Genomic DNA, 50,790 nt, shown 5'->3' with positions numbered 1-50,790 from the left:
GAAAATAGATGCCTTTTGCTTTGAGGCTGTGACCATGTTATTTTTCTGTCCAACACTAATCTTCATTGGTTTCCTGTGAGGTGTTTTGGATCCCCATCTCTTGCTATGAACTGGCAAAACAGCAGAATCCCCTTGACAATCTTGATTTCTCAAGGGAAATGAGAGAACACTATACACCATCCAAGATATTAAAATATTGTCAAGGCCCAACACGGCTGAATACTCTGAGGAGATGGCCTGTGAGGTGCCGCCTTTCAACTTTTCCCCCTTAGTATGGTGGTCAGTAACATGCAGGAGACTGCGGAGGGGGTCATTTTTTTAATTGGGAACTGATGTGCTTTTACTCAATTCGGGAACCTCACAAGCCAAATTTGTAGTATTTTGCACGAATTGCAAGAGATGTTTACAAGTCGACGGTTGAAGTGGAAGCTCGTATTGAGCTTGCTATAGACTGATTTGCTAAGCCTTCGATAGCTCAGTTGGTAGAGCCGAGGACTGTAGTGGTAAAACAGGCATCCTTAGGTCGCTGGTTCAAATCCAGCTCAAAGGACTTTTGCCAAATGCACATTTTATTGAATACTTGTAAAGTAAAATACTTGGAAAGTAAAATAACAGACAATTTATAAATATATTATATTTCATCACTGAAAATAGATGCCTTTTGCTTTGAGGCTGTGACCATGTTATTTTTCTGTCCAACACTAATCTTCATTGGTTTCCTGTGAGGTGTTTTGGATCCCCATCTCTTGCTATGAACTGGCAAAACAGCAGAATCCCCTTGACAATCTTGATTTCTCAAGGGAAATGAGAGAACACTATACACCATCCAAGATATTAAAATATTGTCAAGGCCCAACACGGCTGAATACTCTGAGGAGATGGCCTGTGAGGTGCCGCCTTTCAAATTTTCCCCCTTAGTATGGTGGTCAGTAACATGCAGGAGACTGCGGAGGGGGTCATTTTTTTAATTGGGAACTAATGTGCTTTTACTCAATACGGGAACCTCACAAGCCAAATTTGTAGTATTTTGCACGAATTGCAAGAGATGTTTGAATGTCGACGGTTGAAGTGGAAGCTCGTATTGAGCTTGCTAGAGACTGATTTGCTAAGCCTTCGATAGCTCAGTTGGTAGAGCGGAGGACTGTAGTGGTAAAACAGGCATCCTTAGGTCGCTGGTTCAAATCCAGCTCGAAGGACTTTCGCCAAATGCACATTTTATTGAATACTTGTAAAGTAAAATACTTGGAAAGTAAAATAACAGACAATTGATAATTATATTATATTTCATCACTGAAAATAGATGCCTTTTGCTTTGAGGCTGTGACCACCTTATTTTTCTGTCCAACACGAATCTTCATTGGTTTCCTGTGAGGTGTTTTGGATCCCCATCTCTTGCTATGAACTGGCAAAACAGCAGAATCCCCTTGACAATCTTGATTTCTCAAGGGAAATGGGAGAACACTATACACCATCCAAGATATTAAAATATTGTCAAGGCCGAACACTGATGAATACTCTGAGGAGATGGCCTGTGAGGCGCCGCCTTTCAACTTTTCCCCCTTAGTATGGTGGTCAAAAACATGCGGGAGACTGCGGAGGGGGTCATTTTTTTAATTGGGAACTGATGTGCTTTTACTCAATTCGGGAACCTCACAAGCCAAATTTGTAGTATTTTGCACGAATTGCAAGAGATGTTTGAATGTCGACGGTTGAAGTGGAAGCTCGTATTGAGCTTCCTAGAGACTGATTTGCCAAGCCTTCGATAGCTCAGTTAGTAGAGCGGAGGACTGTAGTGGTAAAACAGGCATCCTTAGGTCGCTGGTTCAAATCCGGCTCGAAGGACTTTTGCCAAATGCACATTTTATTGAATACTTGGAAAGTAAAATACTTGGAAAGTAAAATAACAGACAATTTATAATTATATTATATTTCATCACTGAAAATAGATGCCTTTTGCTTTGAGGCTGTGACCACGTTATTTTTCTGTCCAACACGAATCTTCATTGGTTTCCTGTGAGGTGTTTTGGATCCCCATCTCTTGCTATGAACTGGCAAAACAGCAGAATCCCCTTGACAATCTTGATTTCTCAAGGGAAATGAGAGAACACTATACACCATCCAAGATATTAAAATATTGTCAAGGCCCAACACGGCTGAATACTCTGAGGAGATGGCCTGTGAGGCGCCGCCTTTCAACTTTTCCCCCTTAGTATAGTGGTCATTAACATGCGGGAGACTGCGGAGGGGGTCATTTTTTTAATTGGGAACTGATGTGCTTTTACTCAATTCGGGAACCTCACAAGCCAAATTTGTAGTATTTTGCACGAATTGCAAGAGATGTTTACAAGTCGACGGTTGAAGTGGAAGCTCGTATTGAGTTTGCTAGAGAGTGATTTGTCAAGCCTTCGATAGCTCAGTTGGTAGAGCGGAGGACTGTAGTGGTAAAACAGGCATCCTTAGGTCGCTGGTTCAAATCCGGCTCGAAGGACTTTTGCCAAATGCAAATTTTATTGAATACTTGGAAAGTAAAATACTTGGAAAGTAAAATAACAGACAATTTATAATTATATTATATTTCATCACTGAAAATAGATGCCTTTTGCTTTGAGGCTGTGGCCACGTTATTTTTCTGTCCGACACCAATCTTCGTTGGTTTCCTGTGAGGTGTTTTGGATCCCCATCTCTTGCTATGAACTGACAAAACAGCAGAATCCCCTTGACAATCTCGATTTCTCAAGGGAAATGGGAGAACACTATACACCATCCAAGACATTAAAATATTGTCAAGGCCCAACACGGCTGAATACTCTGAGGAGATGGCCTGTGAGGCGCGCCTTTCAACTTTTCCCCCTTAGTATGGTGGTCAGTAACATGCGGGAGACTGCAGAGGGGGTCATTTTTTTAATTGGGAACTGATGTGCTTTTACTCAATTCGGGAACCTCACAAGCCAAATTTGTAGTATTTTGCACGAATTGCAAGAGATGTTTGAATGTCGACGGTTGAAGTGGAAGCTCGTATTGAGCTTGCTAGAGATTGATTTGCCAAGCCTTCGATAGCTCAGTTGGTACAGCGGAGGACTGTAGTGGTAAAACAGGCATCCTTAGGTCGCTTGTTCAAATCCGGCTCGAAGGACTTTTGCCAAATGCACATTTTATTGAATACTTGGAAAGTAAAATACTTGGAAAGTAAAATAACAGACAATTTATAAATATATTATATTTCATCACTGAAAATAGATGCCTTTTGCTTTGAGGCTGTGACCATGTTATTTTTCTGTCCAACACTAATCTTCATTGGTTTCCTGTGAGGTGTTTTGGATCCCCATCTCTTGCTATGAACTGGCAAAACAGCAGAATCCCCTTGACAATCTTGATTTCTCAAGGGAAATGAGAGAACACTATACACCATCCAAGATATTAAAATATTGTCAAGGCCCAACACGGCTGAATACTCTGAGGAGATGGCCTGTGAGGTGCCGCCTTTCAACTTTTCCCCCTTAGTATGGTGGTCAGTAACATGCAGGAGACTGCGGAGGGGGTCATTTTTTTAATTGGGAACTGATGTGCTTTTACTCAATTCGGGAACCTCACAAGCCAAATTTGTAGTATTTTGCACGAATTGCAAGAGATGTTTACAAGTCGACGGTTGAAGTGGAAGCTCGTATTGAGCTTGCTAGAGACTGATTTGCTAAGCCTTCGATAGCTCAGTTGGTAGAGCGGAGGACTGTAGTGGTAAAACAGGCATCCTTAGGTCGCTGGTTCAAATCCAGCTCAAAGGACTTTTGCCAAATGCACATTTTATTGAATACTTGTAAAGTAAAATACTTGGAAAGTAAAATAACAGACAATTTATAATTATATTATATTTCATCACTGAAAATAGATGCCTTTTGCTTTGAGGCTGTGACCACCTTATTTTTCTGTCCAACACGAATCTTCATTGGTTTCCTGTGAGGTGTTTTGGATCCCCATCTCTTGCTATGAACTGGCAAAACAGCAGAATCCCCTTGACAATCTTAATTTCTCAAGGGAAATGAGAGAACACTATACACCATCCAAGATATCAAAATATTGTCAAGGCCCAACACGGCTGAATACTCTGAGGAGATGGCCTGTGAGGCGCCGCTTTTCAACTTTTCCCCCTTAGTATGGTGGTCATTAACATGCGGGAGACTGCGGAGGGGGTCATTTTTTTAATTGGGAACTAATGTGCTTTTACTCAATTCGGGAACCTCACAAGCCAAATTTGTAGTATTTTGCACGAATTGCAAGAGATGTTTACAAGTCGACGGTTGAAGTGGAAGCTCGTATTGAGTTTGCTAGAAAATGATTTGCCAAGCCTTCGATAGCTCAGTTGGTAGAGCGGAGGACTGTAGTGGTAAAACAGGCATCCTTAGGTCGCTGGTTCAAATCCGGCTCGAAGGACTTTTGCCAAATGCAAATTTTATTGAATACTTGGAAAGTAAAATGCTTGGAAAATAAAATAACAGACAATTTATAATTATATTATATTTCATCACTGAAAATAGATGCCTTTTGCTTTGAGGCTGTGGCCACGTTATGTTTCTTTCTGACACCAATCTTCGTTGGTTTCCTGTGAGGTGTTTTGGATCCCCATCTCTTGCTATGAACTGACAAAACAGCAGAATCCCCTTGACAATCTTGATTTCTCAAGGGAAATGGGAGAACACTATACACCATCCAAGATATTAAAATATTGTCAAGGCCCAACACGGCTGAATACTCTGAGGAGATGGCCTGTGAGGCGCGCCTTTCAACTTTTCCCCCTTAGTATTTTGGTCAGTAACATGCGGGAGACTGCGGAGGGGGTCATTTTTTTAATTGGGAACTGATGTGCTTTTACTCAATTCGGGAACCTCACAAGCCAAATTTGTAGTATTTTGCACGAATTGCAAGAGATGTTTACAAGTCGACGGTTGAAGTGGAAGCTCGTATTGAGTTTGCTAGAGAATGATTTGCCAAGCCTTCGATAGCTCGTCGCTGGTTCAAATCCGTCTCAAAGGACTTTTGCCAAATGCACATTTTATTGAATACTTGGAAAGTAAAATACTTGGAAAGTAAAATAACAGACAATTTATAATTATATTATATTTCATCACTGAAAATAGATGCCTTTTGCTTTGAGGCTGTGGCCACGTTATTTTTCTGTCCGACACCAATCTTCGTTGGTTTCCTGTGTGGTATTTTGGATCCCCATCTCTTGCTATGAACTGACAAAACAGCAGAATCCCCTTGACAATCTTGATTTCTCAAGGGAAATGGGAGAACACTATACACCATCCAAGATATTAAAATATTGTCAAGGCCGAACACTGATGAATACTCGGAGGAGATGGCCTGTGAGGCGCCGCCTTTCAACTTTTCCTCCTTAGTATGGTGGTAAGTAACATGCGGGAGACTGCGGAGGGGGTCCTTTTTTTAATTGTGAACTGATGTGCTTTTACTCAATTCGGGAACCTCACAAGCCAAATTTGTAGTATTTTGCACGAATTGCAAGAGATGTTTGAATGTCGACGGTTGAAGTGGAAGCTCGTATTGAGCTTGCTAGAGACTGATTTGCCCAGCCTTCGATAGCTCAGTTGGTACAGCGGAGGACTGTAGTGGTAAAACAGGCATCCTTAGGTCGCTGGTTCAAATCCGGCTCGAAGGACTTTTGCCAAATGCACATTTTATTGAATACTTGGAAAGTAAAATACTTGGAAAGTAAAATAACAGACAATTTATAATTATATTATATTTCATCACTGAAAATAGATGCCTTTTGCTTTGAGGCTGTGACCATGTTATTTTTCTGTCCAACACGAATCTTCATTGGTTTCCTGTGAGGTGTTTTGGATCCCCATCTCTTGCTATGAACTGGCAAAACAGCAGAATCCCCTTGACAATCTTGATTTCTCAAGGGAAATGGGAGAACACTATACACCATCCAAGATATTAAAATATTGTCAAGGCCCAACACGGCTGAATACTCTGAGGAGATGGCCTGTGAGGCGCCGCCTTTCAACTTTTCCCCCTTAGTATGGTGGTCATTAACATGCAGGAGACTGCGGAGGGGGTCATTTTTTTAATTCGGAACTGATGTGCTTTTACTCAATTCGGGAACCTCACAAGACAAATTTGTAGTATTTTGCACGAATTGCAAGAGATGTTTACAAGTCGACGGTTGAAGTGGAAGCTCGTATTGAGTTTGCTAGAGAATGATTTGCCAAGCCTTCGAAAGCTCAGTTGGTAGAGCGGAGGACTGTAGTGGTAAAACAGGCATCCTTAGGTCGCTGGTTCAAATCCGGCTCGAAGGACTTTTGCCAAATGCAAATTTTATTGAATACTTGGAAAGTAAAATACTTGGAAAATAAAATAACAGACAATTTATAATTATATTATATTTCATCACTGAAAATAGATGCCTTTTGCTTTGAGGCTGTGGCCACGTTATGTTTCTGTCCAACACCAATCTTCATTGGTTTCCTGTGAGGTGTTTCGGATCCCCATCTCTTGCTATGAACTGGCAAAACAGCAGAATCCCCTTGACAATCTTGATTTCTCAAGGGAAATGAGAGTACAGTATACACCATCCAAGATATTAAAATATTGTCAAGGCCCAACACGGCTGAATACTCTGAGGAGATGGCCTGTGAGGCGCCGCCTTTCAACTTTTCCCCCTTAGTATGGTGGTCAAAAACATGCGGGAGACTGCGGAGGGGGTCATTTTTTTAATTGGGAACTGATGTGCTTTTACTCAATTCGGGAACGTCACAAGCCAAATTTGTAGTATTTTGCACGAATTGCAAGAGATGTTTACAAGTCGACGGTTGAAGTGGAAGCTCGTATTGAGTTTGCTAGAGAACAATTTGCCAAGCCTTCGATAACTCAGTTGGTAGATCGGAAGACTGTAGTGGTAAAACAGGCATCCTTAGGTCGCTGGTTCAAATCCGGCTCGAAGGACTTTTGCCAAATGCACATTTTATTGAATACTTGGAAAGTAAAATACTTGGAAAGTAAAATAACAGACAATTTATAAATATATTATATTTCATCACTGAAAATAGATGCCTTTTGCTTTGAGGCTGTGACCATGTTATTTTTCTGTCCAACACTAATCTTCATTGGTTTCCTGTGAGGTGTTTTGGATCCCCATCTCTTGCTATGAACTGGCAAAACAGCAGAATCCCCTTGACAATCTTGATTTCTCAAGGGAAATGAGAGAACACTATACACCATCCAAGATATTAAAATATTGTCAAGGCCCAACATGGCTGAATACTCTGAGGAGATGGCCTGTGAGGTGCCGCCTTTCAACTTTTCCCCCTTAGTATGGTGGTCAGTAACATGCAGGAGACTGCGGAGGGGGTCATTTTTTTAATTGGGAACTGATGTGCTTTTACTCAATTCGGGAACCTCACAAGCCAAATTTGTAGTATTTTGCACGAATTGCAAGAGATGTTTACAAGTCGACGGTTGAAGTGGAAGCTCGTATTGAGCTTGCTAGAGACTGATTTGCTAAGCCTTCGATAGCTCAGTTGGTAGAGCGGAGGACTGTAGTGGTAAAACAGGCATCCTTAGGTCGCTGGTTCAAATCCAGCTCAAAGGACTTTTGCCAAATGCACATTTTATTGAATACTTGTAAAGTAAAATACAAGGAAAGTAAAATAACAGACAATTTATAAATATATTATATTTCATCACTGAAAATAGATGCCTTTTGCTTTGAGGCTGTGACCATGTTATTTTTCTGTCCAACACTAATCTTCATTGGTTTCCTGTGAGGTGTTTTGGATCCCCATCTCTTGCTATGAACTGGCAAAACAGCAGAATCCCCTTGACAATCTTGATTTCTCAAGGGAAATGAGAGAACACTATACACCATCCAAGATATTAAAATATTGTCAAGGCCCAACACGGCTGAATACTCTGAGGAGATGGCCTGTGAGGTGCCGCCTTTCAACTTTTCCCCCTTAGTATGGTGGTCAGTAACATGCAGGAGACTGCGGAGGGGGTCATTTTTTTAATTGGGAACTGATGTGCTTTTACTCAATTCGGGAACCTCACAAGCCAAATTTGTAGTATTTTGCACGAATTGCAAGAGATGTTTACAAGTCGACGGTTGAAGTGGAAGCTCGTATTGAGCTTGCTATAGACTGATTTGCTAAGCCTTCGATAGCTCAGTTGGTAGAGCGGAGGACTGTAGTGGTAAAACAGGCATCCTTAGGTCGCTGGTTCAAATCCAGCTCAAAGGACTTTTGCCAAATGCACATTTTATTGAATACTTGTAAAGTAAAATACTTGGAAAGTAAAATAACAGACAATTTATAAATATATTATATTTCATCACTGAAAATAGATGCCTTTTGCTTTGAGGCTGTGACCATGTTATTTTTCTGTCCAACACTAATCTTCATTGGTTTCCTGTGAGGTGTTTTGGATCCCCATCTCTTGCTATGAACTGGCAAAACAGCAGAATCCCCTTGACAATCTTGATTTCTCAAGGGAAATGAGAGAACACTATACACCATCCAAGATATTAAAATATTGTCAAGGCCCAACACGGCTGAATACTCTGAGGAGATGGCCTGTGAGGTGCCGCCTTTCAAATTTTCCCCCTTAGTATGGTGGTCAGTAACATGCAGGAGACTGCGGAGGGGGTCATTTTTTTAATTGGGAACTAATGTGCTTTTACTCAATACGGGAACCTCACAAGCCAAATTTGTAGTATTTTGCACGAATTGCAAGAGATGTTTGAATGTCGACGGTTGAAGTGGAAGCTCGTATTGAGCTTGCTAGAGACTGATTTGCTAAGCCTTCGATAGCTCAGTTGGTAGAGCGGAGGACTGTAGTGGTAAAACAGGCATCCTTAGGTCGCTGGTTCAAATCCAGCTCGAAGGACTTTCGCCAAATGCACATTTTATTGAATACTTGTAAAGTAAAATACTTGGAAAGTAAAATAACAGACAATTGATAATTATATTATATTTCATCACTGAAAATAGATGCCTTTTGCTTTGAGGCTGTGACCACCTTATTTTTCTGTCCAACACGAATCTTCATTGGTTTCCTGTGAGGTGTTTTGGATCCCCATCTCTTGCTATGAACTGGCAAAACAGCAGAATCCCCTTGACAATCTTGATTTCTCAAGGGAAATGAGAGAACACTATACACCATCCAAGATATTAAAATATTGTCAAGGCCCAACACGGCTGAATACTCTGAGGAGATGGCCTGTGAGGCGCCGCCTTTCAACTTTTCCCCCTTAGTATGGTGGTCATTAACATGCGGGAGACTGCGGAGGGGGTCATTTTTTTAATTGGGAACTAATGTGCTTTTACTCAATTCGGGAACCTCACAAGCCAAATTTGTAGTATTTTGCACGAATTGCAAGAGATGTTTACAAGTCGACGGTTGAAGTGGAAGCTCGTATTGAGTTTGCTAGAAAATGATTTGCCAAGCCTTCGATAGCTCAGTTGGTAGAGCGGAGGACTGTAGTGGTAAAACAGGCATCCTTAGGTCGCTGGTTCAAATCCGGCTCGAAGGACTTTTGCCAAATGCAAATTTTATTGAATACTTGGAAAGTAAAATGCTTGGAAAATAAAATAACAGACAATTTATAATTATATTATATTTCATCACTGAAAATAGATGCCTTTTGCTTTGAGGCTGTGGCCACGTTATGTTTCTTTCTGACACCAATCTTCGTTGGTTTCCTGTGAGGTGTTTTGGATCCCCATCTCTTGCTATGAACTGACAAAACAGCAGAATCCCCTTGACAATCTTGATTTCTCAAGGGAAATGGGAGAACACTATACACCATCCAAGATATTAAAATATTGTCAAGGCCCAACACGGCTGAATACTCTGAGGAGATGGCCTGTGAGGCGCGCCTTTCAACTTTTCCCCCTTAGTATTTTGGTCAGTAACATGCGGGAGACTGCGGAGGGGGTCATTTTTTTAATTGGGAACTGATGTGCTTTTACTCAATTCGGGAACCTCACAAGCCAAATTTGTAGTATTTTGCACGAATTGCAAGAGATGTTTACAAGTCGACGGTTGAAGTGGAAGCTCGTATTGAGTTTGCTAGAGAATGATTTGCCAAGCCTTCGATAGCTCGTCGCTGGTTCAAATCCGTCTCAAAGGACTTTTGCCAAATGCACATTTTATTGAATACTTGGAAAGTAAAATACTTGGAAAGTAAAATAACAGACAATTTATAATTATATTATATTTCATCACTGAAAATAGATGCCTTTTGCTTTGAGGCTGTGGCCACGTTATTTTTCTGTCCGACACCAATCTTCGTTGGTTTCCTGTGTGGTATTTTGGATCCCCATCTCTTGCTATGAACTGACAAAACAGCAGAATCCCCTTGACAATCTTGATTTCTCAAGGGAAATGGGAGAACACTATACACCATCCAAGATATTAAAATATTGTCAAGGCCGAACACTGATGAATACTCGGAGGAGATGGCCTGTGAGGCGCCGCCTTTCAACTTTTCCTCCTTAGTATGGTGGTAAGTAACATGCGGGAGACTGCGGAGGGGGTCCTTTTTTTAATTGTGAACTGATGTGCTTTTACTCAATTCGGGAACCTCACAAGCCAAATTTGTAGTATTTTGCACGAATTGCAAGAGATGTTTGAATGTCGACGGTTGAAGTGGAAGCTCGTATTGAGCTTGCTAGAGACTGATTTGCCCAGCCTTCGATAGCTCAGTTGGTACAGCGGAGGACTGTAGTGGTAAAACAGGCATCCTTAGGTCGCTGGTTCAAATCCGGCTCGAAGGACTTTTGCCAAATGCACATTTTATTGAATACTTGGAAAGTAAAATACTTGGAAAGTAAAATAACAGACAATTTATAATTATATTATATTTCATCACTGAAAATAGATGCCTTTTGCTTTGAGGCTGTGACCATGTTATTTTTCTGTCCAACACGAATCTTCATTGGTTTCCTGTGAGGTGTTTTGGATCCCCATCTCTTGCTATGAACTGGCAAAACAGCAGAATCCCCTTGACAATCTTGATTTCTCAAGGGAAATGGGAGAACACTATACACCATCCAAGATATTAAAATATTGTCAAGGCCCAACACGGCTGAATACTCTGAGGAGATGGCCTGTGAGGCGCCGCCTTTCAACTTTTCCCCCTTAGTATGGTGGTCATTAACATGCAGGAGACTGCGGAGGGGGTCATTTTTTTAATTCGGAACTGATGTGCTTTTACTCAATTCGGGAACCTCACAAGCCAAATTTGTAGTATTTTGCACGAATTGCAAGAGATGTTTACAAGTCGACGGTTGAAGTGGAAGCTCGTATTGAGTTTGCTAGAGAATGATTTGCCAAGCCTTCGAAAGCTCAGTTGGTAGAGCGGAGGACTGTAGTGGTAAAACAGGCATCCTTAGGTCGCTGGTTCAAATCCGGCTCGAAGGACTTTTGCCAAATGCAAATTTTATTGAATACTTGGAAAGTAAAATACTTGGAAAATAAAATAACAGACAATTTATAATTATATTATATTTCATCACTGAAAATAGATGCCTTTTGCTTTGAGGCTGTGGCCACGTTATGTTTCTGTCCAACACCAATCTTCATTGGTTTCCTGTGAGGTGTTTCGGATCCCCATCTCTTGCTATGAACTGGCAAAACAGCAGAATCCCCTTGACAATCTTGATTTCTCAAGGGAAATGAGAGTACAGTATACACCATCCAAGATATTAAAATATTGTCAAGGCCCAACACGGCTGAATACTCTGAGGAGATGGCCTGTGAGGCGCCGCCTTTCAACTTTTCCCCCTTAGTATGGTGGTCAAATACATGCGGGAGACTGCGGAGGGGGTCATTTTTTTAATTGGGAACTGATGTGCTTTTACTCAATTCGGGAACGTCACAAGCCAAATTTGTAGTATTTTGCACGAATTGCAAGAGATGTTTACAAGTCGACGGTTGAAGTGGAAGCTCGTATTGAGTTTGCTAGAGAACAATGTGCCAAGCCTTCGATAACTCAGTTGGTAGATCGGAGGACTGTAGTGGTAAAACAGGCATCCTTAGGTCGCTGGTTCAAATCCGGCTCGAAGGACTTTTGCCAAATGCACATTTTATTGAATACTTGGAAAGTAAAATACTTGGAAAGTAAAATAACAGACAATTTATAAATATATTATATTTCATCACTGAAAATAGATGCCTTTTGCTTTGAGGCTGTGACCATGTTATTTTTCTGTCCAACACTAATCTTCATTGGTTTCCTGTGAGGTGTTTTGGATCCCCATCTCTTGCTATGAACTGGCAAAACAGCAGAATCCCCTTGACAATCTTGATTTCTCAAGGGAAATGAGAGAACACTATACACCATCCAAGATATTAAAATATTGTCAAGGCCCAACACGGCTGAATACTCTGAGGAGATGGCCTGTGAGGTGCCGCCTTTCAACTTTTCCCCCTTAGTATGGTGGTCAGTAACATGCAGGAGACTGCGGAGGGGGTCATTTTTTTAATTGGGAACTGATGTGCTTTTACTCAATTCGGGAACCTCACAAGCCAAATTTGTAGTATTTTGCACGAATTGCAAGAGATGTTTACAAGTCGACGGTTGAAGTGGAAGCTCGTATTGAGCTTGCTAGAGACTGATTTGCTAAGCCTTCGATAGCTCAGTTGGTAGAGCGGAGGACTGTAGTGGTAAAACAGGCATCCTTAGGTCGCTGGTTCAAATCCAGCTCAAAGGACTTTTGCCAAATGCACATTTTATTGAATACTTGTAAAGTAAAATACAAGGAAAGTAAAATAACAGACAATTTATAAATATATTATATTTCATCACTGAAAATAGATGCCTTTTGCTTTGAGGCTGTGACCATGTTATTTTTCTGTCCAACACTAATCTTCATTGGTTTCCTGTGAGGTGTTTTGGATCCCCATCTCTTGCTATGAACTGGCAAAACAGCAGAATCCCCTTGACAATCTTGATTTCTCAAGGGAAATGAGAGAACACTATACACCATCCAAGATATTAAAATATTGTCAAGGCCCAACACGGCTGAATACTCTGAGGAGATGGCCTGTGAGGTGCCGCCTTTCAACTTTTCCCCCTTAGTATGGTGGTCAGTAACATGCAGGAGACTGCGGAGGGGGTCATTTTTTTAATTGGGAACTGATGTGCTTTTACTCAATTCGGGAACCTCACAAGCCAAATTTGTAGTATTTTGCACGAATTGCAAGAGATGTTTACAAGTCGACGGTTGAAGTGGAAGCTCGTATTGAGCTTGCTAGAGACTGATTTGCTAAGCCTTCGATAGCTCAGTTGGTAGAGCGGAGGACTGTAGTGGTAAAACAGGCATCCTTAGGTCGCTGGTTCAAATCCAGCTCAAAGGACTTTTGCCAAATGCACATTTTATTGAATACTTGTAAAGTAAAATACTTGGAAAGTAAAATAACAGACAATTTATAAATATATTATATTTCATCACTGAAAATAGATGCCTTTTGCTTTGAGGCTGTGACCATGTTATTTTTCTGTCCAACACTAATCTTCATTGGTTTCCTGTGAGGTGTTTTGGATCCCCATCTCTTGCTATGAACTGGCAAAACAGCAGAATCCCCTTGACAATCTTGATTTCTCAAGGGAAATGAGAGAACACTATACACCATCCAAGATATTAAAATATTGTCAAGGCCCAACACGGCTGAATACTCTGAGGAGATGGCCTGTGAGGTGCCGCCTTTCAACTTTTCCCCCTTAGTATGGTGGTCAGTAACATGCAGGAGACTGCGGAGGGGGTCATTTTTTTAATTGGGAACTAATGTGCTTTTACTCAATACGGGAACCTCACAAGCCAAATTTGTAGTATTTTGCACGAATTGCAAGAGATGTTTGAATGTCGACGGTTGAAGTGGAAGCTCGTATTGAGCTTGCTAGAGACTGATTTGCTAAGCCTTCGATAGCTCAGTTGGTAGAGCGGAGGACTGTAGTGGTAAAACAGGCATCCTTAGGTCGCTGGTTCAAATCCAGCTCGAAGGACTTTCGCCAAATGCACATTTTATTGAATACTTGTAAAGTAAAATACTTGGAAAGTAAAATAACAGACAATTGATAATTATATTATATTTCATCACTGAAAATAGATGCCTTTTGCTTTGAGGCTGTGACCACCTTATTTTTCTGTCCAACACGAATCTTCATTGGTTTCCTGTGAGGTGTTTTGGATCCCCATCTCTTGCTATGAACTGGCAAAACAGCAGAATCCCCTTGACAATCTTGATTTCTCAAGGGAAATGAGAGAACACTATACACCATCCAAGATATTAAAATATTGTCAAGGCCCAACACGGCTGAATACTCTGAGGAGATGGCCTGTGAGGCGCCGCCTTTCAACTTTTCCCCCTTAGTATGGTGGTCATTAACATGCGGGAGACTGCGGAGGGGGTCATTTTTTTAATTGGGAACTAATGTGCTTTTACTCAATTCGGGAACCTCACAAGCCAAATTTGTAGTATTTTGCACGAATTGCAAGAGATGTTTACAAGTCGACGGTTGAAGTGGAAGCTCGTATTGAGTTTGCTAGAAAATGATTTGCCAAGCCTTCGATAGCTCAGTTGGTAGAGCGGAGGACTGTAGTGGTAAAACAGGCATCCTTAGGTCGCTGGTTCAAATCCGGCTCGAAGGACTTTTGCCAAATGCAAATTTTATTGAATACTTGGAAAGTAAAATGCTTGGAAAAAAAAATAACAGACAATTTATAATTATATTATATTTCATCACTGAAAATAGATGCCTTTTGCTTTGAGGCTGTGGCCACGTTATGTTTCTGTCCGACACCAATCTTCGTTGGTTTCCTGTGAGGTGTTTTGGATCCCCATCTCTTGCTATGAACTGACAAAACAGCAGAATCCCCTTGACAATCTTGATTTCTCAAGGGAAATGGGAGAACACTATACACCATCCAAGATATTAAAATATTGTCAAGGCCCAACACGGCTGAATACTCTGAGGAGATGGCCTGTGAGGCGCGCCTTTCAACTTTTCCCCCTTAGTATTTTGGTCAGTAACATGCGGGAGACTGCGGAGGGGGTCATTTTTTTAATTGGGAACTGATGTGCTTTTACTCAATTCGGGAACCTCACAAGCCAAATTTGTAGTATTTTGCACGAATTGCAAGAGATGTTTACAAGTCGACGGTTGAAGTGGAAGCTCGTATTGAGTTTGCTAGAGAATGATTTGCCAAGCCTTCGATAGCTCGTCGCTGGTTCAAATCCGTCTCAAAGGACTTTTGCCAAATGCACATTTTATTGAATACTTGGAAAGTAAAATACTTGGAAAGTAAAATAACAGACAATTTATAATTATATTATATTTCATCACTGAAAATAGATGCCTTTTGCTTTGAGGCTGTGGCCACGTTATTTTTCTGTCCGACACCAATCTTCGTTGGTTTCCTGTGTGGTATTTTGGATCCCCATCTCTTGCTATGAACTGACAAAACAGCAGAATCCCCTTGACAATCTTGATTTCTCAAGGGAAATGGGAGAACACTATACACCATCCAAGATATTAAAATATTGTCAAGGCCGAACACTGATGAATACTCGGAGGAGATGGCCTGTGAGGCGCCGCCTTTCAACTTTTCCTCCTTAGTATGGTGGTCAGTAACATGCGGGAGACTGCAGAGGGGGTCCTTTTTTTAATTGTGAACTGATGTGCTTTTACTCAATTCGGGAACCTCACAAGCCAAATTTGTAGTATTTTGCACGAATTGCAAGAGATGTTTGAATGTCGACGGTTGAAGTGGAAGCTCGTATTGAGCTTGCTAGAGACTGATTTGCCCAGCCTTCGATAGCTCAGTTGGTACAGCGGAGGACTGTAGTGGTAAAACAGGCATCCTTAGGTCGCTGGTTCAAATCCGGCTCGAAGGACTTTTGCCAAATGCACATTTTATTGAATACTTGGAAAGTAAAATACTTGGAAAGTAAAATAACAGACAATTTATAATTATATTATATTTCATCACTGAAAATAGATGCCTTTTGCTTTGAGGCTGTGACCATGTTATTTTTCTGTCCAACACGAATCTTCATTGGTTTCCTGTGAGGTGTTTTGGATCCCCATCTCTTGCTATGAACTGGCAAAACAGCAGAATCCCCTTGACAATCTTGATTTCTCAAGGGAAATAGGAGAACACTATACACCATCCAAGATATTAAAATATTGTCAAGGCCCAACACGGCTGAATACTCTGAGGAGATGGCCTGTGAGGCGCCGCCTTTCAACTTTTCCCCCTTAGTATGGTGGTCATTAACATGCAGGAGACTGCGGAGGGGGTCATTTTTTTAATTCGGAACTGATGTGCTTTTACTCAATTCGGGAACCTCACAAGCCAAATTTGTAGTATTTTGCACGAATTGCAAGAGATGTTTACAAGTCGACGGTTGAAGTGGAAGCTCGTATTGAGTTTGCTAGAGAATGATTTGCCAAGCCTTCGAAAGCTCAGTTGGTAGAGCGGAGGACTGTAGTGGTAAAACAGGCATCCTTAGGTCGCTGGTTCAAATCCGGCTCGAAGGACTTTTGCCAAATGCAAAATTTATTGAATACTTGGAAAGTAAAATACTTGGAAAATAAAATAACAGACAATTTATAATTATATTATATTTCATCACTGAAAATAGATGCCTTTTGCTTTGAGGCTGTGGCCACGTTATGTTTCTGTCCAACACCAATCTTCATTGGTTTCCTGTGAGGTGTTTCGGATCCCCATCTCTTGCTATGAACTGGCAAAACAGCAGAATCCCCTTGACAATCTTGATTTCTCAAGGGAAATGAGAGTACAGTATACACCATCCAAGATATTAAAATATTGTCATGGCCCAACACGGCTGAATACTCTGAGGAGATGGCCTGTGAGGCGCCGCCTTTCAACTTTTCCCCCTTAGTATGGTGGTCAAAAACATGCGGGAGACTGCGGAGGGGGTCATTTTTTTAATTGGGAACTGATGTGCTTTTACTCAATTCGGGAACGTCACAAGCCAAATTTGTAGTATTTTGCACGAATTGCAAGAGATGTTTACAAGTCGACGGTTGAAGTGGAAGCTCGTATTGAGTTTGCTAGAGAACAATTTGCCAAGCCTTCGATAACTCAGTTGGTAGATCGGAGGACTGTAGTGGTAAAACAGGCATCCTTAGGTCGCTGGTTCAAATCCGGCTCGAAAGACTTTTGCCAAATGCACATTTTATTGAATACTTGGAAAGTAAAATACTTGGAAAGTAAAATAACAGACAATTTATAATTATATTATATTTCATCACTGAAAATAGATGCCTTTTGCTTTGAGGCTGTGGCCACGTTATTTTTCTGTCCGACACCAATCTTCGTTGGTTTCCTGTGTGGTATTTTGGATCCCCATCTCTTGCTATGAACTGACAAAACAGCAGAATCCCCTTGACAATCTTGATTTCTTAAGGGAAATGGGAGAACACTATACACCATCCAAGATATTAAAATATTGTCAAGGCCGAACACTGATGAATACTCGGAGGAGATGGCCTGTGAGGCGCCGCCTTTCAACTTTTCCTCCTTAGTATGGTGGTCAGTAACATGCGGGAGACTGCGGAGGGGGTCATTTTTTTAATTGTGAACTGATGTGCTTTTACTCAATTCGGGAACCTCACAAGCCAAATTTGTAGTATTTTGCACGAATTGCAAGAGATGTTTGAATGTCGACGGTTGAAGTGGAAGCTCGTATTGAGCTTGCTAGAGACTGTTTTGCCAAGCCTTCGATTGCTCAGTTGGTACAGCGGAGGACTGTAGTGGTAAAACAGGCATCCTTAGGTCGCTGGTTCAAATCCGGCTCGAAGGACTTTTGCCAAATGCACATTTTATTGAATACTTGGAAAGTAAAATACTTGGAAAGTAAAATAACAGACAATTTATAATTATATTATATTTCATCACTGAAAATAGATGCCTTTTGCTTTGAGGCTGTGACCATGTTATTTTTCTGTCCAACACAAATCTTCATTGGTTTCCTGTGAGGTGTTTTGGATCCCCATCTCTTGCTATGAACTGGCAAAACAGCAGAATCCCCTTGACAATCATGATTTCTCAAGGGAAATGAGAGAACACTATACACCATCCAAGATATTAAAATATTGTCAAGGCCCAACGCGGCTGAATACTCTGAGGAGATGGCCTGTGAGGTGACGCCTTTCAACTTTTCCCCCTTAGTATGGTGGTCAGTAACATGCCGGAGACTGCGGAGGGGGGTCATTTTTTTAATTCGGAACTGATGTGCTTTTACTCAATTCGGGAACCTCACAAGCCAAATTTGTAGTTAAAATATTGTCAAGGCCCAACGCGGCTGAATACTCTGAGGAGATGGCCTGTGAGGTGCCGCCTTTTAACTTTTCCCCCTTAGTACGGTGGTCATTAACATGCAGGAGACTGCGGAGGGGGTCATTTTTTTAATTCGGAACTGATGTGCTTTTACTCAATTCGGGAACCTCACAAGCCAAATTTTTAGTATTTTGCACGAATTGCAAGAGATGTTTACAAGTCGACGGTTGAAGTGGAAGCTCGTATTGAGTTTGCTAGAGAATGATTTGCCAAGCCTTCGAAAGCTCAGTTGGTAGAGCGAGGACTGTAGTGATAAAACAGGCATCCTTAGGTCGCTGGTTCAAATCCGGCTCGAAGGACTTTTGCCAAATGCAAATTTTATTGAATACTTGGAAAGTAAAATACTTGGAAAATAAAATAACAGACAATTTATAATTATATTATATTTCATCACTGAAAATAGATGCCTTTTGCTTTGAGGCTCTGGCCACGTTATTTTTCTGTCCGACACCAATCTTCGTTGGTTTCCTGTGAGGTGTTTTGGATCCCCATCTCTTGCTATGAACTGACAAAACAGCAGAATCCCCTTGACAATCTCGATTTCTCAAGGGAAATGGGAGAACACTATACACCATCCAAGACATTAAAATATTGTCAAGGCCCAACACGGCTGAATACTCTGAGGAGATGGCCTGTGAGGCGCGCCTTTCAACTTTTCCCCCTTAGTATGGTGGTCAGTAACATGCGGGAGACTGCGGAGGGGGTCATTTTTTTAATTGGGAACTGATGTGCTTTTACTCAATTCGGGAACCTCACAAGCCAAATTTGTAGTATTTTGCACGAATTGCAAAAGATGTTTACAAGTCGACGGTTGAAGTGGAAGCTCGTATTGAGTTTGCTAGAGAATGATTTGCCAAGCCTTCGATAGCTCGTCGCTGCTTCAAATCCGGCTCAAAGGACTTTTGCCAAATGCACATTTTATTGAATACTTGGAAAGTAAAATACTTGGAAAGTAAAATAACAGACAATTTATAATTATATTATATTTCATCACTGAAAATAGATGCCTTTTGCTTTGAGGCTGTGGCCACGTTATTTTTCTGTCCGACACCAATCTTCGTTGGTTTCCTCTGAGGTGTTTTGGATCCCCATCTCTTGCTATGAACTGACAAAACAGCAGAATCCCCTTGACAATCTTGATTTCTCAAGGGAAATGGGAGAACACTATACACCATCCAAGATATTAAAATATTGTCAAGGCCGAACACTGATGAATACTCTGAGGAGATGGCCTGTGAGGCGCCGCCTTTCAACTTTTCCTCCTTAGTATGGTGGTCAGTAACATGCGGGAGACTGCGGAGGGGGTCATTTTTTTAATTGTGAACTGATGTGCTTTTACTCAATTCGGGAACCTCACAAGCCAAATTTGTAGTATTTTGCACGAATTGCAAGAGATGTTTGAATGTCGACGGTTGAAGTGGAAGCTCGTATTGAGCTTGCTAGAGAATGATTTGCCAAGCCTTCGATAGCTCAGTTGGTACAGCGGAGGACTTTAGTGGTAAAACAGGCATCCTTAGGTCGCTTGTTCAAATCCGGCTCGAAGGACTTTTGCCAAATGCACATTTTATTGAATACTTGGAAAGTAAAATACTTGGAAAGTAAAATAACAGACAATTTATAAATATATTATATTTCATCACTGAAAATAGATGCCTTTTGCTTTGAGGCTGTGACCATGTTATTTTTCTGTCCAACACTAATCTTCATTGGTTTCCTGTGAGGTGTTTTGGATCCCCATCTCTTGCTATGAACTGGCAAAACAGCAGAATCCCCTTGACAATCTTGATTTCTCAAGGGAAATGAGAGAACACTATACACCATCCAAGATATTAAAATATTGTCAAGGCCCAACGCGGCTAAATACTCTGAGGAGATGGCCTGTGAGGTGCCGCCTTTCAACTTTTCACCCTTAGTATGGTGGTCAGTAACATGCGGGAGACTGCGGAGGGGGTCATTTTTTTAATTGGGAACTGATGTGCTTTTACTCAATTCGGGAACCTCACAAGCCAAATTTGTAGTATTTTGCACAAATTGCAAGAGATGTTTACAAGTCGGCGGTTGAAGTGGAAGCTCGTATTGAGTTTGCTAGAGTTGATTTGCCAAGCCTTTGATAGCTCAGTTGGTAGAGCAGAGGACTGTAGTGGTAAAACAGTGAATCCTTAGGTGGCTGGTTCAAATCCGGCTCGAAGGACTTTTGCCAAATGCACATTTTATTGAATACTTGGAAAGTAAAATACTTGGAAAGTAAAATAACAGACAATTTATAATTATATTATATTTCATCACTGAAAATAGATGCCTTTTGCTTTGAGGCTGTGACCACCTTATTTTTCTGTCCAACACGAATCTTCATTGGTTTCCTATGAGGTGTTTTGGATCCCCATCTCTTGCTATGAACTGGCAAAACAGCAGAATCCCCTTGACAATCTTGATTTCTCAAGGGAAATGAGAGAACACTATACACCATCCAAGATATTAAAATATTGTCAAGGCCCAACACGGCTGAATACTCTGAGGAGATGGCCTGTGAGGCGCCGCCTTTCAACTTTTCCCCCTTAGTATGGTGGTCATTAACATGCGGGAGACTGCGGAGGGGGTCATTTTTTTAATTGGGAACTAATGTGCTTTTACTCAATTCGGGAACCTCACAAGCCAAATTTGTAGTATTTTGCACGAATTGCAAGAGATGTTTACAAGTCGACGGTTGAAGTGGAAGCTCGTATTGAGTTTGCTAGAGAATGATTTGCCAAGCCTTCGATAGCTCAGTTGGTAGAGCGGAGGACTGTAGTGGTAAAACAGGCATCCTTAGGTGGCTGGTTCAAATCCAGCTCGAAGGACTTTTGCCAAATGCAAATTTTATTGAATACTTGGAAAGTAAAATACTTGGAAAATAAAATAACAGACAATTTATAATTATATTATATTTCATCACTGAAAATAGATGCCTTTTGCTTTGAGGCTCTGGCCACGTTATTTTTCTGTCCGACACCAATCTTCGTTGGTTTCCTGTGAGGTGTTTTGGATCCCCATCTCTTGCTATGAACTGACAAAACAGCAGAATCCCCTTGACAATCTCGATTTCTCAAGGGAAATGGGAGAACACTATACACCATCCAAGACATTAAAATATTGTCAAGGCCCAACACGGCTGAATACTCTGAGGAGATGGCCTGTGAGGCGCGCCTTTCAACTTTTCCCCCTTAGTATGGTGGTCAGTAACATGCGGGAGACTGCGGAGGGGGTCATTTTTTTAATTGGGAACTGATGTGCTTTTACTCAATTCGGGAACCTCACAAGCCAAATTTGTAGTATTTTGCACGAATTGCAAAAGATGTTTACAAGTCGACGGTTGAAGTGGAAGCTCGTATTGAGTTTGCTAGAGAATGATTTGCCAAGCCTTCGATAGCTCGTCGCTGCTTCAAATCCGGCTCAAAGGACTTTTGCCAAATGCACATTTTATTGAATACTTGGAAAGTAAAATACTTGGAAAGTAAAATAACAGACAATTTATAATTATATTATATTTCATCACTGAAAATAGATGCCTTTTGCTTTGAGGCTGTGGCCACGTTATTTTTCTGTCCGACACCAATCTTCGTTGGTTTCCTCTGAGGTGTTTTGGATCCCCATCTCTTGCTATGAACTGACAAAACAGCAGAATCCCCTTGACAATCTTGATTTCTCAAGGGAAATGGGAGAACACTATACACCATCCAAGATATTAAAATATTGTCAAGGCCGAACACTGATGAATACTCTGAGGAGATGGCCTGTGAGGCGCCGCCTTTCAACTTTTCCTCCTTAGTATGGTGGTCAGTAACATGCGGGAGACTGCGGAGGGGGTCATTTTTTTAATTGTGAACTGATGTGCTTTTACTCAATTCGGGAACCTCACAAGCCAAATTTGTAGTATTTTGCACGAATTGCAAGAGATGTTTGAATGTCGACGGTTGAAGTGGAAGCTCGTATTGAGCTTGCTAGAGAATGATTTGCCAAGCCTTCGATAGCTCAGTTGGTACAGCGGAGGACTTTAGTGGTAAAACAGGCATCCTTAGGTCGCTTGTTCAAATCCGGCTCGAAGGACTTTTGCCAAATGCACATTTTATTGAATACTTGGAAAGTAAAATACTTGGAAAGTAAAATAACAGACAATTTATAAATATATTATATTTCATCACTGAAAATAGATGCCTTTTGCTTTGAGGCTGTGACCATGTTATTTTTCTGTCCAACACTAATCTTCATTGGTTTCCTGTGAGGTGTTTTGGATCCCCATCTCTTGCTATGAACTGGCAAAACAGCAGAATCCCCTTGACAATCTTGATTTCTCAAGGGAAATGAGAGAACACTATACACCATCCAAGATATTAAAATATTGTCAAGGCCCAACGCGGCTAAATACTCTGAGGAGATGGCCTGTGAGGTGCCGCCTTTCAACTTTTCACCCTTAGTATGGTGGTCAGTAACATGCGGGAGACTGCGGAGGGGGTCATTTTTTTAATTGGGAACTGATGTGCTTTTACTCAATTCCGGAACCTCACAAGCCAAATTTGTAGTATTTTGCACGAATTGCAAGAGATGTTTACAAGTCGACGGTTGAAGTGGAAGCTCGTATTGAGTTTGCTAGAGAATGATTTGCCAAGCCTTCGATAGCTCGTCGCTGGTTCAAATCCGTCTCAAAGGACTTTTGCCAAATGCACATTTTATTGAATACTTGGAAAGTAAAATACTTGGAAAGTAAAATAACAGACAATTTATAATTATATTATATTTCATCACTGAAAATAGATGCCTTTTGCTTTGAGGCTGTGGCCACGTTATTTTTCTGTCCGACACCAATCTTCGTTGGTTTCCTGTGTGGTATTTTGGATCCCCATCTCTTGCTATGAACTGACAAAACAGCAGAATCCCCTTGACAATCTTGATTTCTCAAGGGAAATGGGAGAACACTATACACCATCCAAGATATTAAAATATTGTCAATGCCGAACACTGATGAATACTCGGAGGAGATGGCCTGTGAGGCGCCGCCTTTCAACTTTTCCTCCTTAGTATGGTGGTCAGTAACATGCGGGAGACTGCGGAGGGGGTCCTTTTTTTAATTGTGAACTGATGTGCTTTTACTCAATTCGGGAACCTCACAAGCCAAATTTGTAGTATTTTGCACGAATTGCAAGAGATGTTTGAATGTCGACGGTTGAAGTGGAAGCTCGTATTGAGCTTGCTAGAGACTGCTTTGCCCAGCCTTCGATAGCTCAGTTGGTACAGCGGAGGACTGTAGTGGTAAAACAGGCATCCTTAGGTCGCTGGTTCAAATCCGGCTCGAAGGACTTTTGCCAAATGCACATTTTATTGAATACTTGGAAAGTAAAATACTTGGAAAGTAAAATAACAGACAATTTATAATTATATTATATTTCATCACTGAAAATAGATGCCTTTTGCTTTGAGGCTGTGACCATGTTATTTTTCTGTCCAACACGAATCTTCATTGGTTTCCTGTGAGGTGTTTTGGATCCCCATCTCTTGCTATGAACTGGCAAAACAGCAGAATCCCCTTGACAATCTTGATTTCTCAAGGGAAATGGGAGAACACTATACACCATCCAAGATATTAAAATATTGTCAAGGCCCAACACGGCTGAATACTCTGAGGAGATGGCCTGTGAGGCGCCGCCTTTCAACTTTTCCCCCTTAGTATGGTGGTCATTAACATGCAGGAGACTGCGGAGGGGGTCATTTTTTTAATTCGGAACTGATGTGCTTTTACTCAATTCGGAAACCTCACAAGCCAAATTTGTAGTATTTTGCACGAATTGCAAGAGATGTTTACAAGTCGACGGTTGAAGTGGAAGCTCGTATTGAGTTTGCTAGAGAATGATTTGCCAAGCCTTCGAAAGCTCAGTTGGTGGAGCGGAGGACTCTAGTGGTAAAACAGGCATCCTTAGGTCGCTGGTTCAAATCCGGCTCGAAGGACTTTTGCCAAATGCAAATTTTATTGAATACTTGGAAAGTAAAATACTTGGAAAATAAAATAACAGACAATTTATAATTATATTATATTTCATCACTGAAAATAGATGCCTTTTGCTTTGAGGCTGTGGCCACGTTATGTTTCTGTCCAACACCAATCTTCATTGGTTTCCTGTGAGGTGTTTTGGATCCCCATCTCTTGCTATGAACTGGCAAAACAGCAGAATCCCCTTGACAATCTTGATTTCTCAAGGGAAATGAGAGTACAGTATACACCATCCAAGATATTAAAATATTGTCAAGGCCCAACACGGCTGAATACTCTGAGGAGATGGCCTGTGAGGCGCCGCCTTTCAACTTTTCCCCCTTAGTATGGTGGTCAAAAACATGCGGGAGACTGCGGAGGGGGTCATTTTTTTAATTGGGAACTGATGTGCTTTTACTCAATTCGGGAACGTCACAAGCCAAATTTGTAGTATTTTGCACGAATTGCAAGAGATGTTTACAAGTCGACGGTTGAAGTGGAAGCTCGTATTGAGTTTGCTAGAGAACGATTTGCCAAGCCTTCGATAGCTCAGTTGGTAGATCGGAGGACTGTAGTGGTAAAACAGGCATCCTTAGGTCGCTGGTTCAAATCCTGCTCGAAGGACTTTTGCCAAATGCACATTTTATTGAATACTTGGAAAGTAAAATACTTGGAAAGTAAAATAACAGACAATTTATAATTATATTATATTTCATCACTGAAAATAGATGCCTTTTGCTTTGAGGCTGTGGCCACGTTATTTTTCTGTCCGACACCAATCTTCGTTGGTTTCCTGTGAGGTATTTTGGATCCCCATCTCTTGCTATGAACTGACAAAACAGCAGAATCCCCTTGACAATCTTGATTTCTCAAGGGAAATGGGAGAACACTATACACCATCCAAGATATTAAAATATTGTCAAGGCCGAACACTGATGAATACTCTGAGGAGATGGCCTGTGAGGCGCCGCCTTTCAACTTTTCCCCCTTAGTATGGTGGTCAAAAACATGCGGGAGACTGCGGAGGGGGTCATTTTTTTAATTGGGAACTGATGTGCTTTTACTCAATTCGGGAACCTCACAAGCCAAATTTGTAGTATTTTGCACGAATTGCAAGAGATGTTTGAATGTCGACGGTTGAAGTGGAAGCTCGTATTGAGCTTCCTAGAGACTGATTTGCCAAGCCTTCGATAGCTCAGTTAGTAGAGCGGAGGACTGTAGTGGTAAAACAGGCATCCTTAGGTCGCTGGTTCAAATCCGGCTCGAAGGACTTTTGCCAAATGCACATTTTATTGAATACTTGGAAAGTAAAATACTTGGAAAGTAAAATAACAGACAATTTATAATTATATTATATTTCATCACTGAAAATAGATGCCTTTTGCTTTGAGGCTGTGACCACGTTATTTTTCTGTCCAACACGAATCTTCATTGGTTTCCTGTGAGGTGTTTTGGATCCCCATCTCTTGCTATGAACTGGCAAAACAGCAGAATCCCCTTGACAATCTTGATTTCTCAAGGGAAATGAGAGAACACTATACACCATCCAAGATATTAAAATATTGTCAAGGCCCAACACGGCTGAATACTCTGAGGAGATGGCCTGTGAGGCGCCGCCTTTCAACTTTTCCCCCTTAGTATAGTGGTCATTAACATGCGGGAGACTGCGGAGGGGGTCATTTTTTTAATTGGGAACTGATGTGCTTTTACTCAATTCGGGAACCTCACAAGCCAAATTTGTAGTATTTTGCACGAATTGCAAGAGATGTTTACAAGTCGACGGTTGAAGTGGAAGCTCGTATTGAGTTTGCTAGAGAGTGATTTGTCAAGCCTTCGATAGCTCAGTTGGTAGAGCGGAGGACTGTAGTGGTAAAACAGGCATCCTTAGGTCGCTGGTTCAAATCCGGCTCGAAGGACTTTTGCCAAATGCAAATTTTATTGAATACTTGGAAAGTAAAATAACAGACAATTTATAATTATATTATATTTCATCACTGAAAATAGATGCCTTTTGCTTTGAGGCTGTGGCCACGTTATTTTTCTGTCCGACACCAATCTTCGTTGGTTTCCTGTGAGGTGTTTTGGATCCCCATCTCTTGCTATGAACTGACAAAACAGCAGAATCCCCTTGACAATCTCGATTTCTCAAGGGAAATGGGAGAACACTGTTGGGGGTTGGCAAGGGGAACACTTTGCGGTCGTTTTTTTTTTTTTTTTTTTTTTGCTTGCCCACGTGTCACGTACTGTGACGAGGAAGAGGGTTGTAGCAGGATGAGGAGTAGTCCATAATCAAAAATGTTTTTTTTTTTTTTTTTTTTTTTTAAATAGCCGCCGGATCCTGGGGACCCCGTGAAAATGTCTTGGGGGCCTGGTTTGTTGCACACAACTCCGGCAGCAGCTTTGAACCTGCTGCTTGTGCAACGATGTGTGCGGCAGGATTACTGCACAGCTGTTTCACCTCTCAGTGGGACTGCAGGCGGGAAGGAGGTGGAGTCCAGGAATGGCATTCACAGGAGCGGGGATCCGCAGGCTGGTGGGATCACCGGGATATCAGGAGGAGCACGCACGGAGGGATCTCCGGCGCGGGCAGGAGGAGGACCGCTGGCAGGAGGTTTCCTCGTCGCCAAATGTTGGGGGTTGGAAGGCCCCAATGAATACACGGACACCAGCGGGTGGAAGTACGTCTCTTTATTCCGCCTACCAAATCATAACTACTGTTCCCCGGCACCCTCTTCCTCTGTCATTTCCTGTGGTGACGTCTCACCACCTAACGAGGGCTGCCTTAAAGGGGCAGCCACTCGTAACAAACACTATACACCATCCAAGACATTAAAATATTGTCAAGGCCCAACACGGCTGAATACTCTGAGGAGATGGCCTGTGAGGCGCGCCTTTCAACTTTTCCCCCTTAGTATGGTGGTCAGTAACATGCGGGAGACTGCAGAGGGGGTCATTTTTTTAATTGGGAACTGATGTGCTTTTACTCAATTCGGGAACCTCACAAGCCAAATTTGTAGTATTTTGCACGAATTGCAAGAGATGTTTGAATGTCGACGGTTGAAGTGGAAGCTCGTATTGAGCTTGCTAGAGACTGATTTGCCAAGCCTTCGATAGCTCAGTTGGTACAGCGGAGGACTGTAGTGGTAAAACAGGCATCCTTAGGTCGCTTGTTCAAATCCGGCTCGAAGGACTTTTGCCAAATGCACATTTTATTGAATACTTGGAAAGTAAAATACTTGGAAAGTAAAATAACAGACAATTTATAAATATATTATATTTCATCACTGAAAATAGATGCCTTTTGCTTTGAGGCTGTGACCACCTTATTTTTCTGTCCAACACGAATCTTCATTGGTTTCCTGTGAGGTGTTTTGGATCCCCATCTCTTGCTATGAACTGGCAAAACAGCAGAATCCCCTTGACAATCTTGATTTCTCAAGGGAAATGAGAGAACACTATACACCATCCAAGATATTAAAATATTGTCAAGGCCCAACACGGCTGAATACTCTGAGGAGATGGCCTGTGAGGCGCCGCCTTTCAACTTTTCCCCCTTAGTATGGTGGTCATTAACATGCGGGAGACTGCGGAGGGGGTCATTTTTTTTCATTGGGAACTAATGTGCTTTTACTCAATTCGGGAACCTCACAAGCCAAATTTGTAGTATTTTGCACGAATTGCAAGAGATGTTTACAAGTCGACGGTTGAAGTGGAAGCTCGTATTGAGTTTGCTAGAAAATGATTTGCCAAGCCTTCGATAGCTCAGTTGGTAGAGCGGAGGATTGTAGTGGTAAAACAGGCATCCTTAGGTCGCTGGTTCAAATCCGGCTCGAAGGACTTTTGCCAAATGCAAATTTTATTGAATACTTGGAAAGTAAAATGCTTGGAAAATAAAATAACAGACAATTTATAATTATATTATATTTCATCACTGAAAATAGATGCCTTTTGCTTTGAGGCTGTGGCCACGTTATGTTTCTGTCCGACACCAATCTTCGTTGGTTTCCTGTGAGGTGTTTTGGATCCCCATCTCTTGCTATGAACTGACAAAACAGCAGAATCCCCTTGACAATCTTGATTTCTCAAGGGAAATGGGAGAACACTATACACCATCCAAGATATTAAAATATTGTCAAGGCCCAACACGGCTGAATACTCTGAGGAGATGGCCTGTGAGGCGCGCCTTTCAACTTTTCCCCCTTAGTATTTTGGTCAGTAACATGCGGGAGACTGCGGAGGGGGTCATTTTTTTAATTGGGAACTGATGTGCTTTTACTCAATTCGGGAACCTCACAAGCCAAATTTGTAGTATTTTGCACGAATTGCAAGAGATGTTTACAAGTCGACGGTTGAAGTGGAAGCTCGTATTGAGTTTGCTAGAGAATGATTTGCCAAGCCTTCGATAGCTCGTCGCTGGTTCAAATCCGTCTCAAAGGACTTTTGCCAAATGCACATTTTATTGAATACTTGGAAAGTAAAATACTTGGAAAGTAAAATAACAGACAATTTATAATTATATTATATTTCATCACTGAAAATAGATGCCTTTTGCTTTGAGGCTGTGGCCACGTTATTTTTCTGTCCGACACCAATCTTCGTTGGTTTCCTGTGTGGTATTTTGGATCCCCATCTCTTGCTATGAACTGACAAAACAGCAGAATCCCCTTGACAATCTTGATTTCTCAAGGGAAATGGGAGAACACTATACACCATCCAAGATATTAAAATATTGTCAAGGCCGAACACTGATGAATACTCGGAGGAGATGGCCTGTGAGGCGCCGCCTTTCAACTTTTCCTCCTTAGTATGGTGGTCAGTAACATGCGGGAGACTGCGGAGGGGGTCCTTTTTTTAATTGTGAACTGATGTGCTTTTACTCAATTCGGGAACCTCACAAGCCAAATTTGTAGTATTTTGCACGAATTGCAAGAGATGTTTGAATGTCGACGGTTGAAGTGGAAGCTCGTATTGAGCTTGCTAGAGACTGATTTGCCCAGCCTTCGATAGCTCAGTTGGTACAGCGGAGGACTGTAGTGGTAAAACAGGCATCCTTAGGTCGCTGGTTCAAATCCGGCTCGAAGGACTTTTGCCAAATGCACATTTTATTGAATACTTGGAAAGTAAAATACTTGGAAAGTAAAATAACAGACAATTTATAATTATATTATATTTCATCACTGAAAATAGATGCCTTTTGCTTTGAGGCTGTGACCATGTTATTTTTCTGTCCAACACGAATCTTCATTGGTTTCCTGTGAGGTGTTTTGGATCCCCATCTCTTGCTATGAACTGGCAAAACAGCAGAATCCCCTTGACAATCTTGATTTCTCAAGGGAAATGGGAGAACACTATACACCATCCAAGATATTAAAATATTGTCAAGGCCCAACACGGCTGAATACTCTGAGGAGATGGCCTGTGAGGCGCCGCCTTTCAACTTTTCCCCCTTAGTATGGTGGTCATTAACATGCAGGAGACTGCGGAGGGGGTCATTTTTTTAATTCGGAACTGATGTGCTTTTACTCAATTCGGGAACCTCACAAGCCAAATTTGTAGTATTTTGCACGAATTGCAAGAGATGTTTACAAGTCGACGGTTGAAGTGGAAGCTCGTATTGAGTTTGCTAGAGAATGATTTGCCAAGCCTTCGAAAGCTCAGTTGGTAGAGCGGAGGACTCTAGTGGTAAAACAGGCATCCTTAGGTCGCTGGTTCAAATCCGGCTCGAAGGACTTTTGCCAAATGCAAATTTTATTGAATACTTGGAAAGTAAAATACTTGGAAAATAAAATAACAGACAATTTATAATTATATTATATTTCATCACTGAAAATAGATGCCTTTTGCTTTGAGGCTGTGGCCACGTTATGTTTCTGTCCAACACCAATCTTCATTGGTTTCCTGTGAGGTGTGTTGGATCCCCATCTCTTGCTATGAACTGGCAAAACAGCAGAATCCCCTTGACAATCTTGATTTCTCAAGGGAAATGAGAGTACAGTATACACCATCCAAGATATTAAAATATTGTCAAGGCCCAACACGGCTGAATACTCTGAGGAGATGGCCTGTGAGGCGCCGCCTTTCAACTTTTCCCCCTTAGTATGGTGGTCAAAAACATGCGGGAGACTGCGGAGGGGGTCATTTTTTTAATTGGGAACTGATGTGCTTTTACTCAATTCGGGAACGTCACAAGCCAAATTTGTAGTATTTTGCACGAATTGCAAGAGATGTTTACAAGTCGACGGTTGAAGTGGAAGCTCGTATTGAGTTTGCTAGAGAACGATTTGCCAAGCCTTCGATAGCTCAGTTGGTAGATCGGAGGACTGTAGTGGTAAAACAGGCATCCTTAGGTCGCTGGTTCAAATCCTGCTCGAAGGACTTTTGCCAAATGCACATTTTATTGAATACTTGGAAAGTAAAATACTTGGAAAGTAAAATAACAGACAATTTATAATTATATTATATTTCATCACTGAAAATAGATGCCTTTTGCTTTGAGGCTGTGGCCACGTTATTTTTCTGTCCGACACCAATCTTCGTTGGTTTCCTGTGAGGTATTTTGGATCCCCATCTCTTGCTATGAACTGACAAAACAGCAGAATCCCCTTGACAATCTTGATTTCTCAAGGGAAATGGGAGAACACTATACACCATCCAAGATATTAAAATATTGTCAAGGCCGAACACTGATGAATACTCTGAGGAGATGGCCTGTGAGGCGCCGCCTTTCAACTTTTCCCCCTTAGTATGGTGGTCAAAAACATGCGGGAGACTGCGGAGGGGGTCATTTTTTTAATTGGGAACTGATGTGCTTTTACTCAATTCGGGAACCTCACAAGCCAAATTTGTAGTATTTTGCACGAATTGCAAGAGATGTTTGAATGTCGACTGTTGAAGTGGAAGCTCGTATTGAGCTTCCTAGAGACTGATTTGCCAAGCCTTCGATAGCTCAGTTAGTAGAGCGGAGGACTGTAGTGGTAAAACAGGCATCCTTAGGTCGCTGGTTCAAATCCGGCTCGAAGGACTTTTGCCAAATGCACATTTTATTGAATACTTGGAAAGTAAAATACTTGGAAAGTAAAATAACAGACAATTTATAATTATATTATATTTCATCACTGAAAATAGATGCCTTTTGCTTTGAGGCTGTGACCACGTTATTTTTCTGTCCAACACGAATCTTCATTGGTTTCCTGTGAGGTGTTTTGGATCCCCATCTCTTGCTATGAACTGGCAAAACAGCAGAATCCCCTTGACAATCTTGATTTCTCAAGGGAAATGAGAGAACACTATACACCATCCAAGATATTAAAATATTGTCAAGGCCCAACACGGCTGAATACTCTGAGGAGATGGCCTGTGAGGCGCCGCCTTTCAACTTTTCCCCCTTAGTATAGTGGTCATTAACATGCGGGAGACTGCGGAGGGGGTCATTTTTTTAATTGGGAACTGATGTGCTTTTACTCAATTCGGGAACCTCACAAGCCAAATTTGTAGTATTTTGCACGAATTGCAAGAGATGTTTACAAGTCGACGGTTGAAGTGGAAGCTCGTATTGAGTTTGCTAGAGAGTGATTTGTCAAGCCTTTGATAGCTCAGTTGGTAGAGCGGAGGACTGTAGTGGTAAAACAGGCATCCTTAGGTCGCTGGTTCAAATCCGGCTCGAAGGACTTTTGCCAAATGCAAATTTTATTGAATACTTGGAAAGTAAAATAACAGACAATTTATAATTATATTATATTTCATCACTGAAAATAGATGCCTTTTGCTTTGAGGCTGTGGCCACGTTATTTTTCTGTCCGACATCAATCTTCGTTGGTTTCCTGTGAGGTGTTTTGGATCCCCATCTCTTGCTATGAACTGACAAAACAGCAGAATCCCCTTGACAATCTCGATTTCTCAAGGGAAATGGGAGAACACTATACACCATCCAAGACATTAAAATATTGTCAAGGCCCAACACGGCTGAATACTCTGAGGAGATGGCCTGTGAGGCGCGCCTTTCAACTTTTCCCCCTTAGTATGGTGGTCAGTAACATGCGGGAGACTGCAGAGGGGGTCATTTTTTTAATTGGGAACTGATGTGCTTTTACTCAATTCGGGAACCTCACAAGCCAAATTTGTAGTATTTTGCACGAATTGCAAGAGATGTTTGAATGTCGACGGTTGAAGTGGAAGCTCGTATTGAGCTTGCTAGAGATTGATTTGCCAAGCCTTCGATAGCTCAGTTGGTACAGCGGAGGACTGTAGTGGTAAAACAGGCATCCTTAGGTCGCTTGTTCAAATCCGGCTCGAAGGACTTTTGCCAAATGCACATTTTATTGAATACTTGGAAAGTAAAATACTTGGAAAGTAAAATAACAGACAATTTATAAATATATTATATTTCATCACTGAAAATAGATGCCTTTTGCTTTGAGGCTGTGACCATGTTATTTTTCTGTCCAACACTAATCTTCATTGGTTTCCTGTGAGGTGTTTTGGATCCCCATCTCTTGCTATGAACTGGCAAAACAGCAGAATCCCCTTGACAATCTTGATTTCTCAAGGGAAATGAGAGAACACTATACACCATCCAAGATATTAAAATATTGTCAAGGCCCAACACGGCTGAATACTCTGAGGAGATGGCCTGTGAGGTGCCGCCTTTCAACTTTTCCCCCTTAGTATGGTGGTCAGTAACATGCAGGAGACTGCGGAGGGGGTCATTTTTTTAATTGGGAACTGATGTGCTTTTACTCAATTCGGGAACCTCACAAGCCAAATTTGTAGTATTTTGCACGAATTGCAAGAGATGTTTACAAGTCGACGGTTGAAGTGGAAGCTCGTATTGAGCTTGCTAGAGACTGATTTGCTAAGCCTTCGATAGCTCAGTTGGTAGAGAGGAGGACTGTAGTGGTAAAACAGGCATCCTTAGGTCGCTGGTTCAAATCCAGCTCAAAGGACTTTTGCCAAATGCACATTTTATTGAATACTTGTAAAGTAAAATACTTGGAAAGTAAAATAACAGACAATTTATAATTATATTATATTTCATCACTGAAAATAGATGCCTTTTGCTTTGAGGCTGTGACCACCTTATTTTTCTGTCCAACACGAATCTTCATTGGTTTCCTGTGAGGTGTTTTGGATCCCCATCTCTTGCTATGAACTGGCAAAACAGCAGAATCCCCTTGACAATCTTAATTTCTCAAGGGAAATGAGAGAACACTATACACCATCCAAGATATTAAAATATTGTCAAGGCCCAACACGGCTGAATACTCTGAGGAGATGGCCTGTGAGGCGCCGCCTTTCAACTTTTCCCCCTTAGTATGGTGGTCATTAACATGCGGGAGACTGCGGAGGGGGTCATTTTTTTAATTGGGAACTAATGTGCTTTTACTCAATTCGGGAACCTCACAAGCCAAATTTGTAGTATTTTGCACGAATTGCAAGAGATGTTTACAAGTCGACGGTTGAAGTGTAAGCTCGTATTGAGTTTGCTAGAAAATGATTTGCCAAGCCTTCGATAGCTCAGTTGGTAGAGCGGAGGACTGTAGTGGTAAAACAGGCATCCTTAGGTCGCTGGTTCAAATCCGGCTCGAAGGACTTTTGCCAAATGCAAATTTTATTGAATACTTATAAAGTAAAATGCTTGGAAAATAAAATAACAGACAATTTATAATTATATTATATTTCATCACTGAAAATAGATGCCTTTTGCTTTGAGGCTGTGGCCACGTTATGTTTCTGTCTGACACCAATCTTCGTTGGTTTCCTGTGAGGTGTTTTGGATCCCCATCTCTTGCTATGAACTGACAAAACAGCAGAATCCCCTTGACAATCTTGATTTCTCAAGGGAAATGGGAGAACACTATACACCATCCAAGATATTAAAATATTGTCAAGGCCCAACACGGCTGAATACTCTGAGGAGATGGCCTGTGAGGCGCGCCTTTCAACTTTTCCCCCTTAGTATTTTGGTCAGTAACATGCGGGAGACTGCGGAGGGGGTCATTTTTTTAATTGGGAACTGATGTGCTTTTACTCAATTCGGGAACCTCACAAGCCAAATTTGTAGTATTTTGCACGAATTGCAAGAGATGTTTACAAGTCGACGGTTGAAGTGGAAGCTCGTATTGAGTTTGCTAGAGAATGATTTGCCAAGCCTTCGATAGCTCGTCGCTGGTTCAAATCCGTCTCAAAGGACTTTTGCCAAATGCACATTTTATTGAATACTTGGAAAGTAAAATACTTGGAAAGTAAAATAACAGACAATTTATAATTATATTATATTTCATCACTGAAAATAGATGCCTTTTGCTTTGAGGCTGTGGCCACGTTATTTTTCTGTCCGACACCAATCTTCGTTGGTTTCCTGTGTGGTATTTTGGATCCCCATCTCTTGCTATGAACTGACAAAACAGCAGAATCCCCTTGACAATCTTGATTTCTCAAGGGAAATGGGAGAACACTATACACCATCCAAGATATTAAAATATTGTCAAGGCCGAACACTGATGAATACTCGGAGGAGATGGCCTGTGAGGCGCCGCCTTTCAACTTTCCCTCCTTAGTATGGTGGTAAGTAACATGCGGGAGACTGCGGAGGGGGTCCTTTTTTTAATTGTGAACTGATGTGCTTTTACTCAATTCGGGAACCTCACAAGCCAAATTTGTAGTATTTTGCACGAATTGCAAGAGATGTTTGAATGTCGACGGTTGAAGTGGAAGCTCGTATTGAGCTTGCTAGAGACTGATTTGCCCAGCCTTCGATAGCTCAGTTGGTACAGCGGAGGACTGTAGTGGTAAAACAGGCATCCTTAGGTCGCTGGTTCAAATCCGGCTCGAAGGACTTTTGCCAAATGCACATTTTATTGAATACTTGGAAAGTAAAATACTTGGAAAGTAAAATAACAGACAATTTATAATTATATTATATTTCATCACTGAAAATAGATGCCTTTTGCTTTGAGGCTGTGACCATGTTATTTTTCTGTCCAACACGAATCTTCATTGGTTTCCTGTGAGGTGTTTTGGATCCCCATCTCTTGCTATGAACTGGCAAAACAGCAGAATCCCCTTGACAATCTTGATTTCTCAAGGGAAATGGGAGAACACTATACACCATCCAAGATATTAAAATATTGTCAAGGCCCAACACGGCTGAATACTCTGAGGAGATGGCCTGTGAGGCGCCGCCTTTCAACTTTTCCCCCTTAGTATGGTGGTCATTAACATGCAGGAGACTGCGGAGGGGGTCATTTTTTTAATTCGGAACTGATGTGCTTTTACTCAATTCGGGAACCTCACAAGCCAAATTTGTAGTATTTTGCACGAATTGCAAGAGATGTTTACAAGTCGACGGTTGAAGTGGAAGCTCGTATTGAGTTTGCTAGAGAATGATTTGCCAAGCCTTCGAAAGCTCAGTTGGTAGAGCGGAGGACTGTAGTGGTAAAACAGGCATCCTTAGGTCGCTGGTTCAAATCCGGCTCGAAGGACTTTTGCCAAATGCAAATTTTATTGAATACTTGGAAAGTAAAATACTTGGAAAATAAAATAACAGACAATTTATAATTATATTATATTTCATCACTGAAAATAGATGCCTTTTGCTTTGAGGCTGTGGCCACGTTATGTTTCTGTCCAACACCAATCTTCATTGGTTTCCTGTGAGGTGTTTCGGATCCCCATCTCTTGCTATGAACTGGCAAAACAGCAGAATCCCCTTGACAATCTTGATTTCTCAAGGGAAATGAGAGTACAGTATACACCATCCAAGATATTAAAATATTGTCAAGGCCCAACACGGCTGAATACTCTGAGGAGATGGCCTGTGAGGCGCCGCCTTTCAACTTTTCCCCCTTAGTATGGTGGTCAAAAACATGCGGGAGACTGCGGAGGGGGTCATTTTTTTAATTGGGAACTGATGTGCTTTTACTCAATTCGGGAACGTCACAAGCCAAATTTGTAGTATTTTGCACGAATTGCAAGAGATGTTTACAAGTCGACGGTTGAAGTGGAAGCTCGTATTGAGTTTGCTAGAGAACAATTTGCCAAGCCTTCGATAACTCAGTTGGTAGATCGGAGGACTGTAGTGGTAAAACAGGCATCCTTAGGTCGCTGGTTCAAATCCGGCTCGAAGGACTTTTGCCAAATGCACATTTTATTGAATACTTGGAAAGTAAAATACTTGGAAAGTAAAATAACAGACAATTTATAAATATATTATATTTCATCACTGAAAATAGATGCCTTTTGCTTTGAGGCTGTGACCATGTTATTTTTCTGTCCAACACTAATCTTCATTGGTTTCCTGTGAGGTGTTTTGGATCCCCATCTCTTGCTATGAACTGGCAAAACAGCAGAATCCCCTTGACAATCTTGATTTCTCAAGGGAAATGAGAGAACACTATACACCATCCAAGATATTAAAATATTGTCAAGGCCCAACACGGCTGAATACTCTGAGGAGATGGCCTGTGAGGCGCGCCTTTCAACTTTTCCCCCTTAGTATTTTGGTCAGTAACATGCGGGAGACTGCGGAGGGGGTCATTTTTTTAATTGGGAACTGATGTGCTTTTACTCAATTCGGGAACCTCACAAGCCAAATTTGTAGTATTTTGCACGAATTGCAAGAGATGTTTACAAGTCGACGGTTGAAGTGGAAGCTCGTATTGAGTTTGCTAGAGAATGATTTGCCAAGCCTTCGATAGCTCGTCGCTGGTTCAAATCCGTCTCAAAGGACTTTTGCCAAATGCACATTTTATTGAATACTTGGAAAGTAAAATACTTGGAAAGTAAAATAACAGACAATTTATAATTATATTATATTTCATCACTGAAAATAGATGCCTTTTGCTTTGAGGCTGTGGCCACGTTATTTTTCTGTCCGACACCAATCTTCGTTGGTTTCCTGTGTGGTATTTTGGATCCCCATCTCTTGCTATGAACTGACAAAACAGCAGAATCCCCTTGACAATCTTGATTTCTCAAGGGAAATGGGAGAACACTATACACCATCCAAGATATTAAAATATTGTCAAGGCCGAACACTGATGAATACTCGGAGGAGATGGCCTGTGAGGCGCCGCCTTTCAACTTTTCCCCCTTAGTATGGTGGTCAGTAACATGCAGGAGACTGCGGAGGGGGTCATTTTTTTAATTGGGAACTGATGTGCTTTTACTCAATTCGGGAACCTCACAAGCCAAATTTGTAGTATTTTGCACGAATTGCAAGAGATGTTTACAAGTCGACGGTTGAAGTGGAAGCTCGTATTGAGCTTGCTAGAGACTGATTTGCTAAGCCTTCGATAGCTCAGTTGGTAGAGCGGAGGACTGTAGTGGTAAAACAGGCATCCTTAGGTCGCTGGTTCAAATCCAGCTCAAAGGACTTTTGCCAAATGCACATTTTATTGAATACTTGTAAAGTAAAATACAAGGAAAGTAAAATAACAGACAATTTATAAATATATTATATTTCATCACTGAAAATAGATGCCTTTTGCTTTGAGGCTGTGACCATGTTATTTTTCTGTCCAACACTAATCTTCATTGGTTTCCTGTGAGGTGTTTTGGATCCCCATCTCTTGCTATGAACTGGCAAAACAGCAGAATCCCCTTGACAATCTTGATTTCTCAAGGGAAATGAGAGAACACTATACACCATCCAAGATATTAAAATATTGTCAAGGCCCAACACGGCTGAATACTCTGAGGAGATGGCCTGTGAGGTGCCGCCTTTCAACTTTTCCCCCTTAGTATGGTGGTCAGTAACATGCAGGAGACTGCGGAGGGGGTCATTTTTTTAATTGGGAACTGATGTGCTTTTACTCAATTCGGGAACCTCACAAGCCAAATTTGTAGTATTTTGCACGAATTGCAAGAGATGTTTACAAGTCGACGGTTGAAGTGGAAGCTCGTATTGAGCTTGCTAGACACTGATTTGCTAAGCCTTCGATAGCTCAGTTGGTAGAGCGGAGGACTGTAGTGGTAAAACAGGCATCCTTAGGTCGCTGGTTCAAATCCAGCTCAAAGGACTTTTGCCAAATGCACATTTTATTGAATACTTGTAAAGTAAAATACTTGGAAAGTAAAATAACAGACAATTTATAAATATATTATATTTCATCACTGAAAATAGATGCCTTTTGCTTTGAGGCTGTGACCATGTTATTTTTCTGTCCAACACTAATCTTCATTGGTTTCCTGTGAGGTGTTTTGGATCCCCATCTCTTGCTATGAACTGGCAAAACAGCAGAATCCCCTTGACAATCTTGATTTCTCAAGGGAAATGAGAGAACACTATACACCATCCAAGATATTAAAATATTGTCAAGGCCCAACACGGCTGAATACTCTGAGGAGATGGCCTGTGAGGTGCCGCCTTTCAACTTTTCCCCCTTAGTATGGTGGTCAGTAACATGCAGGAGACTGCGGAGGGGGTCATTTTTTTAATTGGGAACTAATGTGCTTTTACTCAATACGGGAACCTCACAAGCCAAATTTGTAGTATTTTGCACGAATTGCAAGAGATGTTTGAATGTCGACGGTTGAAGTGGAAGCTCGTATTGAGCTTGCTAGAGACTGATTTGCTAAGCCTTCGATAGCTCAGTTGGTAGAGCGGAGGACTGTAGTGGTAAAACAGGCATCCTTAGGTCGCTGGTTCAAATCCAGCTCGAAGGACATTCGCCAAATGCACATTTTATTGAATACTTGTAAAGTAAAATACTTGGAAAGTAAAATAACAGACAATTGATAATTATATTATATTTCATCACTGAAAATAGATGCCTTTTGCTTTGAGGCTGTGACCACCTTATTTTTCTGTCCAACACGAATCTTCATTGGTTTCCTGTGAGGTGTTTTGGATCCCCATCTCTTGCTATGAACTGGCAAAACAGCAGAATCCCCTTGACAATCTTGATTTCTCAAGGGAAATGAGAGAACACTATACACCATCCAAGATATTAAAATATTGTCAAGGCCCAACACGGCTGAATACTCTGAGGAGATGGCCTGTGAGGCGCCGCCTTTCAACTTTTCCCCCTTAGTATGGTGGTCATTAACATGCGGGAGACTGCGGAGGGGGTCATTTTTTTAATTGGGAACTAATGTGCTTTTACTCAATTCGGGAACCTCACAAGCCAAATTTGTAGTATTTTGCACGAATTGCAAGAGATGTTTACAAGTCGACGGTTGAAGTGGAAGCTCGTATTGAGTTTGCTAGAAAATGATTTGCCAAGCCTTCGATAGCTCAGTTGGTAGAGCGGAGGACTGTAGTGGTAAAACAGGCATCCTTAGGTCGCTGGTTCAAATCCGGCCCGAAGGACTTTTGCCAAATGCAAATTTTATTGAATACTTGGAAAGTAAAATGCTTGGAAAATAAAATAACAGACAATTTATAATTATATTATATTTCATCACTGAAAATAGATGCCTTTTGCTTTGAGGCTGTGGCCACGTTATGTTTCTGTCCGACACCAATCTTCGTTGGTTTCCTGTGAGGTGTTTTGGATCCCCATCTCTTGCTATGAACTGACAAAACAGCAGAATCCCCTTGACAATCTTGATTTCTCAAGGGAAATGGGAGAACACTATACACCATCCAAGATATTAAAATATTGTCAAGGCCCAACACGGCTGAATACTCTGAGGAGATGGCCTGTGAGGCGCGCCTTTCAACTTTTCCCCCTTAGTATTTTGGTCAGTAACATGCGGGAGACTGCGCAGGGGGTCATTTTTTTAATTGGGAACTGATGTGCTTTTACTCAATTCGGGAACCTCACAAGCCAAATTTGTAGTATTTTGCACGAATTGCAAGAGATGTTTACAAGTCGACGGTTGAAGTGGAAGCTCGTATTGAGTTTGCTAGAGAATGATTTGCCAAGCCTTCGATAGCTCGTCGCTGGTTCAAATCCGTCTCAAAGGACTTTTGCCAAATGCACATTTTATTGAATACTTGGAAAGTAAAATACTTGGAAAGTAAAATAACAGACAATTTATAATTATATTATATTTCATCACTGAAAATAGATGCCTTTTGCTTTGAGGCTGTGGCCACGTTATTTTTCTGTCCGACACCAATCTTCGTTGGTTTCCTGTGTGGTATTTTGGATCCCCATCTCTTGCTATGAACTGACAAAACAGCAGAATCCCCTTGACAATCTTGATTTCTCAAGGGAAATGGGAGAACACTATACACCATCCAAGATATTAAAATATTGTCAAGGCCGAACACTGATGAATACTCGGAGGAGATGGCCTGTGAGGCGCCGCCTTTCAACTTTTCCTCCTTAGTATGGTGGTCAGTAACATGCGGGAGACTGCGGAGGGGGTCCTTTTTTTAATTGTGAACTGATGTGCTTTTACTCAATTCGGGAACCTCACAAGCCAAATTTGTAGTATTTTGCACGAATTGCAAGAGATGTTTGAATGTCGACGGTTGAAGTGGAAGCTCGTATTGAGCTTGCTAGAGACTGATTTGCCCAGCCTTCGATAGCTCAGTTGGTACAGCGGAGGACTGTAGTGGTAAAACAGGCATCCTTAGGTCGCTGGTTCAAATCCGGCTCGAAGGACTTTTGCCAAATGCACATTTTATTGAATACTTGGAAAGTAAAATACTTGGAAAGTAAAATAACAGACAATTTATAATTATATTATATTTCATCACTGAAAATAGATGCCTTTTGCTTTGAGGCTGTGACCATGTTATTTTTCTGTCCAACACGAATCTTCATTGGTTTCCTGTGAGGTGTTTTGGATCCCCATCTCTTGCTATGAACTGGCAAAACAGCAGAATCCCCTTGACAATCTTGATTTCTCAAGGGAAATGGGAGAACACTATACACCATCCAAGATATTAAAATATTGTCAAGGCCCAACACGGCTGAATACTCTGAGGAGATGGCCTGTGAGGCGCTGCCTTTCAACTTTTCCCCCTTAGTATGGTGGTCATTAACATGCAGGAGACTGCGGAGGGGGTCATTTTTTTAATTCGGAACTGATGTGCTTTTACTCAATTCGGGAACCTCACAAGCCAAATTTGTAGTATTTTGCACGAATTGCAAGAGATGTTTACAAGTCGACGGTTGAAGTGGAAGCTCGTATTGAGTTTGCTAGAGAATGATTTGCCAAGCCTTCGAAAGCTCAGTTGGTAGAGCGGAGGACTGTAGTGGTAAAACAGGCATCCTTAGGTCGCTGGTTCAAATCCGGCTCGAAGGACTTTTGCCAAATGCAAAATTTATTGAATACTTGGAAAGTAAAATACTTGGAAAATAAAATAACAGACAATTTATAATTATATTATATTTCATCACTGAAAATAGATGCCTTTTGCTTTGAGGCTGTGGCCACGTTATGTTTCTGTCCAACACCAATCTTCATTGGTTTCCTGTGAGGTGTTTCGGATCCCCATCTCTTGCTATGAACTGGCAAAACAGCAGAATCCCCTTGACAATCTTGATTTCTCAAGGGAAATGAGAGTACAGTATACACCATCCAAGATATTAAAATATTGTCATGGCCCAACACGGCTGAATACTCTGAGGAGATGGCCTGTGAGGCGCCGCCTTTCAACTTTTCCCCCTTAGTATGGTGGCCAAAAACATGCGGGAGACTGCGGAGGGGGTCATTTTTTTAATTGGGAACTGATGTGCTTTTACTCAATTCGGGAACGTCACAAGCCAAATTTGTAGTATTTTGCACGAATTGCAAGAGATGTTTACAAGTCGACGGTTGAAGTGGAAGCTCGTATTGAGTTTGCTAGAGAACAATTTGCCAAGCCTTCGATAACTCAGTTGGTAGATCGGAGGACTGTAGTGGTAAAACAGGCATCCTTAGGTCGCTGGTTCAAATCCGGCTCGAAAGACTTTTGCCAAATGCACATTTTATTGAATACTTGGAAAGTAAAATACTTGGAAAGTAAAATAACAGACAATTTATAATTATATTATATTTCATCACTGAAAATAGATGCCTTTGGCTTTGAGGCTGTGGCCACGTTATTTTTCTGTCCGACACCAATCTTCGTTGGTTTCCTGTGTGGTATTTTGGATCCCCATCTCTTGCTATGAACTGACAAAACAGCAGAATCCCCTTGACAATCTTGATTTCTTAAGGGAAATGGGAGAACACTATACACCATCCAAGATATTAAAATATTGTCAAGGCCGAACACTGATGAATACTCGGAGGAGATGGCCTGTGAGGCGCCGCCTTTCAACTTTTCCTCCTTAGTATGGTGGTCAGTAACATGCGGGAGACTGCGGAGGGGGTCATTTTTTTAATTGTGAACTGATGTGCTTTTACTCAATTCGGGAACCTCACAAGCCAAATTTGTAGTATTTTGCACGAATTGCAAGAGATGTTTGAATGTCGACGGTTGAAGTGGAAGCTCGTATTGAGCTTGCTAGAGACTGTTTTGCCAAGCCTTCGATTGCTCAGTTGGTACAGCGGAGGACTGTAGTGGTAAAACAGGCATCCTTAGGTCGCTGGTTCAAATCCGGCTCGAAGGACTTTTGCCAAATGCACATTTTATTGAATACTTGGAAAGTAAAATACTTGGAAAGTAAAATAACAGACAATTTATAATTATATTATATTTCATCACTGAAAATAGATGCCTTTTGCTTTGAGGCTGTGACCATGTTATTTTTCTGTCCAACACAAATCTTCATTGGTTTCCTGTGAGGTGTTTTGGATCCCCATCTCTTGCTATGAACTGGCAAAACAGCAGAATCCCCTTGACAATCATGATTTCTCAAGGGAAATGAGAGAACACTATACACCATCCAAGATATTAAAATATTGTCAAGGCCCAACGCGGCTGAATACTCTGAGGAGATGGCCTGTGAGGTGACGCCTTTCAACTTTTCCCCCTTAGTATGGTGGTCAGTAACATGCCGGAGACTGCGGAGGGGGGTCATTTTTTTAATTCGGAACTGATGTGCTTTTACTCAATTCGGGAACCTCACAAGCCAAATTTGTAGTTAAAATATTGTCAAGGCCCAACGCGGCTGAATACTCTGAGGAGATGGCCTGTGAGGTGCCGCCTTTTAACTTTTCCCCCTTAGTACGGTGGTCATTAACATGCAGGAGACTGCGGAGGGGGTCATTTTTTTAATTCGGAACTGATGTGCTTTTACTCAATTCGGGAACCTCACAAGCCAAATTTGTAGTATTTTGCACAAATTGCAAGAGATGTTTACAAGTCGACGGTTGAAGTGGAAGCTCGTATTGAGTTTGCTAGAGAATGATTTGCCAAGCCTTCGAAAGCTCAGTTGGTAGAGCGAGGACTGTAGTGATAAAACAGGCATCCTTAGGTCGCTGGTTCAAATCCGGCTCGAAGGACTTTTGCCAAATGCAAATTTTATTGAATACTTGGAAAGTAAAATACTTGGAAAATAAAATAACAGACAATTTATAATTATATTATATTTCATCACTGAAAATAGATGCCTTTTGCTTTGAGGCTGTGGCCACGTTATTTTTCTGTCCGACACCAATCTTCGTTGGTTTCCTGTGAGGTGTTTTGGATCCCCATCTCTTGCTATGAACTGACAAAACAGCAGAATCCCCTTGACAATCTCGATTTCTCAAGGGAAATGGGAGAACACTATACACCATCCAAGACATTAAAATATTGTCAAGGCCCAACACGGCTGAATACTCTGAGGAGATGGCCTGTGAGGCGCGCCTTTCAACTTTTCCCCCTTAGTATGGTGGTCAGTAACATGCGGGAGACTGCAGAGGGGGTCATTTTTTTAATTGGGAACTGATGTGCTTTTACTCAATTCGGGAACCTCACAAGCCAAATTTGTAGTATTTTGCACGAATTGCAAGAGATGTTTGAATGTCGACGGTTGAAGTGGAAGCTCGTATTGAGCTTGCTAGAGATTGATTTGCCAAGCCTTCGATAGCTCAGTTGGTACAGCGGAGGACTGTAGTGGTAAAACAGGCATCCTTAGGTCGCTTGTTCAAATCCGGCTCGAAGGACTTTTGCCAAATGCACATTTTATTGAATACTTGGAAAGTAAAATACTTGGAAAGTAAAATAACAGACAATTTATAAATATATTATATTTCATCACTGAAAATAGATGCCTTTTGCTTTGAGGCTGTGACCATGTTATTTTTCTGTCCAACACTAATCTTCATTGGTTTCCTGTGAGGTGTTTTGGATCCCCATCTCTTGCTATGAACTGGCAAAACAGCAGAATCCCCTTGACAATCTTGATTTCTCAAGGGAAATGAGAGAACACTATACACCATCCAAGATATTAAAATATTGTCAAGGCCCAACACGGCTGAATACTCTGAGGAGATGGCCTGTGAGGTGCCGCCTTTCAACTTTTCCCCCTTAGTATGGTGGTCAGTAACATGCAGGAGACTGCGGAGGGGGTCATTTTTTTAATTGGGAACTGATGTGCTTTTACTCAATTCGGGAACCTCACAAGCCAAATTTGTAGTATTTTGCACGAATTGCAAGAGATGTTTACAAGTCGACGGTTGAAGTGGAAGCTCGTATTGAGCTTGCTAGAGACTGATTTGCTAAGCCTTCGATAGCTCAGTTGGTAGAGAGGAGGACTGTAGTGGTAAAACAGGCATCCTTAGGTCGCTGGTTCAAATCCAGCTCAAAGGACTTTTGCCAAATGCACATTTTATTGAATACTTGTAAAGTAAAATACTTGGAAAGTAAAATAACAGACAATTTATAATTATATTATATTTCATCACTGAAAATAGATGCCTTTTGCTTTGAGGCTGTGGCCACGTTATTTTTCTGTCCGACACCAATCTTCGTTGGTTTCCTGTGTGGTATTTTGGATCCCCATCTCTTGCTATGAACTGACAAAACAGCAGAATCCCCTTGACAATCTTGATTTCTCAAGGGAAATGGGAGAACACTATACACCATCCAAGATATTAAAATATTGTCAAGGCCGAACACTGATGAATACTCGGAGGAGATGGCCTGTGAGGCGCCGCCTTTCAACTTTTCCTCCTTAGTATGGTGGTAAGTAACATGCGGGAGACTGCGGAGGGGGTCCTTTTTTTAATTGTGAACTGATGTGCTTTTACTCAATTCGGGAACCTCACAAGCCAAATTTGTAGTATTTTGCACGAATTGCAAGAGATGTTTGAATGTCGACGGTTGAAGTGGAAGCTCGTATTGAGCTTGCTAGAGACTGATTTGCCCAGCCTTCGATAGCTCAGTTGGTACAGCGGAGGACTGTAGTGGTAAAACAGGCATCCTTAGGTCGCTGGTTCAAATCCGGCTCGAAGGACTTTTGCCAAATGCACATTTTATTGAATACTTGGAAAGTAAAATACTTGGAAAGTAAAATAACAGACAATTTATAATTATATTATATTTCATCACTGAAAATAGATGCCTTTTGCTTTGAGGCTGTGACCATGTTATTTTTCTGTCCAACACGAATCTTCATTGGTTTCCTGTGAGGTGTTTTGGATCCCCATCTCTTGCTATGAACTGGCAAAACAGCAGAATCCCCTTGACAATCTTGATTTCTCAAGGGAAATGGGAGAACACTATACACCATCCAAGATATTAAAATATTGTCAAGGCCCAACACGGCTGAATACTCTGAGGAGATGGCCTGTGAGGCGCCGCCTTTCAACTTTTCCCCCTTAGTATGGTGGTCATTAACATGCAGGAGACTGCGGAGGGGGTCATTTTTTTAATTCGGAACTGATGTGCTTTTACTCAATTCGGGAACCTCACAAGCCAAATTTGTAGTATTTTGCACGAATTGCAAGAGATGTTTACAAGTCGACGGTTGAAGTGGAAGCTCGTATTGAGTTTGCTAGAGAATGATTTGCCAAGCCTTCGAAAGCTCAGTTGGTAGAGCGGAGGACTGTAGTGGTAAAACAGGCATCCTTAGGTCGCTGGTTCAAATCCGGCTCGAAGGACTTTTGCCAAATGCAAATTTTATTGAATACTTGGAAAGTAAAATACTTGGAAAATAAAATAACAGACAATTTATAATTATATTATATTTCATCACTGAAAATAGATGCCTTTTGCTTTGAGGCTGTGGCCACGTTATGTTTCTGTCCAACACCAATCTTCATTGGTTTCCTGTGAGGTGTTTCGGATCCCCATCTCTTGCTATGAACTGGCAAAACAGCAGAATCCCCTTGACAATCTTGATTTCTCAAGGGAAATGAGAGTACAGTATACACCATCCAAGATATTAAAATATTGTCAAGGCCCAACACGGCTGAATACTCTGAGGAGATGGCCTGTGAGGCGCCGCCTTTCAACTTTTCCCCCTTAGTATGGTGGTCAAAAACATGCGGGAGACTGCGGAGGGGGTCATTTTTTTAATTGGGAACTGATGTGCTTTTACTCAATTCGGGAACGTCACAAGCCAAATTTGTAGTATTTTGCACGAATTGCAAGAGATGTTTACAAGTCGACGGTTGAAGTGGAAGCTCGTATTGAGTTTGCTAGAGAACAATTTGCCAAGCCTTCGATAACTCAGTTGGTAGATCGGAGGACTGTAGTGGTAAAACAGGCATCCTTAGGTCGCTGGTTCAAATCCGGCTCGAAGGACTTTTGCCAAATGCACATTTTATTGAATACTTGGAAAGTAAAATACTTGGAAAGTAAAATAACAGACAATTTATAAATATATTATATTTCATCACTGAAAATAGATGCCTTTTGCTTTGAGGCTGTGACCATGTTATTTTTCTGTCCAACACTAATCTTCATTGGTTTCCTGTGAGGTGTTTTGGATCCCCATCTCTTGCTATGAACTGGCAAAACAGCAGAATCCCCTTGACAATCTTGATTTCTCAAGGGAAATGAGAGAACACTATACACCATCCAAGATATTAAAATATTGTCAAGGCCCAACACGGCTGAATACTCTGAGGAGATGGCCTGTGAGGCGCGCCTTTCAACTTTTCCCCCTTAGTATTTTGGTCAGTAACATGCGGGAGACTGCGGAGGGGGTCATTTTTTTAATTGGGAACTGATGTGCTTTTACTCAATTCGGGAACCTCACAAGCCAAATTTGTAGTATTTTGCACGAATTGCAAGAGATGTTTACAAGTCGACGGTTGAAGTGGAAGCTCGTATTGAGTTTGCTAGAGAATGATTTGCCAAGCCTTCGATAGCTCGTCGCTGGTTCAAATCCGTCTCAAAGGACTTTTGCCAAATGCACATTTTATTGAATACTTGGAAAGTAAAATACTTGGAAAGTAAAATAACAGACAATTTATAATTATATTATATTTCATCACTGAAAATAGATGCCTTTTGCTTTGAGGCTGTGGCCACGTTATTTTTCTGTCCGACACCAATCTTCGTTGGTTTCCTGTGTGGTATTTTGGATCCCCATCTCTTGCTATGAACTGACAAAACAGCAGAATCCCCTTGACAATCTTGATTTCTCAAGGGAAATGGGAGAACACTATACACCATCCAAGATATTAAAATATTGTCAAGGCCGAACACTGATGAATACTCGGAGGAGATGGCCTGTGAGGCGCCGCCTTTCAACTTTTCCCCCTTAGTATGGTGGTCAGTAACATGCAGGAGACTGCGGAGGGGGTCATTTTTTTAATTGGGAACTGATGTGCTTTTACTCAATTCGGGAACCTCACAAGCCAAATTTGTAGTATTTTGCACGAATTGCAAGAGATGTTTACAAGTCGACGGTTGAAGTGGAAGCTCGTATTGAGCTTGCTAGAGACTGATTTGCTAAGCCTTCGATAGCTCAGTTGGTAGAGCGGAGGACTGTAGTGGTAAAACAGGCATCCTTAGGTCGCTGGTTCAAATCCAGCTCAAAGGACTTTTGCCAAATGCACATTTTATTGAATACTTGTAAAGTAAAATACAAGGAAAGTAAAATAACAGACAATTTATAAATATATTATATTTCATCACTGAAAATAGATGCCTTTTGCTTTGAGGCTGTGACCATGTTATTTTTCTGTCCAACACTAATCTTCATTGGTTTCCTGTGAGGTGTTTTGGATCCCCATCTCTTGCTATGAACTGGCAAAACAGCAGAATCCCCTTGACAATCTTGATTTCTCAAGGGAAATGAGAGAACACTATACACCATCCAAGATATTAAAATATTGTCAAGGCCCAACACGGCTGAATACTCTGAGGAGATGGCCTGTGAGGTGCCGCCTTTCAACTTTTCCCCCTTAGTATGGTGGTCAGTAACATGCAGGAGACTGCGGAGGGGGTCATTTTTTTAATTGGGAACTGATGTGCTTTTACTCAATTCGGGAACCTCACAAGCCAAATTTGTAGTATTTTGCACGAATTGCAAGAGATGTTTACAAGTCGACGGTTGAAGTGGAAGCTCGTATTGAGCTTGCTAGACACTGATTTGCTAAGCCTTCGATAGCTCAGTTGGTAGAGCGGAGGACTGTAGTGGTAAAACAGGCATCCTTAGGTCGCTGGTTCAAATCCAGCTCAAAGGACTTTTGCCAAATGCACATTTTATTGAATACTTGTAAAGTAAAATACTTGGAAAGTAAAATAACAGACAATTTATAAATATATTATATTTCATCACTGAAAATAGATGCCTTTTGCTTTGAGGCTGTGACCATGTTATTTTTCTGTCCAACACTAATCTTCATTGGTTTCCTGTGAGGTGTTTTGGATCCCCATCTCTTGCTATGAACTGGCAAAACAGCAGAATCCCCTTGACAATCTTGATTTCTCAAGGGAAATGAGAGAACACTATACACCATCCAAGATATTAAAATATTGTCAAGGCCCAACACGGCTGAATACTCTGAGGAGATGGCCTGTGAGGTGCCGCCTTTCAACTTTTCCCCCTTAGTATGGTGGTCAGTAACATGCAGGAGACTGCGGAGGGGGTCATTTTTTTAATTGGGAACTAATGTGCTTTTACTCAATACGGGAACCTCACAAGCCAAATTTGTAGTATTTTGCACGAATTGCAAGAGATGTTTGAATGTCGACGGTTGAAGTGGAAGCTCGTATTGAGCTTGCTAGAGACTGATTTGCTAAGCCTTCGATAGCTCAGTTGGTAGAGCGGAGGACTGTAGTGGTAAAACAGGCATCCTTAGGTCGCTGGTTCAAATCCAGCTCGAAGGACATTCGCCAAATGCACATTTTATTGAATACTTGTAAAGTAAAATACTTGGAAAGTAAAATAACAGACAATTGATAATTATATTATATTTCATCACTGAAAATAGATGCCTTTTGCTTTGAGGCTGTGACCACCTTATTTTTCTGTCCAACACGAATCTTCATTGGTTTCCTGTGAGGTGTTTTGGATCCCCATCTCTTGCTATGAACTGGCAAAACAGCAGAATCCCCTTGACAATCTTGATTTCTCAAGGGAAATGAGAGAACACTATACACCATCCAAGATATTAAAATATTGTCAAGGCCCAACACGGCTGAATACTCTGAGGAGATGGCCTGTGAGGCGCCGCCTTTCAACTTTTCCCCCTTAGTATGGTGGTCATTAACATGCGGGAGACTGCGGAGGGGGTCATTTTTTTAATTGGGAACTAATGTGCTTTTACTCAATTCGGGAACCTCACAAGCCAAATTTGTAGTATTTTGCACGAATTGCAAGAGATGTTTACAAGTCGACGGTTGAAGTGGAAGCTCGTATTGAGTTTGCTAGAAAATGATTTGCCAAGCCTTCGATAGCTCAGTTGGTAGAGCGGAGGACTGTAGTGGTAAAACAGGCATCCTTAGGTCGCTGGTTCAAATCCGGCCCGAAGGACTTTTGCCAAATGCAAATTTTATTGAATACTTGGAAAGTAAAATGCTTGGAAAATAAAATAACAGACAATTTATAATTATATTATATTTCATCACTGAAAATAGATGCCTTTTGCTTTGAGGCTGTGGCCACGTTATGTTTCTGTCCGACACCAATCTTCGTTGGTTTCCTGTGAGGTGTTTTGGATCCCCATCTCTTGCTATGAACTGACAAAACAGCAGAATCCCCTTGACAATCTTGATTTCTCAAGGGAAATGGGAGAACACTATACACCATCCAAGATATTAAAATATTGTCAAGGCCCAACACGGCTGAATACTCTGAGGAGATGGCCTGTGAGGCGCGCCTTTCAACTTTTCCCCCTTAGTATTTTGGTCAGTAACATGCGGGAGACTGCGGAGGGGGTCATTTTTTTAATTGGGAACTGATGTGCTTTTACTCAATTCGGGAACCTCACAAGCCAAATTTGTAGTATTTTGCACGAATTGCAAGAGATGTTTACAAGTCGACGGTTGAAGTGGAAGCTCGTATTGAGTTTGCTAGAGAATGATTTGCCAAGCCTTCGATAGCTCGTCGCTGGTTCAAATCCGTCTCAAAGGACTTTTGCCAAATGCACATTTTATTGAATACTTGGAAAGTAAAATACTTGGAAAGTAAAATA

At 41.4% G+C, this 50,790-nt stretch overlaps 13 non-coding genes across 13 annotated transcripts; all 13 read left to right on the top strand.

Annotated features, from left to right (window-relative positions):
• Nucleotides 1-1,110: 1,110 nt before the first annotated feature.
• Nucleotides 1,111-1,196, top strand: TRNAY-GUA (transfer RNA tyrosine (anticodon GUA)). Its single transcript is given in 2 exon segments — nt 1,111-1,147; nt 1,161-1,196. It is a non-coding gene; the product is annotated as a tRNA-Tyr (tRNA).
• Nucleotides 1,197-2,402: 1,206 nt separating this feature from the next.
• Nucleotides 2,403-2,488, top strand: TRNAY-GUA (transfer RNA tyrosine (anticodon GUA)). Its single transcript is given in 2 exon segments — nt 2,403-2,439; nt 2,453-2,488. It is a non-coding gene; the product is annotated as a tRNA-Tyr (tRNA).
• Nucleotides 2,489-4,339: 1,851 nt separating this feature from the next.
• TRNAY-GUA (transfer RNA tyrosine (anticodon GUA)) lies at nt 4,340-4,425 on the top strand. The gene is given in 2 exon segments: nt 4,340-4,376; nt 4,390-4,425. It is a non-coding gene; the product is annotated as a tRNA-Tyr (tRNA).
• A 4,390-nt stretch (nt 4,426-8,815) lies between these two features.
• TRNAY-GUA (transfer RNA tyrosine (anticodon GUA)) lies at nt 8,816-8,901 on the top strand. The gene is given in 2 exon segments: nt 8,816-8,852; nt 8,866-8,901. It is a non-coding gene; the product is annotated as a tRNA-Tyr (tRNA).
• A 560-nt stretch (nt 8,902-9,461) lies between these two features.
• On the top strand, nt 9,462-9,547 carry TRNAY-GUA (transfer RNA tyrosine (anticodon GUA)). Its single transcript is given in 2 exon segments — nt 9,462-9,498; nt 9,512-9,547. It is a non-coding gene; the product is annotated as a tRNA-Tyr (tRNA).
• A 4,390-nt stretch (nt 9,548-13,937) lies between these two features.
• TRNAY-GUA (transfer RNA tyrosine (anticodon GUA)) lies at nt 13,938-14,023 on the top strand. Its single transcript is given in 2 exon segments — nt 13,938-13,974; nt 13,988-14,023. It is a non-coding gene; the product is annotated as a tRNA-Tyr (tRNA).
• Nucleotides 14,024-14,583: 560 nt separating this feature from the next.
• On the top strand, nt 14,584-14,669 carry TRNAY-GUA (transfer RNA tyrosine (anticodon GUA)). The gene is given in 2 exon segments: nt 14,584-14,620; nt 14,634-14,669. It is a non-coding gene; the product is annotated as a tRNA-Tyr (tRNA).
• Nucleotides 14,670-26,217: 11,548 nt separating this feature from the next.
• TRNAY-GUA (transfer RNA tyrosine (anticodon GUA)) lies at nt 26,218-26,303 on the top strand. The gene is given in 2 exon segments: nt 26,218-26,254; nt 26,268-26,303. It is a non-coding gene; the product is annotated as a tRNA-Tyr (tRNA).
• A 1,835-nt stretch (nt 26,304-28,138) lies between these two features.
• On the top strand, nt 28,139-28,224 carry TRNAY-GUA (transfer RNA tyrosine (anticodon GUA)). Its single transcript is given in 2 exon segments — nt 28,139-28,175; nt 28,189-28,224. It is a non-coding gene; the product is annotated as a tRNA-Tyr (tRNA).
• A 3,744-nt stretch (nt 28,225-31,968) lies between these two features.
• On the top strand, nt 31,969-32,054 carry TRNAY-GUA (transfer RNA tyrosine (anticodon GUA)). Its single transcript is given in 2 exon segments — nt 31,969-32,005; nt 32,019-32,054. It is a non-coding gene; the product is annotated as a tRNA-Tyr (tRNA).
• A 1,835-nt stretch (nt 32,055-33,889) lies between these two features.
• Nucleotides 33,890-33,975, top strand: TRNAY-GUA (transfer RNA tyrosine (anticodon GUA)). The gene is given in 2 exon segments: nt 33,890-33,926; nt 33,940-33,975. It is a non-coding gene; the product is annotated as a tRNA-Tyr (tRNA).
• Nucleotides 33,976-38,965: 4,990 nt separating this feature from the next.
• TRNAY-GUA (transfer RNA tyrosine (anticodon GUA)) lies at nt 38,966-39,051 on the top strand. The gene is given in 2 exon segments: nt 38,966-39,002; nt 39,016-39,051. It is a non-coding gene; the product is annotated as a tRNA-Tyr (tRNA).
• A 10,346-nt stretch (nt 39,052-49,397) lies between these two features.
• Nucleotides 49,398-49,483, top strand: TRNAY-GUA (transfer RNA tyrosine (anticodon GUA)). The gene is given in 2 exon segments: nt 49,398-49,434; nt 49,448-49,483. It is a non-coding gene; the product is annotated as a tRNA-Tyr (tRNA).
• Nucleotides 49,484-50,790: the final 1,307 nt, after the last annotated feature.

The sequence above is a fragment of the Ambystoma mexicanum genome, chromosome 1p (assembly GCF_040938575.1).
Source record: "Ambystoma mexicanum isolate Mex_15411 chromosome 1p, UKY_AmexF1_1, whole genome shotgun sequence".
Lineage (NCBI taxonomy): Eukaryota > Metazoa > Chordata > Amphibia > Caudata > Ambystomatidae > Ambystoma > Ambystoma mexicanum.
This window is presented reverse-complemented; position numbering and strand designations above follow the sequence as displayed.